The 72,089-nt window shown below is 35.4% G+C and overlaps 1 protein-coding gene and 1 pseudogene across 1 annotated transcript; both read right to left on the bottom strand.

Moving 5' to 3' along the window:
- Positions 1-1,115: 1,115 nt before the first annotated feature.
- Positions 1,116-1,799, bottom strand: LOC129946609 (60S ribosomal protein L7a-like; annotated as a pseudogene).
- A 23,108-nt stretch (positions 1,800-24,907) lies between these two features.
- LOC129939525 (neurogenic locus protein delta) lies at positions 24,908-66,016 on the bottom strand. Its single transcript, XM_056047565.1, has 6 exons — positions 64,941-66,016; positions 50,948-51,256; positions 44,935-45,001; positions 36,812-37,060; positions 32,079-32,133; positions 24,908-27,454 (listed from the first exon to the last, which is right to left on the bottom strand). Exons 1-6 carry the CDS (start codon positions 64,995-64,997, stop codon positions 25,690-25,692), a joined length of 2,502 nt encoding a protein of 833 aa, XP_055903540.1. The 5' UTR covers positions 64,998-66,016; the 3' UTR covers positions 24,908-25,689.
- Between the last annotated feature and the right edge of the window lie 6,073 nt (positions 66,017-72,089).

The following is a 72,089-nucleotide window of genomic DNA, read 5'->3' as shown; positions in this document are numbered from 1 at the left end:
GTCTACTTAGGAACCGCTTTAAACACAGACAACGATGCCAGTGCTGAAATCAAACGAAGAATAACTCTTGCAAATCGCTGCTTCTTTGGACTAAGGCAATTGAGAAGTAAATTCCTCTCTCGAGCATGTAAAATCACCATCTACGTATATAAGACACTCATCATCCCGGTTCTCATTTATGGCGCTGAGGCCTGAACCCTGTCAGAGAAAGATGAGAGCGTCTTAGGATGCTTCGAGAGAAAATTTGTTTGGGTGATTTTTTTTCCCGTATGCATAGATGGAGAATGGAAGAAAAGATACAACGACGAACTGTACGGGCTGTACAGCGACACTGACCTAGTTAGCAGAATTAAAGTCCAGCGGCTTAGATGGCTAAGTCATGTAGAGCCCGGATGGTCTTCGAATCCAATCCCGTGGGACGGCGCATTAGAGGAAGACCGCGACTCAGGTGGTGCACCCAGCTGCGAGAGGAACTCAACGAACTTGTGGTGCGAAACTGGAGACAGCTAGTTAGGGTCCGAGCTGGCTGGAGACGCATGTTGGTTTGAGGCCCAGGTCCGCCCTGGACTGTAGAATTCGTATTTTTCCAGTGAGAACACATAAATAAATAGATTCTTTGAACGAAGAGGACTTTAAGACGCGTTTTTGTCTAAAGAACGAAACTATGAACCAAATATTGTTTTAAGCCAGATAGAGGGACATTTTGATATTACTATCTTATTACTTTTTTATACAAAAATTTCCAATGTTGCTTAAAAATAAGAATATGGAAAATGTGATGTCTGCTTGATATAAGCATTTTTTTATTTGAGCTCAGTGAGAAAATTCTACAGATTTAGAATTTCAGTAACTGGCAAATAACTGGTTAAATAAAATTATATGTTTTCAATCTAATCTCAAAGTGTTTAAATTTAAGGCACTTCCCTTAAGTCATGAAACAAAAAGATTTTATTATTGGACTTCAGTTTAAAAATTGATCTCACTTAAAGATGGTTTGTAGACTCGGATATAAACACAAACATTCAAACCTCAAGTATGTTTGAAATAAAGCGGGCTGACGAGCGCCGCCGATAAAAACCAAACTAAAGAGAAAGGTATAGTTCTGAGCAAATGCACTATTTATCAAGTTTTTTTTTGGTACAAATTATTATTATCATCTCAGGCTTAAAATTCTGTGCCAATTCTCTTGCGTTGGCGAGTTCCAGCTTGACGATATGGGCCAAAGTCTTGTATCCCAAAATACCATCTCCCAGTGTTTCCTGATTTCGTCTTGATGATCGTTGTAGTTTGTCTTGACGAGTTCCAAGACCTTGCCCACGTAAGCCTTGTCATTAGCTTCCACTTCAGTAAAAGCGAAAGATTAAAACTAGTCTCGCCTTTAAAAAGGCAGTATGGGACACCCATACAAGGTTGGCAAGAACATAACAGATGTTATTTCTTGACCTCTCGGAAGTGGGCTGAACTTCTTCAAGCTAAGTTTCTTCAAACGATGCTTCTTGGCCAAAGCTGACTCTGGCATGTATTTCTCCATCAGCTTTGAGATTTTGACAGCGATTGGTGAAGGTACCTTCATACGCTTCTGCAGGACGGCCTTTTGACGCTGGACGCGAATGTATCTAGGACATCTGACTAAGCGTGGCAAATCACGTTTGGGTTTAATGTTTTGTTCAATGCCAAAGTTCTTTGGCCTCTTCTCAAAAAACAGTTTTCTTGACAAGTGCTTTCTTGATGGCAAGAGGGGCTGGGGCCACCTTCTTATTCACTGGCTTCTTCTTAGGTCTTGGCTTCTTAACAACCATATTGGTTTAGTTTTTATTAATAGATCTTAAGCTAAAAAACAGAAAATGGGCGACTCAAAAAATAGCGGCTTGTATGTCTGCCTGTCAAAAAGGTAAATGTTAAAGATTTAAATCCTTCGAAGGTATCAACCTGTAAAGCCCACTGGTTAACATTGGTGTATTTGTTATTTCAATGAAAAGAATTAAATTTCAAAGAAAAGTGTTTGGTACCATATTCGCTTGAGTTTGTAGCCAAACCAAGATGGCTACCGGCTAAGAGTGTTTTTGGTTTTGACTTCCTGTATCAGATTAAAGCAACATTTTCTAAAAATTATTGATTCATTCATTCGACCTTATCTCATGGTAAAACAATAAATGTATGTTTCTCAGCACATTGCATCGAGTGTCCTAGAGCTAAGGTCGTTTGGTTATTTTAAAAGCGGAAGGACCCATCACAATGGAATGGCCACCACCGTCACTAAACTTGTTATGCATTCAAACGTTTGAGCATAATAACCAAAGAGCTAAAGACGGGATGATCTGGCGAGTAAAACATTTAAAAATAAAATATAATTGGATAATCTTATAGAAACAGAATTGATAGATCAATAAAATCCAAAAAATGCTGATTAACTTTTGATGTTATGGTTCTTTCCGACGACCGACGACGGGAACGCAATACAAGGAATCACACTGATTGGTCTTAAATGTTTTCGAATAAGCGATTAAGATCCCAAGCGGTCTCTATAAAAATATCAAATTTATTCGCCTTATTTCGCTGTTTTTAGCTAAGAATCCGATAGTTAAATTATGTCTCGCATTCTCCGAGTTATAATTACCCAAGCTTTAGCAGGTGAAGCGGGGAGTTTGGTCCCACCAGTTGATCTTCTCCTGTGCAATATTTTTATAGTTATTTACTCTTTTCGTGGAGATATGGTATTTTTGCCAATCACGATGAAAGGCTTATTTGTTGGCAACCTTTCAATGGAAAATATAGAAGGCATTCCTAATGCTGAAATTGTAATTGTAATTGTAATTGTAATTGTAATTGTAATTGTAATTGTAATTGTAATTGTAATTGTAATTGTAATTGTAATTGTAATTGTAATTGTAATTGTAATTGTAATTGTAATTGTAATTGTAATTGTAATTGTAATTGTAATTGTAATTGTAATTGTAATTGTAATTGTAATTGTAATTGTAATTGTAATTGTAATTGTAATTGTAATTGTAATTGTAATTGTAATTGTAATTGTAATTGTAATTGTAATTGTAATTGTAATTGTAATTGTAATTGTAATTGTAATTGTAATTGTAATTGTAATTGTAATTGTAATTGTAATTGTAATTGTAATTGTAATTGTAATTGTAATTGTAATTGTAATTGTAATTGTAATTGTAATTGTAATTGTAATTGTAATTGTAATTGTAATTGTAATTGTAATTGTAATTGTAATTGTAATTGTAATTGTAATTGTAATTGTAATTGTAATTGTAATTGTAATTGTAATTGTAATTGTAATTGTAATTGTAATTGTAATTGTAATTGTAATTGTAATTGTAATTGTAATTGTAATTGTAATTGTAATTGTAATTGTAATTGTAATTGTAATTGTAATTGTAATTGTAATTGTAATTGTAATTGTAATTGTAATTGTAATTGTAATTGTAATTGTAATTGTAATTGTAATTGTGATTGTAATTGTAATTGTAATTGTAATTGTAAGTGTAATTGTGATTGTAATTGTAATTGTAATTGTAATTGTAATTGTAATTGTAATTGTAATTGCAATTGTAATTGTAATTGTAATTGTAATTGTAATTGTAATTGTAATTGTAATTGTAATTGTAATTGTAATTGTAATTGTAATTGTAATTGTAATTGTAATTGTAATTGTAATTGTAATTGTAATTGTAATTGTAATTGTAATTGTAATTGTAATTGTAATTGTAATTGTAATTGTAATTGTAATTATAATTGCCTTACTGTTTCAAATACATTACTACTAACTTTTCAACATAGTCTACAGATCTGACTTTGAGTGTTGTATACAAATAAAATATGGTCACTTTAGATGCTTAAAATCCAAGCAAGACGATGAAACTCATTTGGCCTCTACCGACGAGGAACACCCTTTTGCCGCTGCCAACAAAGCAAACATAGAGTGGCTCGAGAAGATGTTTGGTCAAGATTAAGTGTAAACTATGGACAAAATGAGGCGAGACGAGACGACGACGACGCTTTCGTTGTACCTTGCTGAGCCCTAATTGATGGTGGAATATCTTCTGGCTGGGCAGTCTCATCATTGTCGATCTCGTTGTGTCCATAAAGCTGATGTCGCTTTGTAAGACACATTTAAACGTGGCTTCGTTGGGGATGGAAAAAAGGTTTTTTGCTATGCAAGGCGAGAGGGCACAGCGCCTGAGCAAATAAACACGCTTGCCGAATGGAAAAAGCACACTCCAGTCCAGTGACGTTTTTCTGTGTATTGAAACTCACTTTGCGGGTGACTATACTTTGTATACATATATATTTGTTTTTATGTTGATGGAGAATTTGAGCGAGGTAAATATTGACCCTTCTTCGATTTATGAAAACAATCTCCAAACAAAAAGCATCATTAGCGTGATAATCGCATCCCGCGTTAATGATGAGAAGAGAAAATTAAAATCAAATGAATTCTTCTTGTTCTCAGTTTCGCTTAAGAAAATGATACTGATGGAATTATGGTATAGGTAGGTACGAGTATTATGGAATGTCTACCCACAATTTTATCAAAAAGAAACGAGAGGAAGTGCAAAGTGATTAATGATTAATTAAAATTGTAAATATAGGTATTCATATAATTAAACGGATACTTAATATTACAAATATGATAGATAAAAGTATTTTTAAAATCAAGTTCCTTAATTGTTTACATAATGTCATTTATTGGGCGCCACTTTAAAAACAGCATCAAGATTAATTTATCTTTTTATTAAGTTTTAAATATTTTATTCTAAAAATTTCCCATCCGATTTGGCCACTGTTTGCTAGTTGAGGTTTACGTTTCACTTGTACTCTTTACTCCACTTGAGCCTTTAGTATTCCTTTGAACAAGGAATTAGTTTCTTGACAAAAAGTGTGACTTTTGTTCGCAAACAAATAGCAGAAACATCTGCTATACATCTCAAAGCTTCATCGCAGTAGGTTAACGACAACATTGGACACTACGTAATTCTCAAATAGATTTTAGATTAGATAGATTTTTATTGCTCGTCTTAGTCTTAGGAAATAGTTCTTCACCTCCAAATTGTGATTGAGTTGACTGTAAATTGCTCTGTGCAGAGACCCAGTTGCTTCATTAGAGCATTTTCCCCATACCAGATCATTCACTTTTGCAATACGGTGGTATAGTGATTATTTCCATTGATTGAAATCAAAGTTATCTTTGTTAAGGTCCATGTCACTTTCCCCAGGAAGTTTCATCCATCCTGACCTCTCTCGAATAGTTTGAAGTGCCACTATCTTCTGCGACCGGTAATTATCCATATTCATGATTTTGATCACACAAAAAATCTGCATTCGAAGTGTTCGTACAAAGAGTGGCTGCAATCCCGTTTCCAACATAACTATATAGATCGGAGTATTTGGTGGCAGCCTGAAAATCCTTTTAACGAAGAAGCGTAACAATTTTTCCACATCTTCATATTGCTTCGCTCTTCATACTTCAGCTGCATAGAACAAGATTAATTCTGCTATAGCCTTAAGAACAGCGTACTTACTCCAAGATGCGCTCATGGCGGCTTTTGCACTTGTAAGCTTTTCTTTCAAATGCGTTTCCATGTTTAAATTTTTTGTCAAAATCACTCCAAAGTATTTGAACTCTTTGACAAACTCTATATTATCACCATTGTAGTTCCATTTTTCATTAAGGCAGTTTCTACCTCCTCCGTTCTTGAAAATCATGATCTTGGACTTTTCAACGTTTACTATTAGGTTCCATATTTTACAAAACTAAAAAATCCGGTTTATAATATGCTCTAGTGATTCTGGAGATGATGCGAGAACAACAATATCATCCGCAAACAAAAGTGCTTTAATTTATTCTCCCGCGTGTTCGCTAACACCAGGTGAGAAATCGACAAGACTTCGACAAATAGAATAAATAAGCTTGGACTCTTCGTACAAGCTTGTCTAACGCCTGATTCCGTTCTGAACCATTCCTGAACCAGACCTTTCTGCATCATTCCAAACTGCTGCATTAGTATCCATAAACAGGTTTTGCAGGAAATGAATCCGCAATGCTTTTCAGGACAAAGATATGATCAATTGTTGAGTAACCGGATCTAAACCTTGCCGGATCTTCAATTCATTGATTGAGCCGTGTTTGCAAAATAGCTATAAATATTTTATAACACGAATTGAAAAAAGATATTTCTTGATAGTTCGACATCTTAGACCAGCTTCCTTTTTTGTGGATCGGAAAAATGATTGCCCTACATTCTTGAGGAACCATATCTGTTTCCAACTCACTTAAGGTGGAGCTACAGTCCGGGTGGACCTGGGGCTCAAACCAACATACGTCTCCAGCCAGCTCGGACCCTATCTAGCTGTCTCCAGTTTCGCACCACAAGTTTGTTGAGGTCCTCTCGCAGCTGGGTGCGCCACTTGAGTCGCGGTCTTCCTCTAATGCGCCGTCCCACGGGATTGGATTCGAAGACCATCCGGGCTCTACATGACTTAGCCATTTTCTTCGCTTCCGTCGCAATGCTCAAAAACGCTCCACTGACATCACGCTTTGATCTTGCAATAATGTCAATATCATCTGCGAATCCGAGTAATTGGATGGACCTCTGGAAGATTGTGCCTCTAGTGTTGACGATTGAGTTTTTCACAATTCTTTCCAGAACGATATTGAAGAAGCCGCATGACAGTGCATCACCTTGTCTAAAACCTTTTTTGACATTAAATGCATCGGTGAGATCTTTTCCGACCTTGATAGAGCATCATGCATTCTCCATCGTCATTCTGCACAACCGGATAAAATTGACAGAGATGCCAAAACTAGACATTGCTCTGTAGGGCTCTTTCCAATGGATGCTGTCATACGCGGCTTTAAAATCGATAAAGAGATGATGGGTATCGATTTGAAGCCCCTGGGCTTTTTGCAAGATCTGCCATAGTGTGAATATTTGGTCGATAGTGGACTTTACTGGTCTGAAGCCACACTGTTTGACTTCAGCTTAGATATAGCTATCTTCACTCCGTCGAGGTCGGTTATGCGGAATTGTTGATCTGTATCGCCTAGGTTGAGTGGTTCTATCTCCCTTACAGCGGAAACCGGTTCGTCATCGCCGTTATATAATTTGGAGAAGTGGTCTTTCCATATTCTCAACATAGACTGCGGTTCCACAACAATGTTCCCCTGATAGTCCTTACAGGCTTCGGTTCATGGCTTGGAAGGTTTTTTTTACCTTTTGGTAAAATTTACGAACCTCATTCCTGGTGTGACATCCCTCTATCTCCTTCAACGAGCGCTTCTCATACTCTTTTTTTACTCTTTTTTTTCATCTAAGAAGCCTTCTCTTTTGTTCGTAGAGCTAGCGAGCAGCTCTGATCCTTCTGTGCAGCGCCGTGTTTTATGTCTCTTGTTTCGCTGCGTGCGCTTGCCGGCATTCGTTTGACGACTATGCTTCATCAACCAACAAAATAACTTGACAGATATGTAAACTCTTACCACCCAGCTAATGTGAATATTTGCTTCATATCTAAACTTTCTTTTATATTGTAGAATAGGCTCTAAGGACATACAAAATTGACAATATGTAATGTTGAAATGGTTTAATGACTTAATCGAACCAATTGGAACTCAAGTCCGCAAATATATCATAAAAATCAAAGCTAAAATGCTTAATAAGCGGACGTAAACAACATGTGTAAGAACTGACAAATTGTCAGACAATCTAATACCAATACTATTGTAAGAGTATTTACAGACAGACTCAATTAAGATATTACACTTTTTATAGAAGCTATACGAGTATGAAATTGATACACGGTTTTAGCACTGTTGTCCAGACTAATTTTCCAAAAAAAAGAATAAAATACTGAGCACATTGTCAACTACCTGACAGTGTGGTTTTAGACAGATACAATACAGCCCGTATTGCGCCAAGCCATGTCTAGTCTTGGCATCCCTGCCAAAATTGTCTGTTTTTGCAAGAAAGGACCTACAACACCGACGTCTTAGTCAAAACGTCTCAGACAGACGTAACGTAAGGAATTCGTCTACCTATTCTGCGCTATGAACGCAGAAAAGGATTCCATCGCTAAAATCAAATGAAGAATAACACTTGTTATCCACTGTTACTTTGGGCTTACAATTCAATTTAGTAGTAAAACCCTGTCTTGAGCAACTAAACATTTTTCACAATGTAAGACCCTCATCATCCCAGACAAAAGCTGACGAAAGCCCTTGGGTCGTTTCGAGAGAAAAGTTCTTCGTGTGATCTGCGATCCCGTATGCATCGAAGGTGATGAGATGACGAGCTGTTAGGGCTGTACAGCGACGTAGACTTAGCCAAAAGGATAAAAGTACAACGGCTGAGATAGTTGGGTCACGTAGAGCAAACGTAAACCAATACTCCGTCCTGGAAAGACTTCGGATCCATGCCCACAGAAAAGCGTAGCAGAGGAGGATGGTTGATAAGGTGGCACGCACAAGGGGAAATTGACCCCACCCAACTTGGAGTGCGCAACTGGAGGTATCTAGCTAAGGACCAAGCTAGATGGAGAAGTTAATTGGGTGAGGCCCTAGTTCACACAGGACTGTAACACCATCTTAAGTAAGTAGTAAAACTGTTGATTTCTAATTTAAGGCCTTCAAAAACCTGAGCCCTATCCCTTTTAAATTTCTTTCATGTTGTATGTAAATTAAGTATATGTTCTAGAAAATTGCATCTTTTGTCAAATAAAAACTGTATTTCTTACATTACGATAATAATATTTAAAAATTTTAATATTCTATTCCACATTTCGGTTTCCAAATTTCTGTTGATCACTTAAAACTTACGAGACCACCATAATGTACGCACAAAATAAGGAAAATGAGATTGAAATTGTTTTTGAACACAAAGAATTGCCAGGTATTGATAAAGGTTTTCAAAATTTCAGCAACTATTTCATATGTGAATTTTCCTAATTATAAAAAACAGTTATTAGGCTTCAAAAAGTATATAGTTTTACTTTTGAAACGAGGACGAAGTTAAATAAAAATTTATCCTCTAACTCTTTCCTAACCTAAAGCTCCATCGTCTGTCAAAAAAAGACACAATAAGCATTTAATGTACAATAGAACATGTACATGAACACATTACGTCGTCGATCGTGCGTTTCCATCGGCTCCATTGTTTTATACAAAACTCTTAACCAAAACAAAAGAACCAAAACCAAACTTTAACCAAACGTGTTAATAATTTAAATAGAAAATCAAAGCTAAAACACGAAGAAATCTTGTTTACATTAATTTATTGGTTTAAAATAAAGCATACTCATAATGTTCTCCTTAATGTCTCACCTTTTTTTCTTTGTATCTTGTTATATTCAGCCTCCAGTTTTTCAGTCAGATACTTTTTGAAGTATCTTTGTTTGGCAAACTAGAGAAAGAACAGAAACCAATAACAAAAACAAAGAAAGAATGTAACACCTCGACTCACCACTTAAAAGTCAAAATAAACTCAAACTTTGTTTTTGGTTAGATGACACGCGGGATGAGGGCGAAGCGTGTTCTCACAAGCCTGTTGATAATGATGGTAAGGTACGGTCTGCTGAATTGAGTTGCTGCCGATGGACGATGGGTCATTCTATGATTCTATTGAATTGGACACCTCTTAGCTTGCTACAGATGGTTGAAGTGAATTGGGCACATACCACTTGGTCAATGGTCAACCGCATCTTTATATTCACCGTCTTTGTGTTCTCTATGTTGTTCCAGAGCAAACAAATTACCTCACACCGCTACGCCGCGCCGCCGCCGCACCGCACATAAGTTGTCGGGTTTTTAAGTTTCGGCTTATACCAAAAATTTATTTTGATATATAAATATTATTGTTTAGATAATAAGAAAAATGAATACATTTTTCGATTTGAAAATGTTGCTTTATGGAAAAAAAGTAAGACATTCGACAATTGTTGGATTTTTTAAAAGGAATGTTCTCTAGCGATAAATGAGCTATTCTTTCGCTGATATGCTATAAAAAGATATAGTGGACACTTATGCCTATATTCTGCATTTCACTTATTGTGAATACACTTTGCGAAAGTGAATTTGGATGTTCCACAATTCGTTTTAGGGAAAACATACAAATATAAGACAGGAGAAGGTATTCCTGAAATGGATGGAGGCTCATCCGATCATAGCGAGAGGCTTCTCAAGCCTAGACTAAGCTCACTCCGAATCATTGTGGGCTAATCTGTGCACTTCCCTTACAGTGAGGGACCGCCAAAATTGCATTTTATTAAATATTTTGTTTAGCAAAAAACTCGCACACAACAAAAGAGAAGCTAAAGCAACAGTTGGAGGAGGAAATAATGTTCTTCCAATTTCTGCCATTGAAGATGGAATTGCAAAACTTACGGGTATCTACAGTTTTATCAAAAGGACTTCCACTTTTAGTGGATCTTTCAGTGATCCAGCTCCAAAATGGAACAACACACACAAAATTGAATCGCCCGTAAGTTCTTGCAATGAAAATTAAGCGAAAAAATATGCTTACACGACAGTCGACTTTAGCTGTTATATTGAGGAAGATCTACCAGAACCTGAACCACAAAAAACAAGAAAAAATGTAGAGAGGCCAAATAAAATGTTTTAATATGTACATGAAAGACCAAAAAGCTACTTTTAAGACGATTACAACAAATATGACTGAATCCATTGAAATATCCAAGGAAAATAAAACTAGCCTAAAAAGAACTTATTGTGCAATTGAGAAACTTTGCGATGTTTTAAAAGAACAAAACGCTGAGCAAAAAGAGATATAATAAATAAAATAAATTAATAAGGTGGCGCAACAGTCCGTTAAGAACCACAGCCTAGTGACTTACAACTTTCAACGATTCCTATGTGCGAGTACTATTGTTAGGGATGGAAGGGACCTACAGTTTTAAGCCTAATCCGAACGGCAAATTTGTGAAGGCACTTTTCATAGGTGTGAGGTATCACAATTTTCACGTGAGTCCCATCGACACAACCTATGACTCCTGGGACTTCGTAGTTCTTAAGGAAAAATCTTTTTGAATCCTGCTCATCTGTTTTAGTCATCTGTACTTTTTTTTTTTTTTTTTTTTATAATAAGCGCACACTCAAGGGGATATATTACCCTTATTATGTAGACACAGTGTGAGCACTAGGAAAGGGAGAGAGGGGTTGAAAGGAGATGTCGGTGTACATTGGTTTTGAATTCCTGAATATTGCAATAGTTGGGAAAGACAGAGTGTGGTAAGGCATTCCACATTCGCATAGTACGGCTAAAGAACGAATCTCTATACTTGACAGTACGACCGAAGATGGGCTCGAGGGTATATTGATGAGCATTCCTAGAAGCGCGAGTGTTACGGTTGAACTGTTTAAGGGGAGGAATGCAGCTGGCTATTTCTCTAGAGCATAAACCATTAAAATAACGGTAAAACAGGGTGAGACAAGAAACATTTCGACGATGTTCAAGTGACGTAAATGATCTTATGATGGTAATATCACCAATCAATCTAAATGCTCTACGTTCAATACTATCCAAGAGGCTTAAGTAAGTTGCAGGAGCACCAGCCCAAATATGGGAGTTATACTCAAGCTTTGGACGTATATAAGACTTGTAAATAACAGCCAGATCAGAGGGGGAGAAAAACTTCTTGCATCGCTTTAGAAAACCCAAACATCTTGCGGCATTTTTGGCGACATCGCGTATGTGATCGTTCCACAAAAGGTGGTTGGTGATACACATACCAAGAATATCCAGATGTTCAGTTTCCTCGATGCAAGTGCCATTTATGGATAATGGCAGCGGGGGTATATTTCGCTTTAACGATACAAGACAGCATTGCGTTTTCGAAGCATTAAATTCCACGCGGTTTCTTATTCCCCATTGTACAATGCTGTTTAGGTCGGAATTTAATGAGCTTATCATATTTTGTTGTTGCAGTTCCACATCCGAAGAAGAGGGGTGTGAATCTGAAAACGAATATGAAAAGCTAAGAGTACTATCGTCAGCGAAACAATGTATTGGATTAGATGTTGCAGACAGGAGATCATTAATAAAAATGAGAAAGAGTGTTGGAGATAGAACAGAGCCCTGGGGCACACCAGCATTTATATTATGGGTTTCAGACTTGAATCCATCCAATACAACTTGTATTGAACGATTCGAAAGGTAATTACTAATCCAATGAAGGAGGGATTCATGCAAACCGAAAGCACGCATTTTCGATAAGAGAGCCTGATGCCAAACCCTATCAAATGCTTTTGAAATATCAAGTGCAATAATCTTACTTTCTCCAAAGCTATGTAAAGATTTGTTCCACTGTTCGGTGAGATGAACCATGAGATCACCAGTGGACCTATTGCTACGAAAGCCATACTGTCGGTCATTAAGAAGCTTCCGTTCTTCAAGATATTTCTTGAGCTGATAATTAATCAGCGTTTCCATGACCTTGGAAAGAAGGGACGTAAGTGCAATCGGTCGATAATTAGACGGTGAGGAAGATTCGCCTTTTTTGGGAATAGGCTGGACAAATGCGGTTTTCCATCCGCTCGGAACGAGACCTGAGGAGTAGGACAGATGAAAAAGCTTACGCAGTGGTTTTGCCAGCGATGAAGAACACCTCTTCAGAACAATAGCGGGAATACCATCCGGACCAGCAGATTTGTGTATGTTAAGATCTTTTAGGACCCTCGCTACGGTACGAGTGCGAAAAAAGATTTGCCCCATAGAATCATTAACTCGCTCAAGTACGGGCGGAGTCATAACACTCACTGGCAGAGTTGAATTGGCGGCGAACTGCCTAGCAAAGAGATTTGCTTTCTCTAAGGAGCTAACAAATGGAGTGTCATTCACAACGAGCGTAGGAACCGAGGAAGAGGAAGAATTCCTCATATTTTTTAGAAATGACCAAAAATTTTTACTGCCTTTGGGACATTGCAGTATTTTTTGCCGTAATTTTTGGTCATGTAAAAATTTGGTCCGTCGAATATGGGCGTTGCAGGCCTTCCTGGCTTGCTTGAACTTATTCCGGTTTTCCTCAGTTGGATTGGCTTTAAAACAACGGAAACTTACCTTCTTAACCCTAATAACCTCTTTACAGCTCGCATCGAACCATGCGTTTTCCTTAGGTCTGATGCTTTTAACCCTATTCGGGATAAAAGTTCTCATTCCTAGGAGAATCAAACTTGTGATCATATCAGCGCTGGCGTCAACGTCACTATCGAGGAAGCATAGTGACCAGTTAAAGATCCTAAAGTAATTATTGAGACCGTCCCAGTTGGCTTTCTCGTATTGCCAAACGGTTCTCTTAGGAGCTCTTTCTTTAACTGGAGAGTTTTTACACGAGAAATTTGCTGATATGACACAATGGTCAGATGTGCCTAGAGGAGATAGGACACTAATAGTGTACTTACCAGGGTCAGAGGTAAGAAACAAGTCAAGAGTGTTTTCTGCTCGACCTACCACGTCCGATATTCGAGTGGGCTCGTTGACCAGCTGAGTTAATTGGTTTAACTCAGCGAAGATCTCAGCACACACTCCTTCTGGTGTTGACTGGCCCGAATGTTGAAGCCATGAAGAATTGTGTACATTGAAATCGCCCGTAACAACGATTTCAGTGCGAGGATAGGACGAAACAATTCTTTGGATGGAATCAGACAAAGCATCAAATTCACGAGAAGTTGATACTCTGTCTAGATTTGGGCTTGGATAAAGGATCCACTTGTTGCACAATGGGATCTTTAATGATTTTACAAACCGTTGGCCTTGCCAAGGCTATGTCTAAATCATTGCCCATTAATCTTTCATAGCAAGTTTTTGAATTAAAGGATTCGATGACGGTATTGTAATAGGTTCTATTTCCATTAGAACATTTTAAAAAAAGCGTCCTTGCTTAATCTAAAATCACCATGAAAGCTTGTAAGAGGAAATCAAGAATTAACTTTATTTATCACAACAATTCTTTATAATTTGCACACACTTACATTGTGTCGGTATATCCAATATTTTTGATTTGTCTCGCAAAATTCGTCTTCTTATTTTTTCTCTTGAATATTCTTTCCTTTTTCACTTAAAATTCACTTCTGAAACAAAATAGAAATGGATGATCCTTCAGTTTTGACAGTTCCAAGCAATTTCGAAGTTTTCTAAATCGATCGAATAGAGGAACATGCAATTTCATTTCACGTGAAATTGAAAGGGATTTCAATTCACTTTCTATAGATATTCGGAACATATGCTTTAAGGATTTTATGAAGCATTTGATTTTAAAACGGATTGTATGTACTTTTTGAACTGTGTGTGGAAAATTGTTTGTTAAGGAAAGTAGGACATTTTTTTACGGATTGTCTAGTTATTACATTATATAGAAGGCACATTTTAATTAAAGGCTATAAGTAGAATTAACTTGTTGAAGAACCAAATTTAGAATTTTCAACAAGGATCGTATTTAACATTTGCATAATATATAAAATATCATAAGTCTAAATATATGTAAATACACAAATATTGGTTTGGCAGAACGATTTCCGCTACACAGTTTGAATTTTAAAAACGTTGACAGATTGTATTGTGTTTCAATTCTGTACCTGAGAAGATCGTTGTCTGATAAATAGATCCTTGAAGTGATACGTATATAAAACTGACAGCTGTCGGACTGTAAGTTTATGAGATGTAAAATTTAAGGTTAAGCAACTTTTGTTAGTTTCATTTTTAGGAAGCTAGACTTGCGACAGTAAAGATTATTTGTACTATGCATAAGAAAAATCAACCTTATAGAAATGGTTTGCTAAGTTTAAAGGTGGTTAAATTAACACAGAGGTTAATGCACGCTCCAAAGAAATTATCTCCAAATCGAAAGAAGCCCTTTATGATAAGCCTACTTAAGCAAGTGTTTCATATTGTTTAAATGGTAAGAAACGTTTACAATATTCAAAAACATAAAAGAGGTTCTCAAAAAATTTAAACAATTTCAAGTGACTCGTTACATTTTTGCAGGGTATTCATGCATGCATTAATTTCAGTTGGGAAGACTTTAAGACAAGGCAACTTTTTCATATATTATATGATTACTCGCTTATTATGAATAGTCTAAGAGCCTTAGCAAATTTTGGGAGTAGAGTTATAAGCGAAATTCCTTGATTTACTTACTTACTTACTTAGGTCCTCAGACCTGTAAAGTCCGTTGGGAACCCCTTAAGGGGCATAGGGCCTCTACTACGCTTGCGCGCCATCGTGTACGGTTTCCGGATAGATGTGTTTCAGCACCCTCCAACTCTTGTCTAGTGAAGCTGATTCCGCCTCGACTGTCCTGCGCCATTTGCGTGTCGGTCGTCCAGCTGTACTTTCTTCTTATGTGAGTGGATTCCACTGCATTGCTTGGCCTGCAATGCAGTCGTTACCTTTTAGAAGCGTATGTCCAATCAATTGCCACTTGCGTCTTCGTATTAAAGATTATATAAGTTTCTGACCTGTCTTTCCATAAAGGACCTCATTTGATATACGGTTTGGCCAGAAAATCCTTAGAATGTTACGAAGACTTCTATTCACGAAGGTTTGCAGCTTTTTTGTTATGGCTGAAGTAACCTTCCAAGTGCTGTACCCATATAGAAGCAAAGATTCGACATTTGTGCGATAGAGTTATTCTTCCAAATTTTTGACAGCATACCGAACGCCGCTTATGCTTTGCCGATGCGGAAGATTACGTCTTGTTTGGTCCCGGCTTTGATGGAAGCGATACTCCCAAGGTATTCAAAGCTCTCCACTTTTTCCATCGGTTGCAAGAAAATATTTATTTGAGAGGATGGTCGGGTTCCGAGGCTGATCATTTTTGTTTTGTCAGCCCCACAACTTCTGCTTCTCTCTCCACGCTTATTGTCATTTGATAGAGATCCATGATCCTATGAAAGAGTAAGCAAACATCGTCCGCGTTATCCGAGTGCTTTAAATCGGATGTCAACGTCCATTGGATCTCTCCGCTACCTGACAGAGCTGAGCGCAGTTCGTCGCTTATCACCAACAAAAACAATATTGGTGACAGCCCTGTCTGACTCCGCTTCGGATTTCAAAATCATCTGACAATATACCTTCGTGCAGAACGTGACACTTGGATTCATCATATGCTGCTTTAATAATTTTCAATTAGTTTTTCTGGGATGCCTCTCCTCCGCCAAGCTAACCATGTATACTCCCTGTTAACGCTATCAAAGGCCTTCTCGATGTCGATGAACAGCAGGTGTAGTGGTGATTGATAGTCAACGCACTGCTCAATAATGATCTGCACGGTGTTGATATCATCAATACAGGAGGATCCTGCGCGGAATCCTGCATGTTCGACATCGAGTGACGATTTTGTACTCCACTCTGAAATCTAGATTTGATAAGCCATTTACATGAAAAATTAAAATAAATAAATTGACCACAGAAATAAAAAACGTCAGTATTCCATTTTCGGATGCAACACGTCAGCAGAGTTAAAGCTTTTTAACATCTGCAAATATGCATTCTATCCTAAAATTTAAAAGAACCTATTAACTATTTGGCGATTTGCTAAATATTTAGCAATTTACTAAGAGAGTTCAAAATTTTAAACTAGTAAATTGCTACTTGCCTTTTATTAAGAAACGAGCATCCAAACACTTCTCAAAAGTGTCAAAATGAACAAAACAAATACGTTTACAGACCTACGAGTATTCATTGAAATTTCTGACTAGACCATTCCATCCTCTGCTCTTATAAGAATAATTGTACAGATGTCAAATGGATTTACCAAATTGCTAATCGGATAGATTTTCAGATCAGATGATTCGAGAACTACTTCGAAGCACAATGTATCTGAGAAATTCGAACAAAATTCGGGCTCCGATCCAAGGATACCTCCATTAAGCAAATCACTTATTGTTTAGTTTTATAATATACGGCTCTATCACAAATTTCATCCCAATCGGGAAATGGTATCTATTAAAAAAACAATCTAACACGAAATACGATCATGTTGGAAAATTTCCTACACTTCTGCATTTCAAACGGATTTAGTGATAGTTTTTTTTATAGGTGATAGGGCGAAATATTTTTCGTTTAAACTTTAAGGCTTTTTTTTAAGACGTAACACAAAACGAATATAATTTACTCTTATGGTGTGTGATTTTGGGCAAGTGACCGCCACCGCAGCTGGCTCGAATAAACTCTAGCCGAGAGCTTCCATTTTCAACCACTTCTTTCAGCAATTGGGGCCGTATGTCAGCAAATAACTTGCTAAATTTTTTCTTTAAAGTTGTCAAACGTCCCCGGGTTTATCTGCGTAGACAAGTTGGAACCAAAGTTCGTCTAAATCCACATCCCCATATTCAGACACAAAAAAGACAGCGTACCCCATAGACTTGTTATATTATAACCGGCTTCATTTTTGACGAAATAAGGATCAATGATACCATCTGTCCATATAGCACAAAAAAACAGTGACTTTTTGAAAATGTAACGAGCAACGCGTGGTGTCTTAACAATGGCTTGAACCAAACCTATATTTTTGAAAAGTCAAACCAAACTGTGCATAAATGGCTGCGTTCAATCTCGTGTTGGATAGATTATCATGGATAGAGGATACAAATACAACTTCAACTAACACTTTCGGCTCAACTAACATTTAATATCTTTTTGTTTACCAACAAATACAAAAAGCTGAAATCAATTTTCAAGTAAAAGTGTTCAATCAGCTGTTCTGTCAGATACCTATGTAACTCAGAAATTCTTGGATACCTTTGTATTCCTTTTTTGACATCTTAGCTGTTTTTGATCAGCTGTTATTTTAGACGTAAAACACTAACAAAGGGGTATCCGGATACCCTATCTAAATAACAGCTGCCAAATAAACCAACTCCGAACAACACTATTACCAAACGTCTAAAAAAACTCTCTTTTGTAAGTGGGCAATTTGTTCCCTTTACCCATAGCGTTTAAGTTGCAACGGAGGCGCATTTTTTAGTAAAAAATCTTTTATAACACACGCACACTCTTAAAAGATAATGTATCATACAATTTCCTATTAAAATTGGGCAAATACTGAAACACTTTACTGTTACAGTATCAGAGTGTGCATAAGACAAATAAATAACTAAGAAGACGAAGCCTTGAAAAAGAACACACAAAAAACCTGAGCGGGAGCATTCAAATAGGGCATTTCATTAATCTGGAGTTGCAATTTTTTTAAATTGCGCCTCAATTGGTGGGCTGTGTATCTTCTTTTTCAAAGGGCATTACGTGACCGTAGTTTACAAAGCCTAAAGGCAAAGGTAATCCTTATGACAAGAGAAGGAACATCAATCCACTAAAACACAAAGGAACGACGAAAACGATAACCATACAAATTGAAGGCCGAAGAAGAAAAGTTTAGAGTTTTTCATGAAGCTCCAAAAATATACTACTTGAATATTTCAAATTTCATTTGGTGACACAAAAGATTTTAAGTAAAGGAGAGTTAGGTAAGGTTAAAAATATGAATTTGAAACCTGAATATCATAAATTTGGGTCATGAAAAAAGGTTATGTTATATTTTATATATTTACAATTATTAGTTTAAATTAAAAAGTTCCGAAATCATTGCTTTTCATTTAAAGGTCGACTTAACAATTTACAAAAATAAATAACGTTAACGAACGGGTTAATGGTTCAATTCAGTCGATAACTTGTCCTGTTATTAGGTACAAGAAAGACTACTACTCTGTTTCTAAGATTTCTCTCTGTGAAATTAAAAGGTAAAAGATTCAAAAAATCAGGTAAATTTCTTCTCCCAATAGCAATATCTTTTACAAAAAGAATAGAATAGAATTTTTTAACTGCCTTCTAAAGAAAATTTAGCATAATTGTGTTAAAATTCAATCGATTACTTTTCAAAATTATATGTTTGGAATCACGTCGCAAAATATAATGCACAATTTAATTAAAGTTGTTAGCGTTATTGGTTCTTGCTAACCACGCACTCAATTTTTTCGAAAGTCCTTTCTGCATTTTTCTGAGTTATTTTTGTATGACAAAATTTATTTGTCGATGCCTCTACTGGATCTTGAAATATGGACTACGAAAAAAGCACACATCTCTTTAAAAATCTTTAATTTGGATTCTAGGGACCTTGAAACCTCGAAAAATTTCAACATTTTCAATTCGACAAATTAGAACGATTACAATAGCTTCTCATGGAAAGTTAACAACCTGTAATAAAAAATTGAAGTTATATGATTAAAATCAAAAACGGAGCGAAAATAGTTATTTTTTTAATTTTTAAAACTTATGCAGCTTGGGATTATCTTCGTAAACAATGATACCAATATTCAAAGCGAACTTTTTGAAAACGTTGTAGTTCTGTAATACTTTTAAAATAAATTTTTACGGTCAAATAAAATAACCGATTGCCTTTTAAAGTAAAATAAAAGTTTGAATCTGAAAAAAATTGGTGAGCAAAATTTTTACTTTGAGGTCCTTTTAACAATCACCTTAATATGGGTTGTTTGTAACTCTTTTCAATTGCTCGACAACTGGAACTGATAGTTTTTGCTTTTTGCTTTAATTTCCAAAATGACCCTGGAATATTTTAAAATAACAAAGTAGGCTTACGTAAGATTTTCAACTGGGGAGTTAAGAAACAAATTCCTGAATAAAAATAAATTTCAAGTTTAATTTCATTAAAACAGTTAAAATATGTAAACATTTTATACATAAGACATAAAGCACATAAAAGCGGTTTACTAGGTTGTATACTTTTTTGTTGTATACACTAGAGCGTAGTGCGAGGAATTAGGAAAAGAAGATAGATATGTTTAGAAAGGACATACCGATGTACTAAGTTTTTGAATGTCTGCACATTGTAATGAGTGGGAAATATTGAGCCTGGCATAACATTTTATATTCGTGAAGTGCGACTAAAAAAGAATCTCTATACTTTCTCTACAATATCTCTGCAATTGCGCTCAAGGGTAAACAGATGACCATTCATTGCAGTACGGGTATTATATTTTAATTGTTTGAGGGGCGGATTGCTATTGACTATTTCACTATTTTGAGCTATCAAAGATTAAATTATATATATTTTTTTTTGATACCCTCTTCTTGTGAAGAGTCTTCGGAAGAAGCGATAGCTCGGAAGCCCTAAACTGCTGCAAGGCAGATATTACAGCCATCCAAGAAGTGCGATGGGATGGACCGGGCAAACGCAAACTAAAAGATATGCGATATCTACTACGGCGACTGCTACCGAGAACAAAGACAGCGTCTATTTGGGTGTGGATTTGTTGTTGGAACTAGACTCAAGCAAAAAGTCTTCAACAGTGTAAACGAGCAGATTACGACAATCCGCATCAAGGCTAAATTCGCCAACATAAGCCTAATATGCGCGCATGCCCCAAGCGAGGAGAAAGATGAAGACATCAAAGACATATTCTTCGAGCTCTTAGACAAGACATATGAGCAGTGTCCTGGCTATGACATTAAAATTGTATTAGGAGATTCTAATGCCAGTTCACGCATCTTAATATCCACAAGGGGACATTGAAATCTCCTGATCAATCAACCGTCAACCAGATTGACCACATTGTGTTCGACGCACGACACTTCTCTAGTATCCAGGATATCCGAACATTCCGAGAGGCCACCATTGACTCGGACCACTACCTTGTAGACAAGGTACGACTACGGATATCCCGATCCAAGCCAAAACAAGGAAGTACTGTGAGAAGATTCGAAGTTAGACGGCTACAATTGCAAGAGACTGCCATGTACTTTTCCGATCGAGTCTCTAATAACCTCTTAAGGAGTCCTATGCTGCCTGCATTAAGCATTGAAAACCAGTGGCATCATTGCCTTGCAGCCATCAAAGATGCCGCCTCTGAAGTGCTAGGTTTCACACGGCCACCACAGCGAAACCCCTGGTTTGACGACGAATGCCGGCAAGCGCACGCAGCGAAACAAGAGGCATACAAAACGGCGCTGCACAAAAGGACTAGAGCTGCTCGCGAGCTCTACGAGCAGAAGAGGAGAGAGGAACACCGGCTTCTTAGATGGAAAAAAAGAGAGCATGAGAAGCGAGCGATCGAGGAGATAGAGGGATGTCACAACAGAAATGAGGTTCGTAAATTTTACCAAAAGGTAAAAAAAAACCTCCCAAGGGTACCAGCAACGAACCGAACCCTGTAAAGACGATCAGGGGAACATCGTAGTAGAAACGCAGTCCATGCTGAGAATATGGAAAGATCACTTCTCCAAATTATATAACGGCGATGACGAACCGAATTCCGCTGTAAGGGAGATAGAACCACTCAACCTCGGCGACGCAGATCAACAATTCCGCCTACCCGACCTTGACGAAGTGAAGATAGCTATATCTAAACTTAAGTCAAACAAAGCTGCTGGAGCTGACGGCATCACCGCCCAACTATTCAAAGCAGCAGGCGATGACTTGGTAGGGAGCATGCACCAACTCATCTGCAAAATATGGTCGGAAGAAAGCATGCCCGATGAGTGGAATCTCAGCATAGTGTGCCCGATACATAAGAAAGGAGACCCTCTAAACTGCACCAACTACAGAGGCATCAGTCTCCTTAACATTGCGTATAAGATCCTCTCTGCCGTATTATGTGAACGTCTGAAGCCATTCGTCAACAACCTGATTGGTCCTTATCAGTGTGGCTTCAGACCAGGAAAGTCCACTATCGACCAAATATTCACACTACGGCAGATCTTGGAAAAAACCCAGGAGCTTCAAATCGATACCCACCATCTCTTTATCGATTTTAAAGCCGCGTATGACAGCATCTATAGGGAAGAGCTCTACCGAGCAATGTCTAGTTTTGGCATCCCTGTCAAACTTATCCGTTTGTGCAGAATGACAATGGAGAATGCACGCTGCTCTATCAAGGTCGGAAAAGATCTTACCGATGCATTTGATGTCAAAAAAGGTTTTAGACAAGGCGACGCACTGTTATGCGACTTCTTTAACATCGTTCTGGAAAGAATTGTGCAAAACTCAACCGTCAACACTAGAGGCACAATCTTCCAAAGATCCATCCAATTACTCGGATACGCAGATGATATTGACATAATTGGAAGATCAAAGCTTGATATCAGTGGAGCGTTTTTGAGCATTGCGACGGAAGCGAAGAAGATGGGTTTAGTAAAAAGGACACTGAACGACGACGTATTGGACAAAACGTCACCATGGACAGCTATAACTTTGAGGTAGTTAAGGACTTTGTCTACCTAGGCACCGCTATTAATGCAGACAACGACACCAGCGCTGAAATCAAACGAAGAATAACTCTTTGCAAATCGCTGCTTCTTTGGACTTAGAAGGCAATTTAGAAGTAAAGTCTTCTCTCGAGCATGTAAAATCACCATCCATAAGACACTCATCATCCCGGTTCTCATTTATGGCGCTGAGGCCTGGACCCTGTCAAAGAAAGATGAGAGCGTTTTAGGATGCTTCGAGAGAAAAATTCTTCGGGTGATTTTTGGTCCCGTACGCATAGATGGAGAATGGAGGAGAAGATATAACGACGAACTGTACGTGCTGTACAGCGACACTGACCTAGTTAGCAGAATTAAAGTCCAACGGCTTAGATGGCTAGGTCATGTAGAGCGGATGGACATCAAGGCTCCAGCCCGGAAGGTCTTCGAATCCAATCCCGAGGGACGGCGCAGTAGAGGAAGACCGCGACTCAGGTGGCGCACCCAGGTGGGAGAGGACCTCAACCAACTTGGCGTGCGAAACTGGAGACAGCTAGCTAGGGACTGAGCTGGCTGGAGACTTATGTTGGTTTGAGGCCCAGGTCCTCCCCGGACTGTAGCGCCAACCTAAGTAAGTAAAGTAAGTAATCTGTCATAAACCTTTGGTGGAAACATAGCAAAACTAAATTATCTTTTCTATTCTTGCAAAATAAGCCCAGTTAGTCCATTTTCATTAACAAAACTAAATAATATCATCAGTTACAGATTGATTTTTTTCGCCAATGGAAAACACATGATTCCAAATCCACAACTACTCAATGAACACAGCCATGGAGATTCAATTGCAATATCAATCGTACCAACATTTGAGAACGAAATCACATAAGATCTATCCGAGACTCGTATAAATGTCAAAACCCCATCTCTAGTAAGATTGTACGTTAACATCGAAACACCATTAGCATTTTAGAAAGTGCGGTCAAACTTAAACATTTTTAAATCTTCTTGTATGGTGGAAACACCAAAAGGATTTATTTAATCTAATCTGACATAAACCTTTGGTGGAAACATAGCAAAACTCAATTATCTTTTCTATTCTTGCAAAATAAGCCCAGTTAGTCCATTTTCATTAACAAAACTAAATAACATCATCAGTTACAGATTGATTTTTTTTTTCGCCAATGGAAAACACATGATTCCAAATCCAACATTTGAGAACGAAATCACATAAGGTCTATTCGAGACTCGTATAAATGTCAAAAACCCATCCGTAGTAAGATTCTACTTTAACTTTTATCGGTAGTATTCATACTATGGATATTTTTTTGTTACTTGTGTAAAATCCTAATATATTATTGATAGATTTTCCAACAAAACACGGGTCCTTTTGAAACCGCAAAATGGATAGCCCGTTGCAAACAAACCATGCTACCAAGTAGCCCAACAAAATGCAATAATAACACAGTGTTTTGTATGTTTTCAATTTTTTAATAAATTATTCATTTGTTTGTTTTTGTTTTCTTTTATAATTCATGTTTTTATAGTTCTTTTTTTTTTTTTTGATTTTCTTGTTTTGTTTTTTTATTTCATATAATTTTAACTAGTTTTAACTTATGAATTAATAAATTCTATTTTTATATATATAATATTTAAAAAGTAATTTATATATAATATTTATATATGAGAATTTTATTATTCAAAGAAAATAATAACATAGTACATATTTTTTGGAGTTTGTTTTTCTTTTTGTTAAAAATCGATCATAAACAAAGAAATATATTTTTAAAAATAATATACATACATACTTAGTTTTGTTTTGTGTATAATTTGGTTATTTTGTTTCCTAAATTTTTGTGACATATTTTTTGAGCATTCATTTTAATTTTTGAAACACAATTTTTTCTTAAATCGACAACAACGCAAAAATAAAAAATCGTGTCTGATTTTTGTGATTTGAATTTGTTTTTGTTTTTTTTTCTGTTTTTCTAACTAGTTTTAAAAAATAGTGTAAATTATATTTATGTAAAGATTTCTATGTATAATTGGAATTTTTATTATCGTATATGTACAAAATTGTCAATTGTTTTATATTTAATTCTCTTTATTTTCTTTGCATAAAAAAGAAAATAAAAAGAATTTCGTTTTGTTTAATTTTATAATAATATTAGTTCACCTAATGGAATGAAGGACATTTTATGGGGACAAGGGGAAGGATGTATGGTGGAGAATAATAACTGGCCAATGCAAGCTTAATATGCATTTTAATATATATTTTTGTATATTTTTTTGTAAAAACATAATGTCCAAAACTTATTTATTTGTCAAAATGAAGAGAAAGAAATTAAGTTTAACAAAGAAAAAAAAGTATAATAATTAATTAAAAAAGAAAACGAATTTATGTTTTTCTTTTGTTTGTTTGTTTTGCTTTTTGATTCTAAAAAACTAAATAAAAAATGTCGTTAGTGAATAAATATATAATATATATGCATGGGTTTTTCTATGTACAAATTTAAAGATTCGATAGGTACACATTCATGGGGATTTGTTTGATTCGCTTCTTTTTGTTATTTTGTTGTTGTTTTTGTTTTTCTTAATGACTATGAAAATATATATATATTTACTTTATATAATCAATTATCGCACACTTAAAAAACTAATTTTATTTATAGTCACGTTGGTTTATATTTTGTTTTTTGTTTTTTTAAATATTTAACTCATTTTTTTAATTTTTTTTACAGTATTTTGCCGCTAAGTCTAGAAATTGTCCATATTTTGTTTTTTTCTATAACACAATCTTTTGTTACATCATCAAATAAATTACTTAGTTACTAAAGCTAGGAATTGACTGGAGGTCGAAATATGGTTGAATTAAGCCAAAAATGTCTGTTGAAGATATTTCGAGATAAAATTTGAAGAATTAAGTTTCCGATTCAAACCAATATTTCGTCGCTGTGAATCGAATGCTTTGTAACCTGGAAAAGTTTACTTTTCAGGAGAAACAATGAAGTATTGAGGACCAGATTTTAAGGCTAAGTAGTTGTTTTTCATTAGAAAGCTTTTTAATTAAAAATAAACTTTTTTGGGTTAAAAATTATTCGATCTACAGCGACGGTTTAATATTTAATCACAGTCTGATCCGAGCTTAAGTGGAGAGATAATTTTTTAAGATAAGATGAATTATTTTGGATAGCAAATGGTTTAAGGAAAAACATTTTATATCTACAGTCAGTCAGCGATTAATTTAAACACATTTGTTTTAAATAAATTTAACTTATTTAAGGTTAAAATAAAGAAATTCAGTAAAAAGTGTAGTTTTTTGTTTTTTTTTTTGTTTAAGTAGTAGGGATCAGGAAGGTAATACTTAGGCTTACAAATGAAAACATAACTACACACATGAGATGAGGGAACTATAAACCTTCAGTTATTTTTACAATTCTAATATAAAAAATATTTTTTTATTGGATAACTACATATGGGGGGTCCCACAAACGACAGTTCGTTGATTTTGGGATGACGCCGCCGCCGCCGCCACTGACGCTGGCCACCTTTGACTGCAATACGCTGAATCACCCAGCACTGATATTCTTTTACTGCTTTCCTGCTGGAGCATGTATTCTTTGGTTGTAGGCGGACTACTGAGTATTTGTGATGCTCGATGCATCAGTGATGGATCTGTGTTAAGCTGTTTTTGTGACTTTGCTCTAGCCAGCGGTGTTATTGTGCCAATGAAGCACTCACTGTTGGCGTTATTATTGTCACTGTAACCGGAGATTACACCAGCGCCATAGAGACTAGTGTTCATAAGACAATCCTCACCGACGACGCCACCACCACCACCGCCACCTGTCACACTCGCCACATTGTTGACACTTTTGTCCCAGGTATTTTTGATGATGTTGGGATTGGAGCTGTCGAACGCCAAAGCACTGCTTGATGTACGTTTTGCTGAGAGTGTGGCAGCGCCACAGCCACCCATGCCAACGACTCCGCCAATGCCTCCCATACCACCCATACCGCCTCCGATTCCATGACCATTGTGCATTCCGTTAGCGGTGGCGTTTTGTTCGTTTTGTTTTCTGGCTTCAGCGTCGTCTTTTTCCTGGGCACGCTTACGTTTGCGTTTCATACAAATAACAACTGAGGCAGCAATGACGGCAACCACTGGCATGGCAACTGAGAGGATGGCTATTAGGACCACTTGACCGCTGGTTAGCCCGTCACTACGTGGTCCTTGAGGATTCGCTTCGTATTGTTGAGCATTGGGCGAGACTTGGTTAAACGAATCTTCTTCACACTGTTTGCCGCGGTAATTATTGGCACAGAGGCATTGATAACTATTGACTCGATTTACACAGGTTCCTCCATTACGGCAGGGTTGTACCAAACATTCATTAATATCAACACTACAATCTTTTCCTGTAAATCCCGCTCGGCATATGCACTGGTAGTCGTTGTTAAGATTTGTGCAGCTTCCTCCATTGGCACAAGGCTTTGTTAGACAGAGATCGACCTTTTCACCGCAAACCAAACCAAGATATCCAGGTACACATTGACAACGGAATTGATTAACCATATCTATACAGGTTCCTCCATTTAGACAGGGATTACCTTGACAATCATCGATGTTCTCCTCGCAGTGTTCCCCGGTGAAGCCGGACAAACATTGGCACTTGAAGGAATTTTCCGAAGTGCTGCTGACCATACAAATACCATTATTTTGACAGGGATTTGGATTGCAATTGTCCACGTGCGTTTCGCAATGAATTCCACTGTACCCATATGGGCACTCGCATTTAAACCCCGATTTGGTATCCCGGCAGTTTCCTGTCTTGCAGGGTTTGTCCATACACGTGTGCACTTTATCCTCGCAGTGTCGTCCTGTCCAACCTTTACGACAGTCACATTTGTAGCTGTTGTTTGCACTATCATCGGAACAGCTGCCACCATTCAAACAAGGCTCATACTCGCAGGAAGTAACAACGGTCTCGCATTCGGTGCCATTGAATCCAGGCGCACACTTGCAGGTGTAAAGGCCTTGTCCCGTATTAAAGCAAGTTCCTTGATTATGGCAGGGTCGATGGTTGGTGCAGTAGTTGAGATCTTGGTTACAAAACAGACCACCCCAGCCTTCATCACAACGGCACTCCCAGGGTGCGTTGCATGTTCCGTGCACACATCCAGGATAGGGTTCGCATTGATCGCATAGTGGTCCCTTCCAGCCAGAACTACATCTGGAAAAAAAGAAGAAAACAAATATTTAATAATAAGAAATTTAAAAAGCTCCCTAAAGAGCGTGTAGTTTGCAAAAACAAATTAAGACAAGGGTGAGACCTGAGAGGAGCCGAGAAGAGCACAGTGCAGAGCAGATTGCACGCCAAAAGACCCCCAGGGGAGCACTTAGAAGAAGGTGCAACATAACAAGACGACAACAATAACAACAATAAGAAGCAACAAAATCAAAAAAGTGAATGTGGGTCCACCGCGCCGAATGGCAAGAATGCAAATAAGCTAACTGGTACTGATACGATACTGGTATTGGTGTCGTAGTGGTAGTGGCACTGGCTGACTTGAACTGGCACCGGTTGTTGGAGGCTTTCGTTTCGTTGGCTGGTGCCGGCGGCTGTGGGACGCCGCGCCGCTATAGTCGCACGTAGAGTGCATAAGCCGAGCATGCTGTATGCTGTGTGTTTGTGTGTGTATTCCTAACTGTCCATCGCCAAGCAACCTGGAAAACTAAAATACGAACAGGTGATATGACGACGACGGCGACGAAGATGGATGAGAGTGCTGCTTTCTGCTGCTGCTGCTGCTATTTTTGCCTCGAAAATATAATCTGCTTGTCTTCTTTTATCTCTTATTCTTTTTAAACTGCCTTTCTTATATATATGTAGTTTTATTATTGTATTTTTCTTTGATTGTTAGTTTTTTTTTTCTTCTTTGAGTCCCCATCCCCAAACGTAGTGATCGCGCGTACGTGCGCCGTGTATGTGATTATATTTGCGAACAATTTTTCTCACGCTTGGCTTCTCTTAAGCCAGCGCTGCGCTGCGCTCAGCCCCAAAACAACCAAGAAATCTTAAACAGCACAGAACCGGCTTATTGTGTTTATAATGAAGCCACCGAGCCACGCCGCAACGCCGCCTCGCCGCCACTACAGCCGATCCGATCCGAACCAAGCTGAGCTGGGTTTGAGTTAAGTTGAGCTGAGCTGAGGAGGAATAGGTATCTTCTCTAGAAGGATGTGCGATGATTATGGTAAAGAAATTATGATGTATGCAGACTTGATGATGCACTGGATAAATATGAGAAATCAAAGGCGCAGTCAGTTTGATGAATAATTGGTTCTTTTCTTTTTCTAACATAGGTTATGTAGGTATAGAAGTGCGACTATTGGACATGTGTCAAGTCCTCGAGAAGTCAAACATTATACACAAAAGTTGGTTCTCCTCTTATGTGGTCAACAGGGGCAACATATAGATCCTATTAAGAATCAAGAATACAAATTCCATACAATTTATGTTACCTTACATTATTTTGACATGTTTCATGTGCCTTAAAATGACCAATCAATTAGCTCTACAATGGAATTTCAGCCTCGAATTCTTTAAGCTACCAACTAAATACTCTTTTAAAGCTTAAACGAATTAAAAAACTATAAAATATCACTTCCAAAATAATATTAAACTCCCTTCAATGGATGTACAAAAAGTTTGTGCGTCTGTCTTGCCATAAATAGTTATGTCGATCGAGCTTACGTGCTACTTTTTTAATAGCTCGTTTTTTTTTTTAAATTTCAAGTGTGCACACATAAGGAAGGTACATTGAGCTTCATTTTATGAACCTTAAGTTTCTATGACCATTATTTGTTGTTTTTGTTGTCTTATATTTTTAACAAACAATAAGAATACAAATATTGCTGATGATTATATTGGTGGTGGGACAATGAGTGAGGTGGAGTTCTTCTCTTAATGGATCTTCCTCGAAGTCTTTTATGGAATCGAAATCGACAGACGTTTTGAACTAGAACAATTGCGGGTGATTAACCAACTGTCCCTCCGAGCTTGAAGCTTCAAGATTCAATTGAAATTGAATAGATCAAGAAAAATACCGTTGATTCATTCTTCATTATAGCCTCTATTTTATATTTATCCATGGGACGTTAAGACGCAAAGACACAACTGTTGAAAGGTAACACTATCATAAACATTTTGCGCTCATTAACATTTCGGGTGGCCTCTATGAATATCAACAAAAAAAGTGATTGGAATAAGCCTCAAGGCAAATAAAAACAGAAGAAGAACACAACGAGTAGAACAAAATCTGTTCCTATCAAAAGAAAAGGTATAGTGTGTGTGGCTTACTCTGTGTGACCATAGCCATTGACAAGGTTGCACGATCGCACAAGAAATGTTCTTTTCCTAAGAAAAAATTCTTTCTGAAACTGAATTTCCAATCATCATCGAATCGAGGTTTGTCGCCAAAGCGCGATCGTCACTCTTATACTTATACTCACACCCAGGCCCAGAGCCAACACAATATACAACAATTGCCACCCTCCTCCCAATGTTTCTTCAATGTCCCAATGGATTATATTAGGTATATTGTGGTATGTCCCAGTCCATGTCTTCAGTATATCTTCACAACACGATGGAAGGTTTGTCCGAAAAACCAAAAAGCAAAATACAAAATTTAATTCACGATGTAATGTGTGGGAATGTTTTATCAATTCCAAGCATACACTTATGCTTCCAGAATACGAAAGTTTATGACATTGTTTTATGAGGTCTGCTTTCGATCGTTTTTAAGGTATTATTCGACGACTTTGCGACGTCGTCGTCGTCGCTTGTTGTCGTCAGCGACGTCTACAGCAAAGACGATGATCAGATGACAACTACGGCAATCACATGGTCATATGGTGTTTTTGTGCTATGGTGTATGGATAGTGTAAGGCTGCTTAGGTACTACCACGTTTATATTCTTTTTCCTTCTATTCATGTTGATGGAAACATTTTGAGGTTGTTTGTGCGTTTATGCGATTAAATTCCAGGACCAAATTATGATGAATTGCAAGTTTGTATTGCCATGTTTTTGATAATTAATGTTCGACTTCGGACAGAGGTGGTTTTGACTAAAAAATTAGATCTCGATGTATAGGGTTGGAATTGCGTCACTTGTTTGTTTTATTGGCACAAATGTGACCCTTGTCAACTTAAAAAAATTAATATCAAATCAGTTGTCACGATCGGTATGTTCGAAATATGAACAAAGCTATTTGGCAAGTTCAATAGCCCATCGTCGGTCGCACCGTTTCAATAGAAATTAGATATTTAGCGCGAGTCAATTTTAAGTTAAAATTGGCAGCAGTTAATTATGCGAACCCGATCAATGTAAAATTTGTAATCAATATTCTTGGTAAATGATTTTTGAGCAATTTAGAATGCAGCCATTTTTAGAGTTCTTAGGGTCCTTGCTATTACATTTTTTACTTGTCCTGGGAAAGTTTTTTTACATTACTCTAGAATTTTAAAGGCATCCATTCTTTTTGTCGAATACATTCATTCATTTGAAGGAATGAGGCGCTGCACTCTTCTCTTACTATACTGACTCATTTCTAAAGTAGGGTCAAGTTCCATCTTCAGGCATTATATTATATGGATGAAGGTCCGAATCCGAAGGTAGTGTATGGAGCACAAATATTGATGACGAAGCGCTCTGGTGTTTTGTAGGTATATCAACCTGCAAAAATTTAAAACCTCCCCAAAACAACAATCCATTAAAAAAGAGCAAAAATAAAAAATTAAAAAAAAAAACGAGAACCGAAAGATAAAACCTGAACACATCGTATTTTAGTGTTGGTTTGTGGGAAAATTGAGAATGCACTAAGCAAGCAACACCAAAAAGGCATTCTTCTTCTTCTTCGTCGTCTTCATCATCATGGAGCAATATGTAGCTAGGCTCTGGAGGTCTGAAGCTCGAGAACTGGCATTTTTGCCCTTTCCTGCTTGCTCGTGCAGTATATTTTTTTTTATTATTGTTGTTCCTTTGCGCGTTTGGTTCCGATTTTCTCGTTTTCCATTTTCGTTTATAAAGTTCTTTTTGGGCAGATTGTTTTGTTTTTGTTGTTGTTGTTGCTTTTTTCTGGCTAGATATTCCTCTATTTTTCAGAGCTCAGTTTCTGTGATTAAATAACTGCTGAAGGTGTGTCGTTGTTTTCGCCTTCCACTTCGACGTCTTCGTTGTCGTTGCCGGTTCATGTAGTCGTTGTTAGGAATCTCTGTTCGTCGTAATGTTGTTCCAAACCGGGGGTCGGGTGGTGTGCTATATATCAGAGGGGTAAATGACTGGTGGTGTTCTGTGCGAGGTGCCATTCAAGCCGGTGTATACTGTGCTTACTAGCAATTGAGGCTCATCAGGTAACTTCGTGCAATGCAAGCTAATTTATTATGCAGTCAGGTTCAGTTTCTAGGTTTTCTATATTCTCAGACCAACAGAGCAAGTCTACAAAGGGAAAATGGGTTCCTCAAAAGCTGTTCTTTTTTTCACAACCGTTGGAAAATTTTATTGTTTAATTTTCTTAGATGGTCTGAAATTTAATTTACATTTGTCATTTTTATTTCGCACATAACATTTGTTGATAACACGCATCGGATTAGCCGCCAAACGACTTTCTTTTTCACCATCATGCTTCTACCTATAGCTTACCATCAAGCTTAAGTGGGTGGGTTTGGGTTTGCAATGTATAATATTAAAATAAGGCGGTGGTCGGGTGAGAACTAGGTTGGTCAGTTCGTGGTAGTGAACGTTAAAATATTTTTATATAGGTCTTATGTTAGGAATAGATAGGTATATACTTACTGGCAAGTATTGGGCTGGTCACATGTTCCGTGTACACAACCTTTTTTGCAGCGTGCTGTAAAGAGAGGAAGCAAATAATCGTAATTAATAATTTTATCTAGACATGGCAATTGAAAAAAAAACACACACACACACAAAACGGGTTATAAATATCAATGAAAAAAGAAATGGGCACATAAAAGAATCTATGAATGTCAAATATGCAAACTGTTGATCTTTAAGGTTCTTGAAATTAGACCAGGGATGATATACAGTGACTGCCAAAGCAAAAGGACTACTTCTAATGTGTTAGGAATTCTTTATAGTGGCAGATATTTAAAGTCTAATATTGGTATTGTCCTATTTAAAGAATTTTGTACAGGTACTGACTTCAAAACAATTAGACATTTTCTTGATACTGAAACATTAAAATACCGTAGGTATAAAGGTTTTATCAAATTCTGTCAAAGAATGTCAAACCATTACCTATTTTAAATGTTCTTATCTTTCGAATCAAAATATCAACCTTAACGATTAAGCCATAAAAATAATCTTAAATCTTTTATGAATCCTTTTTTTTCCTTCTCATTATCGATTATCATCGCTCAATAAGATTATTTAAAAAAAAAAATCCCAAATCCCCACAGACAAAGAAATTCCAAACAAAACATTTCGATGAAATGTGAATTAATGATGTGATGGGCCAGTTTTGAAGACTCTTAACAAAACGAACAAACAAACAAACGAAAAAAACAAAAATTAAACTGGTCACACTAAAGATACAAAAAGACAATCTTATATATACAAAAAATCAAATCAAATCCAATCATAGCCAATGATATAATAATAATAATAAAAATATATAAACTACAAAACTGATTTTCTTTGTTGTGTGTCTTTCGTTCTTCTCCTTCAATCAAATAGTAATTATGGCTACTTTGATTCCTCTTTCACTATACTTTGATCAAACTCTCCTGTTGGTAATAATCTTGTTCTTTATTCAAATTAAGATCGATTCATTCATTCATAAACCAAATAATAATAAAAAAAAAAACAATGTGTCATCGTCACTCTATCATATTTTCGATTAAATCTGAGAAAATAAGGGATTTGTATGACCACTCTACATCACTACACATAAATACCTACATAGAGATCTGCCCCTGGAAATGGACCTGGTCTTCACCACGCACCGGGCTCTCGAGTTCACCGGACGGCAGACAGATTATACATACATAAAAAAAAACTTAACGTCAGCGGTAAATATTTTATTAAAGACCTTTAAGACGTTATGGGTTCTCTCGAGGCTATGAGAAAATCTTCCCACGCCACAGCCTGTTGAAGAAAGGCTCAATAAACCAAGCTAAACCATAAGAGAAGCAAAGTACAACACATATGTGTAGTGGTAATTGGTAGCATGATTGTGGGTAAAAGAGAACAAATGAACAAGCAAAGGAACGAACGAACGAACAAACATATGGCTTATCCACATCAGGGATAGCTCCAGCTCCAGCTTCAACTCCAGCTCCATAAACCCTACCTGCTGTATTTTGTGAATATTCAACAGATAGACGATGCCGCTTTACCTTGTCTTACTATAATACTTCTCTATACTAAAACATATCTTCCACAATCGAATACCTTCCTTTTTGGATGGTCCTTTTCTATATATATAAAGGTACCTTTGTACCTGCGAGCTGTGAGTAGATCTGGTCTTTTTCGTCGCGTCTCGGATTCCTTCCTTCGTTCGTTTCCTCTTGTGCGTGTTCGTTCGTGTGTTTGGATAAATCCCTATTCGAGATTGAGAACCCTTCTTTTAACTTCTTCTTTTGGGATTCCATAAGGCTGATGCTGGTATTAAAGCTGATGGTGATGGTGATGATGGTGGTTCCTTAAGATACCTGTTTTATTTTTTTTTGTAGTCTTCTTTTTTCCATATATTTATATTGTTTAACGATGGCGGATGTTGATTACACCTTGTTTGAGGAGATGTTCCTGTTGGGGCCTTCCATTTTAGATAGACGAATTTTTCGTTGCTGGATAAGCACACTCATTTGGAACGGACATTCTTAAAGACTTTTTTTTTTATTCCGAGTGGTGCGTGATCTTCATCTTTCCCGTTTTGTCGAAGGATCTCTCGACAGGGACATATTATCCAAAAAAAAAGACAGACTCTTCATAAGACCAGCTGCCAAATTTATGTGAACCAATTACGTGAAGTTCGTTCAGAGGCAGAAGAAATAAAAATAAGACCAGATGAATTGGCAAGATGTGTTTAGCTTTTAGGTGAAAGTGTATCTATAGAGATCCTTTCGATATTCACTTTCAAGATCAAAAAACTATGGGAGCGTCTCGTCTGTGCCTTCAACTCACGATCTTGTTTACCTCCCACTATCTCATAGTTCTTACATTATTTTAACTCGACTTTACTGATGGTTAAAGTGAAGCAGCTACAAGATTAAAGAACGTAACCTTTATCGGCGCAATGTATATCATTCATGGACTGCAAAAGCAATGCACAGCCTCTTTAACTACCTACCATCAGAAGATCATCGCCGAACAGAATTAAGTATGAACTTATAGGAAGGTAGGTATATATTTGAAGATAGTATAAAAGTAGTTATTGTTGTTGTTGTTTTAATTCTGTTGTATCTTTCATCGTTTTCCATCGCTCTTGCTAATACTTTTTTGTATTCATGAGCTACGAATGCATGGGAACATTTTTCCCAACTCGGTTGGATAAGATGATGATGATGATGATGGTTAAAGATTTGCTTTTTGATTCTTGACCGTGGCATACATATTTTTGTGTGGCAGTTTTCTTCTGTGCTGTTCGTTCTTCCTTCTAAGTTCTGGTCTTTCATGTCTGAGTCTTCTCAAAATGAACATCTGATGGGGTTTTGGACTTCTCTTGTTCCTTTTTTTATTTTTGCACACACAAAGATTAGTGGATGGATGGATACACCATCACCAATAATTTCGATGAATGATGCAGCAGGAGTAGCAGCTAGCAGCCAAAGAAGAAGAAGCAGAAGCAGCAGCAGCAGAAGTTCAAAGCATTTCATTCTCAACTTTAAAGAGTGTGGGGGAATTGTGGAGAATAAAGAGAGAAGAAGACGGTTTCGTCCTAAAAATACTTAAACCCCAATATACAGAATCCATTTGAGCACATTTTTGTAATGAAAAGGTATAATTTTCTTCTTCAGTGCTCCTCTGTAGTCTTCCTGCGTCTCGTTTGTCGAATAATTTCGTCCGGTTTGATCATCTTCATCTTTTTCTTCTTCTTTTTTTTTGGAGAGTTGATTTTTCGGTTTTGGAAAAGAAGATTCAAAGAAAAAAAAAAGTTAAAAAACCAACAACAACAAAATTTACCAAGTGAAAAGGAATTTCTCAGAAAATTCCCGCTGCGCCGCGCCTCCGCCGATCAAACTACCGCACAATGATAATGATACTAATAATAATGACGATGCGATGGTTGGTTTGGTAAGCTGGTGGTATGCTGTTGCTGTTTCTGGTGGTGATGGTTGACTATATGACCAGGAAAACAGTCTCTCAAGTATTTTCAAAACAGGTCTTGGAAAGGAAGTAGTAGATTTGATTCAGATTGTGTGTGATTGTTTTATGTTTTCAATTGATTTTAAATTTCATTTTATTTTGTTCGCCTTTCCAATGATGTACCTACTCGTATGTTGTATCTATATTCAATAGTTTTTTGATTGAAAGCGGATTGTATGTAACGCCAGCAGCAGCAAATAAAATAAGATACAAACAAAAAAAAAAAATAGGGAAAAGATACTTGTATCATTGAATCCTCTCTATACCATCATCAGGGAAGGAGACGAGTGGACACACAACAGGTGGTTTTGTATACTTTAGTCATATGTTTGTAGGTGTAGGTCGATGCGATTGCAAAAGCCCAGCTCAAGTTACAATACCTACAATCTGGTTAAGAAAACAATACAAACCACCATTGAAAGTGTGGCAGTACAAGTAAGAAAAACAAAGCTACTGATATTTACTACAAGAATAAAAAGTATCTCCACAGAAAATCTATACCTATAACTTCAGAGAAAAGTTTATCTCATTGATTTAAATAGGGCTCTGGAGTCTTTGCCACACTCTTTAAGGTTGAACTAATTGACAATTAGATAAAACTATTGGTGAACATTTTCCAAAGAGGTCCAAAACTTATGTTAATGTAAAGAAACATTCAAAAACTGTCACTAACAATTACCTAAAGGTTATTCTTCTAACATCTTTTTGATCATTTACGATATTCAAGTCCTTCTTAATCGATTGATCATAATCATTTATTTTATCAGTGTGAAAATCGTATTAGCTACAGCTTTGACAAATGTAAATAAATATAAGCTTCTTAAGAATCACAGAATGCACATAAAAGTTACAATTTTGTTTCTTCAAAAAAAAAACAAATTCAAATTGTGACATGTGCTACTTTTTTAGTTGATAATATTTAACGTCATTATTTCAATAAACTCTACTAATGTGATATGTAACATTTTCATAATCCCTCAAGATTTATTTAACATAACAAAACCGAACTTAACCTTTTCATGAGGTAACAAAAAACACAATACCTAAGAACAAAATAAAAAAAAATCTCTAAATCGGAACATTATTGACCACAAGCACGGTGGGCTACATAAGTTTTGGGGTAGGGCTTGAGCTTTTGCCTGAGTTCTTTTTTAACTTCTTCATAAATAATAACTTATATAACATTTATTTTAACTTACGTTTTTGACAATAATCATCACCCCATCCGGATAAACAAATTTTTTCACCATTTTCCGAACATGTATAATGACCGAATTGATCATCACGCGGACGACATAAATTCGCACAGCCAGCGCCATAATAATGTGGATCGCATGTTACGCGAAAATCATATTCAAACCATGTGTATGGTGCTTCGGATTTATTGGTTTTCCATTCTGGTGAAACTTCTAAAACCTGTTGCACTGATAGTCTTTGGATTAATAGACCTGCAAAGAATAAGAAAAGATAAGAAGTTAGAAAAATTAATTTAATCATTAGGAATAGATCTATATAAAAAAAAAATATACTTAAGAAAGAGGATGAGATACATAATTTATTCATTAGATAATGGTTAAGTTATTGTAAAAAGATGTAAAAATTATAAATTTTGTGACTCACAGTTTTACTGAGAGATAGAAAGAGACAGTTACAATGCACAACACATGGGACATGCAAAAGTTGTTAATTAGATGATTATTAATGTAAAAAGCCTTTTGTGTCAAGCCTTTTGTGTGGTGTTGTGAGAATATTTTTATTTCGTTAAGTTTATTATTAGTTGGTATAGCATTAATGGCATCGAGAAACACGCGACTTAGTTAGATTTATTTTAACTTCATCTAAGGTATAACCTAAAGATACACACACAAACCTTGAGAGTTATCCAAATGACCTAGTTAGATAGTGTGGTGTTAATTGGGACGAATAGGAAGTTTTTATGATGGTTTTAATGAGGCTGGCTTTAGTTGGAAACAGGTGTCGTCTTTCGTTAATTGAAGTTGAACTCTTACTTCGAATTTTAAACCAAGGTCTATATTGCCTGCATTGGCAAAATGTGTGTGTTTTAAGTAAAAGTCGGCGGGCTAAACGATTATTTCATCAACAGTTTTATTATGGAGTGAGAGTGAATTATATGTCATCCCACTTCTGATTTTTAGTAAAATGAAATTAAACAATAACAATTAAGAAAATGGCCACAAAAATACATTCGTTTGCCTTGAGGTATAACTCCAACAAAAGATAACAGAGGAGATAATGTCAGTGAAGATCTATTTAGCAGCAAGTTCGATGTGATGTAAATGTTTGAGGGTCTTCTTCATGTTGTTTGTTGTTTTGTTTCCTTTTTATGTCTTTCCTGTTTTTGGTTTTGTAAAATTTTTAATTTTAAACTTTTTCTTTTAAACAAATCGTTACTTTTTGTGTGTTCCTTTTGAAGACGGTAAGAACGACTCTGAAGACGAGACATCTTCAGAAAAGTCAACATTTGTAAGATGCGCGGCTTTAGCTTGCAGTGATATAGAAAGAGAGGGACAGATAGAAAAAACAAAAGTCAAAAAATCCAAAGGCTCGAGCGAGGATCTAATTCTATCCGCAGAGTGTACGAAAAAATCGTGCATTGCAAATATCTTTCAAGATATTTATCTTTTGAAAATATCGCGTTTCTTTCCATCCATGATATAGCCAGCCTTAGCCTAGCCCAATCCAATCCAAATCCAAATCCACAACGACATAGACGGAGAGCGTGCTCGAAAACAGCTTGCATAGTCACCGCACGCGGATCATCATCTTAGTGTATCTGAGGTGCATAAAAGGTATACAAGTATCTTAGTTGTCTGTTCGTCGTTGTCGTCGTCTTCGTCGTCTTTCGTCTATCTGAACTGAACATTTTGACATTGTCGGCAACAAAAGGCAACAGCATAGGGCATACAGTGCGCATAGGTAAAATTATTTTGAACGGAACTCATCGCGCACAGACGACAATACAAAAACCAAGTCGACGCGACGCGATGTAGAGATGAATTAAATTGCAGCAGAATGAAGTGAATTCCATTTGATATGTGGATGACATTTTTTTTTCCTTATTACTTGTTCCTATTTCTCGTAGCTACGGAAGATGCTACCCAGATGCATCTTCTTCTCTCGTTTTGTGGCGAAAATCTTCTGGCATGATCAACACAAGAAAAGGCTAAACACTATGAAATGGCATTTTCCTTAACATCCATAACTGAAGACCTAGAGCCAGACTATCTATTAACTACTTGTTGCTCTTACTGTTGCTGTTGCATTTGACGATGATGCATTCATTTTTCATACAAAGCTTCGAGATAGATAAGTATTATAAGTGCTAAAGTTGTTGGTAGTAGTTTGGTTAGTTGATTCTTCAGCTGTTGTGTATAATATGTTTCCACTGCTTAATCTAGGTGGCTAACTACTTGCGAGAAGTCTATTTTTTTTTCATTATTTTGCTAAGCGGTCTTAAAACTGGACTGGTGGGTTTTCGTGAATGAATATCGTCGTCATACACTCAGGGAACAACAAATTTAACGAATGCCATAGAGCCAGAGCCAGAGCCAATACATTGCGATGTCTGTAACGCTAACGCGCTATACTCGTAATGTATCTCCACATAGGATAGGTACTCGTATCTATACTCACGAAAAGAAAAACTGCTTGGATGATCATACAGTGGAACTATTATATTGAGAGGGTTGGGGGAATTGGGGGGAGTCGAGGTTGTTGGTTTCAAGCTTCAAGTTCTTCAGGTGGTAACGACGACGAATACGATGATGATGACGACGACGGCGACGTCGACAGTGCATTGGTTCTCCATACATTTCTGAGGTTCGTCATTGCTCTGTTGCAGTTTCTGCTGCTGCTGCTGGTTCTGTTGGTAATGATGATGGTGGTTCAGTATACCGAGATAGGTAGGTAGGTTAGGTACCCGAACTAAACTTTTATACCTAGTTACCATGGCAAATATTGCATATGGGTTATTGAAGTTGATGCAGATAGTGCACATACACCGACTATGCACTTTCGTGTGGATACGGCTACAGCTACGGCCTGCACGCACCACTAAAGCAGATAAAAAACAAAATAAAATGAGCAACAAAAAAGAAGTTTTTGAAATATTTTTAGAAATAAATTCTGCAGGTGCATATCTTTTGGATTCGTGTATATATCTGAGTACTCATACAATTTGATATCTGTGTTGGTTATTTTTTTTTTTTGTAAAACTCTCTCACTTCACTTGACGTTAGGCTGCTGCGAAAAAAAACTCGCATAAATCTCCCCCCAGAGCGAGCGGCAGCAGCAGCGTCGGCAACATTGTGTAGTTTAGTGTACTTTGGTACTGTACAGCAGTATACATTTGGAGTTTCGTTCCCCTGCTGATGGAATAAGTTTTACTCGTAGAATGCTAAAAAATAACTTGGCATATGTGATGATGGAGACGAAGTGGAAGACGAAGATAAAGAAAAAGAAGAGGAAGACAAAAAAGTAGATAGCTAAAGTAGGTATAGAAGCTGATGAAGGTGATGGAGTATAAGTCGAATCACCAGCGTAAAAATGAGGGAGGCGGGGAGGCGTGGTGCTATGGTTGGAGTCGGAGGATAGATCGGGCTATACCTATATAGCTTAAGTAAGAGCTTCTCATGTACAAAAATGGGTATGCCAATTACCCACACCGCCGTACCACACGCTAAAAAAACGGATGAACGACTACGGAAAATGAAAAACCATATAGGCGCTTAGGCATGCGTATAACCAACTTAACTCCTTGATGTGGGTCTTTTAATATTTTGTAATTACTTTTACTGCGGGAAGATACTTATAGATACGAAATTTATTTGTGTGCCATCATCATGAAAACTCACGAATGCTTAAACCCTAAAACATAAAATCATCAGCTTAAAAAGTTAAAAACTTGAAATTCACAAACATGCACCTTGTGGCGGTTTTTGACACTCGTACTCATAATGAGTTCAACTGAAATGTACACTAAACTAAAAAATATCCAAATAAAAATGACGATAAGATAAGTAAACTTTTTCTGCATGAACCAAAACTTCAGATGAAGAAAATGCAGCTTGGTCATGTTGTATGACAAGTTATTACCCCCCTATACCTATGCTGGTTTAGCGAAAAAATATAACTCGCTTTTGAGAAGTTGATGGTTAGTAAAATAGAAATAAACAGAATTCGATAGTAGTTATTTCGAATATAAAAAAGATACATTCCAATACAGTCGGCGCGGCGGCGGCGTACATACTTATCTACAAAGACAGCTGTGAATAAATTGATTAGTTGTTGTTGTTGTTGTTGGGGTTTATGTTGATTCAAGAGGAAAAAAGGAAAGTTTAATTTTATGAAATTTATACATACACAGACCTGCTATAATGTTTTACAAGTGGATTTAACGAGAAAGATGGTTTTATGACAGCTACAGAGGAGTGACAGGATACATTTTCCCAAGTCAAGGCAAAAAGATACAAATACAAAAAAAGACATACAATTTGATTTCATGTTTGCATTTTTAATCGAATTACTTTATAATGCACTTTCGAGAATGTAATTTGTGCCAACTAAATAAAATTATTCTAAAATTCTAAAAATTAAAGTATTCCAGAAATAAAACTTTATAAAATGACAAATGGCCAAGTATCAAATACGAACTTGTCGTCAAACTTGTAAAATGTCACTTTGAATCTGACTTTTCTCAAGACACAAACTTCACATTCGAATTTGGGTCTGTTTGTGTTCCCATAAAGCATGAAGTTGATCCTTATGTTCAATCGAACAGATCATAAGCCAGCTGTCAAAATTATTGCTTTAAAGTATTGTTCATCTAAAAAGTTCGGATCAAGTTATGATGTTAATTCTCTCTCTTACAAAAAGAATGGACAAAAACCAAACGACCTTACGGCTAAATTGCACAACATAATATTAATGATGTTAATTCTCTCGTTGGGAACTTTAAGAAGTTCTCTCCGACATTAATTGGTAAATAAAAACAAAAACGATCCAATGATAGTCAATTAAGCTGGGAAAATTCTTTTCCAACAACCTGCGGCTATATCCCCATCATACCATTTGAACTTGAAGCCAATACATAATGAAACAAAGAAACAGACATTACTCAAAAAAAACTACTAAAAATCCTTTCAAATCCTTGAAAAAAAAATCAGATAGAAAAAAATTATGACACTGACACATGGGGCAGCTTAAGATATTAACAATTTTTCTAGCTTCCTGGATATTTTAATGATTTGCTATTCCACTGATAAAGGTAGGTCCATACATAAGTTATGTCAAATAAAAAATAATCGCACATTGGCAATGACACTGAAAAAACAGCTTATAGGGTACCTCAGGAGTACCTATTCAACCATCTATCAAAACAGTCTTTTTTTTTTGTATTGTAAAGTTTACGATGTAGTTAAATCGTTTAAGAAAATGTTGTTTTATTTTTTGATGGTTTGTTCATTCGTTCGTTTTGCAACAATTCGCCATAGCATGACACTAAAAATAAAATTTTTAACAGAAAATAAATAAAACAAAAAAAAAAAATTACAATCCAAAAGGGAATCGGACAAGAGAAGCAGAAGTGCATGCATTTGGCATTGATTAATTGGAAGCTACCTTCGGGATGAGAAGTCGATATAGGTAGGTAGAGCTTGTGGTCATTGGTACCTAACTACCTACCATCAGAAGAGAGTACCAGCAGCATAGGCGCAAAAGGTCAAGTCACCGGCTCACAGATGCAATTTATGTTTTCTAAATGAAATTCCATTCTCTGCGCTCTGAGTTGCCCTCAAGTTTGCTGTGTGATGGTGGTGTATGCTATACCATGCCATGCCAAGGTGGCAGCATAGCATCACCACTTGATCCCTTACAAAATGCTATAAGAAAATAAATGTTTAAAAATAAACAAGAACCTCAAACAGGTATTTAAAAAATAACAAAAAAAATAACACAGGCATTTAATGGAGAAAAACAACATCAGGGACGGGACAAGAAAAGAACAAGACAAGGACGGTCTGACACGACGAAAACGGTCGGTGTATAGGGTAGATATAGGCAACACTGTGGCGAAAAAATGATCATCTTTTTAAAAATGACTTTCCATGTTCGATGGCAATGCAACATACATATTTCAGGATGCTTGCCGCACCGGGTGCCTTAAAAAACCTTTGCCAGCTTTCAGGGCTCAAAAGGATGATTGTCTTGAAATTAATCCTCACAAAGTATCTTACAGGAATCTCTGCTATGTATCTTTTTATCTCTCTCGATGAGGAGGACGAGACTTTTTACAGGCGAGAATACGTAGGTACATGACGCAAAAAGAAACAACATAAAATACAACTGAAATCAACAGCTTGCTGTTTTCTGAAAACGAAGAAATGTTTTCGACTGTTTGTTGCAGGGCTCTTTAAATACCATCATCGATTACAGCGGCGGCGAAGGTGGTGGCGACGAGCGACGACGGTGTGGGTCTATCTCCATCCAGTTTTTGTTCACATTGTAGGGCTTAAGCCGCCAGTACATATTCAACCACCATCTTGGCATACACAGGTAATCTCTACACTGAGCAACACAATATACTGTCAAGTCAAGACAGACAGATAGATAGGAAGTCTCTTACTCCTCCCAAGGATTTTTATTTCTTGATTCATTTCTTTCTTTTTCACTCTATCGCGCTCCTTGTTCTCATCTTCGACGGCTTTTCTTCTAAATTACTTGATTGTGTTTAAGTATTGCACTGCATGTCCTGTTTTTGTTGGAATGCAGTCAAACAGAAAAAAAATAAAGAAGAAAAGTGGTAAAGGATGGATTTTTCTTTCCTTGGGATTTTATTATTTTTCTTTTTTTTTTTGAAAAAAGGAAAAAGAGAATTCGATGTCATAAATCTTATACTTATCCATTGGTAATGGTTTTTCTAGGGTCATTCCGATATAGTTAAAAAAAGAAGGACTGAAAGGTATTATTAACCTAGCAGGTATTTATCCCTACAGGTATCTAGAATTTCTCATGTTCGGGTGGGAAAGATTTTCAAAAGACATACATACATATGTATGTATTTCTATTCTTATGTTCGTTCTTATAAAAATCATAGAAGCAATTAAGAGCAATAGACATGAGGGAATAGGGACTTACAGGACAAATTATTTCTAAACTATTTTAACATCTGCTGTTTTGAGATTTTTTTTTATTTATTTAGAACCATGGATCAACTATCAGAAGAAACAGCAATAACCATCATCTTACCACAAGACTCTAATGTTAACAAGAAAAGTTTCATATTAATTTTTGTTGTTTTACTTTTTGTTTTATGGTAATGGAAACTCGACTCACTTTTAACCTCAGGTTATAGCTAAACTTTTTTCTTATTTTTTTATTTCGCAACTAAAAGGCAAACTTCCGTTCTTTTATTTAAATTCAAAAAGCCATAAACCCCTTACACAAACTCCCTATGGCTTACACACAAAATAAAAAAAAGTCCTTGTTTTTTATTTGTTGTTATTATGGTGTCACCATACTTGAGCTTCAGTTTACGTATCTGACGAGAACAATAGTTTATGTTTTGTTATTGTTTTTATTTTTCTTTTTCTTTAACAAAAAAAAACATAACATAAGCAGAAGCTAAACTGATATGTATAGGGAGAAAAACAAGTTACAAAGCCAAGACAGAATGTGTCTGTGATAGGGATAGCGTGTCACTTTCAAAACCCCAATAATGCCATGCCGGAAATCATCAAATATAGTATAGTGTATGTGTGTGGTATCCTTGTAAGGATAATCAACAACAACAAAAAATAACTTAAGAAAGATCATCAAAATTTAAGCGTGTTATTCATGCGCAAAATATAGCACACGCATAAAAATATAAAACAAAAGCCATACGATCAAGTATCAGTCTTTTTTCAAAACAAAAAAAAATCATATCTATACATTAAAAAGGATCATGTGACATTTTGATAGGAAGAGGAAGTAAATTAAAATGCCAACACACAGTAATGATCTTTCCTGGCATATGTTCTTTCGAAAACATATTTTATATACATACACAGTGTTGGCCAAAACATCAAAACTTTCTTTTATTTATAAACGTCAAAATCCTTAGTTTTTAGTCACAGTGAGTCAAATTATTATTATCCATTCGACACGTTACTTTTGTAAATTTATTAAAATTTAATTTTTATTTGGAAGAACAAATTCATTTCACAAGAAATCGAACAGACCTTTTTTTATTACTAAAGTCATAAAAGAACTGTCATATTTTTATTTGACATTTAAATTTGAAAAAACACAAAATTTTACTTACTATTCGATCTTGCGTTGGAGTCATTGTTTGTATCATGCCAAGCTTCCACTATAAGCGTGAAGGTACCCTATAAAATAAAGAAATACAAAATTATTTTAATAAACCAAAATATTATATAAAACTTAACTTAAAAACTAATCACTTGTTTCTTATAACTATGCTAATTTATGACCGGAAGATGATGCAGATATTTGTGCAGAGGTGGCTTATGCGTTACCATAGTTTCTCTATATTTAACAAACTTTGAAGCTTTTACTCAAAATCTTCAATAAAATTAAACAAAAACAAAAATAACACAGTCAATTTAATAACATGTTATAATAAAAAAAATAAAAAGAGTCAGAAGCTTGTGGGTGCTTGTTTGTCGTTGGAAAACGATGATGATGACGATGAAGTTTCATTTTCATTTCGGGTTTATTGCCTAAACCAACACACTCTACACTCCACACAAAAAACCTGACATTACACAATCCGAGAATTCAAGATGAAGAAGAAGCAATAAGTTGTTGTTGATGATGATGATTTTCCACCACCCAGTGAGGGATGGGCAGGAAATAATCCAGACACACATTAATATTTCAAAAAAAATTGTATTCGTAGGTTGAGAAGCTAGTTTTTTTGTTTAAAGTCGAAATGAGGATTGGTTTGGTCTGGTGACTGTTGCACTTTTAAATGAGACACGCTTAAGGGATTGTATCGTGGTGCAAAAATATCAAACCGATCCACATTAAACGTCACTCTCGCTTGCATTTCACTGTCTGTGTTTATGTTTTAAAATAAACTCATCAGCACCATCATCAGCATAAGCAAGCATCTTTTGCATACTAAAATAACGATTTAGACTTCAAGATTTCTTCCATATGGAGAGAGAATAATTCCAATAAAATTTTATTAAACAAACACACGAAACGTACATTTTGAAAATAGGACTCTATTTTGAGAAAAGCTATTGAGCTGTCTCTTACGTTTTTCTGTTCTTTGTTTAATTATTCTTCTGACCTACAATTTTTGAACTGTCATTCTGAGCAAATGGAAAGCTGTGGGGGGGGGCTGAAGTTGGTACGTAAAACAATCTAACAGAGCTATACCTATAATCGATAAGACAAAATAAACAGATTCTTTACAAGATGATGAATCATTAAAGATGTTTAGAATAGTCTAAAGCAAGTTTAGACCGTCTAATGCCAAACAGACCATGACCGTGAATGAAACTTGTTTAGTACTTGTTTTTTTTTAAATCTTTGTTTATACAATAGTTTCAGTATTATAAATAAATAAATTAGGTGGCGCAACAGTCCAGTGAGAACTAGGACCTATTAACTTACAACTCTTAACCATTCCTGTGCGAATAAAGTTGTCAGGGATTGAGGGGCCCTACAGGTTTATGCCGAATCCGAACGGCTAATTTGAGAAAGCACTTTTTCATGACAAGAATTACTCTTGGAGTACCCGTTACCAAGACCTTTGGCGTGACAGCCCAAAGTATCTGGAGTATTATTACCAATTTTAATAAAAAATGCTATTAACATTTCTCATAGATATTCACTGAACTTGTTCACAAATTAAGCTGATTGATAAAAATCTGTCATTTGTCAGCTTGGCTATAAAAAAAAAATTGTATAGAAGACCTGTTTCAAAAATTACCATAGGTACACGAGTGCTGAGCATACCTTACCTACTTCCCTTCCTAAAATTAATTTATATGAAGGTACTATACACATCCAGTATTTTGTAACGAACTTATCGATTTTTTTGTTGTTGTATGGATGTTAGTTTTTGAAACTTCCCCTTTCAAAAAATTGCCTTTAACAACAACCACCATTATGTGAGTAGGTATATAGTCATCTGATCAAGCAGGCTTTTAATTTAACCCCTATATCCTATAACTACCTACCTACATAACCATGGATGAGGATGAACGATCAAGAATAACAACAACAACAACAAAAATAAGGTATAGTATTATATTGAAGGAAAGAACGAGTAACTCACTTTAGCTCGTACAGGGACCACCACAACTTCCACTTTAACTAGTTTCAATAACACCGGGTGATTTTGTAACCCCTGCTTGATGTAGCACGATTACAAACAGTTTTTTTTTAACGTTCCTTTACTCGTTCCTCGTCTTAACGTGCATAAATGGTGAATTTAATTTTAGAAGAACATAATATAAAAAAAGGAAACATGGTATTTTTTTGAAAAGTTGAAAAAAAAGGTGAAATAAATAAACGATCGTTCTTTTCAAAAACAACAACAACAACGCAAAAACAAAGATGGACTTGGAAATACATTATGTTTTGGTAGACTGATTTTTCGACAGAGATGACTCGCCATATACAATACATAGACTAGTTAAGCAAAAAATGACGTTTTTTAACCATCTTCTAGGTTGTTTTCTTTAAGGAAAGCAGAGTAAGGTAGGTAATAATTTATTTTTAGTACATAAAAACCTACAAAAGGGCTACTTTATTCACTGGAGCGTAAGGTGTATATAATCCACGTGCGGACACCACAACAAAAATAGAGGCAAACATTTTAAAACGTTAAAACACACACAAAACAATGATGGCTGACAAATGTCAGAATAGCAGAGATGACAACTTAACAAGTATGTGAACATACCTCATAGAAAAATTGATAGATTTACACAAAAATATGTTAAATCTTTTTCTTAGTTTTGATTAATAAGAGATCAGCTTTCTCTTTTGACATCTAAAGGTAGTTGAAAAAGTAAGTAGAGAAAAGTTTTAAAAATTACTAAAATTATTAATTATATATCCACCTATTATTTAAACATCTGTCAAATATGACAGGTTACCTTAATGATCAGAGCACCTATTTCCGTTAACATAATATTGACAGGCATACATTTATGGCTGGAATTCGCATTCAATTATTTATTTTTGAAAGCTAACACATGATGAAATGACATATAGCTAGTTTACAATATTTAAATGTGAATTAAACAAAACCTTTTAAACTGATGGCTGTCACTTTTGACGTTTGGAAGTTCTACCATTTTGTATTTTCCAAGTTGGTATGAAAAAGTTTCATTTCACTGTCAAGATCAACTCGCTGACAGAATACGTATTTTTAAATACCGCAATTTTAAAGGTGATGCAACAGTTTTATGATTCTATCACGCAAATAAGAGCTTCTCTTCACTTCAAAAACTAGTTCAATGTCCTACCACGCAGACGACGACGCGACGCACGACGAACGCGACGCATGAAGAACGATATTCGCTGCAATTTAAGTATTTACTTATTTTAAGTAAGGTGAGCATGAAATGTAAGTACTGAATTGACACTCACTAACACATTTGCATGCATGTATTTCATTTTGACAGATGTTCTGCTTTTCACAAAGCGAGGAATACGCCACACAAGGGGTGTGCTGTGCACACTTTATTTCAAAAACTCCCTTTAAAAAAAAAAGAAATACATTTATGTACAGATATATTTTCGAAGTATAGCGGTATTTGTATAGGCCAAGTATACACACATATTTACATGTTTGTATGTCGTTTTCTTATTGGATTTTGGGGTATTGAATGAAGGGGAGGCCACCACAAGGACATTCCAAACGTTATTATAAGCATTTCAGGATAAAAATACACACAAGTATTTAGTTATGTACCTTTTTTCAACAAGATCTCCTCCAGCAAGGGAAACATTTATACAGAATAATTTAAATTCAAGAATACAAATTTTAAAAAAGAATTAATGATGATCGTTTTTCCGTGCTACAACAACAACAACAACGACGACCACGACAACGTCAACGACAACGATATGTTTTGCGTATTGTATTTTTAGAACATTTTTTAAAACGTCAAACTCAAAAAGCAAGTGTTCTTTTTCGGCGCTTCGCACTCTTTTTTTTTTTTTTTATTTCTCATATATGTATATATAAAATTATGTCGTCGTGTTTTGCAGACATGAAGTTATAAATAGCTAAGGGAGAGAAAAGTTTTTATTTATTTTGTAGTAAGATTTGTTACTTTTTCAGTTCAGTTTTTATGAAACAGCTAAAAACGTCTCGTTTGAAAAAAATAATGGTATTTATGTATTTATTTCTATAAACAACCTTTAAGAAGTTTTGTCCACTTAATAAATTGATTGAAAACTAATCTAAGCAAAGAAAATTATTAACAATGTGTGAAATTCCGGATTCATTTTAAAATAAACCATTTTTTAACTTAAAATATGATTTTCCTAATTTAAAGTGTATTTCAACTTCTTACTATCTGTTAACAATTTGCTAACTTTTATCAATTTTCTAAACCATTTGACATCTAAACAATTATTCTTATAAGATCAGTAAATGGAACAGTCCAGTTTACACTTGGGGATTCCAATTAAAAGGTCCGTTTGAGCGTGTTTGCTTTGTTTGTTTTAAAATTAGCTGTCACTTTTTAGACAACTTTTATCAATTTTCTAAACCATTTGACATCTAAACAATTATTCTTATAAGATCAGTAAATGGAACAGTCCAGTTTACACTTGGGGATTCCAATTAAAAAGGTCCGTTTGAGCGTGTTTGCTTTGTTTGTTTTAACATTAACTGTCACTTTTTAGACATGTTTGGATGTTCGTTTTTAAATAAAAGGCAATCAGCAATTTCTAGTTAGTAAAACGAAAAGAAAGGTTTAAAATTTTGGACTCCCTTAGTAAATTGCTAAATATTTAGTAAATTGTCAAACTATTAACAATAAGTTGTTTAAACTTATGCGCCATTGTTATTTTATCACAAGAGTATGCAATTAATAATGTTAAATAATTAACTACTTGATATTTTTACCAAACTATACCAAATATATCTCCATAGATACAAAACAGACGTGTGTCAAAAAAAAAAAAACAACAATAGAACCTATAAACATTAAATTTCAATTTTTTTTAATTGAATATATTTTGTTTGTTACGTGTCATGTCAATATTTCAGTTCTTTGATAGTTTAATTTTATGTTATAATTTAAATAAAACTTGAAAGTACGCACAAGCCATTCTCTTCTTCGAATTTTATACAAAAATGTGTATATTTTCTTTACAAAAAGAAAATACCAAACTGTCAATAACAAATACAAACAAAAATGCCTTTGATTCATTGTATTTTGAATTTTTCCTTGTACATATACAATTTCCATTTGAAAAGGAATGTCAAGTTAATGTTATTGTTTGGCATTTGATATAAATGTGTTTCTTTGAATTTTTTTATTTTTTTATTTTCCTAGAACTATTTGTGTGTGTTGAAACTATTTATGCAAAAACAATAATAAAGTGTCAAACATTGTTTTGAGTTTGTTAGTGCTTCATAAAGTATAAATTGAAAGTTCTCTCTGTGAAAAGAATATTAGAAAGGGTTTTAATATATATTATCTCTAAGGCTTTTGTTTTCCATTGAAATAGATAAACTTTTTAAGTTCTGTCAAATTTGAATTTATTTATGTACATTCTAGACGGTGGTCATATGGCCGCTCTTAATAATTGTATCCCTTTCCCACTTAATAATTGAAAAGAGACATGAAAGTGATGAAGACATTCTTTTTAATGAGCGGGAGAGATATAAAATGATGAAACGTCAAAATTTCAATTTGAATTGCTCCTTGAAAGAACTAGGAGACAAATTTATAAACAAGCCTTTTTTTACATTTCTATTTGACATTTTGTTTTTTTGAGATGTTAATTTTTATATTGAAGGAGAGAAAATTCCTTAAAGTTCAAATTTATATATATAAACATCAAAAATAACAAATACAAAAATTCAAATCCCATTTGAATAATGAATGATATCGTTAAAAACAATCACACTCAATGAATAATGATTTTTATTATAACTGTCATAGAGTGATTATGCAAAAAATAAAATAAAAAAAATTATCATGAGACCGTGTGAAATACAAGTTCCAATCGACGATCGTTTTAAAAATTTAAATTCCTTAAGCAATAATAATAATAAAAATATCTATATTTGCAATCAAGATATTAATAAATTAAAATAATAAACTTACCGGCCATGCAAAATTAAAAGCAAATTGTATAGGATTTGTAAAATCCATCTTCTTTTGGCTTTGTATATTTGTAAGGTTTACAGAGTTTTCGCCAAGTATCGGAGTTATAACATCACCAAATGTACATTGGGATGTTGTGTCGATTTTAGCTTGGTAATGCTTTAGACAGACGCGAAATCGTGTTTTACATGTGCCAATGCATTTGCCGCTCGCATCCGATTGCCCACTACAGCACTGACCTTCATGATCTCGTCCATTGTCATTATTGAAGTATTTTAGCCGTAATTCAAATAAACCGGAACTGTTCACCTGGTGTAGAATATAAAAGAGAAGAGTTATTTTACTTTGTTTTTTTTTTTTTCTATTTTAAGACTTATAAATGGTGTAACGTTTTTACGTTACAATACAATACAAAAATAATATAAAAAAAAACATCATCACACGATTAGAAATGTAATTACTTTTAGATTTTAAATTAGCATAAGCTAGACTATTATTAGCAGTTTGGTCTAAGTCTGTTGTTAATTAATTCAAAAAGGTCTCAACAGGAAGAAAACAAAGCAGTATGAAGGGAAATTTATTAGCGCGGTGTGCTCGGATATCTTTTGAATTAACATAATATGATGCTGGTCTTGGAAGAGTAGATGACTGGATGACTAAAGATACGGCGATTTTGTAGTCTTTTTATTTTACAAGCAACAAATAACAACAAACAACAAAAACACAAACACAAAAGGAAGTTAACAAGAACAAAAACAAAAGAAACATCAAGATGAATTAGTCTGATCGGGTCTAGAAGTGTGTCGTCGTTATTAGGAACGCTTTAACTTATAGAGTAATAGGTAGGTCTGCGGATGACAAAAAAAGGCTTATAATAATTTCCCATGCTAGAAAGTTAGTTTTGGGCATTTGTCAATAGCAGGAATCCCCAAGTAATTCTGTCATCATGTGTTCTGAAAAATTGCGGAATGTTTATCTCAATTATGTAAAACCAACACAACGGTTCATCATAATTTTGATCTATTACAAATTTACAGGTTTTGAAAGTAAGGCAAGTTTTTAGCATCTGATTGGCCAGTTGTCAAAAATTGCATTGAAGAAAAATCATCCTTCCTGCCAAGTCAAAGTAGCTTGCGTCAAAATGACACCTGATCTACATTTGTGTGTGAAACTGAAAGCTGAACTTCATAGTTTTGTGATTTATTTATTTAGTTCACAGTTTTATTTATAAGGTTCTAGCATCTGGTTGGCCAGTTGTCAAAAAATTGCCTTGAAGAAAAATCATCCTTCCTGTCAAGTCAAAATCGCTTACGTCAAAATGACAGCTGATCTACATTTTTGTATGGAACTGAAAGCTGAACTTCATAATTCTGTGATTTATTTATTTAGTTTACAGTTTTATTTATAACGTTTTAGCATCTGATCGGCCAGTTGTCAAAAAATTACGATGAAGAAAAAACATCCTTTCTGTCAAGTCAAAATCGCTTACGTCAAAATGACAACTGATTTACATTTTTGTAGAAAGCTGAACTTCATAATTCTGTTATTCATTGATTTAGTTCACAGTTTTATTTATAAGGTTTTAGCATCTGATCGGCCAGTTGTCAAAAAAATGCCTTGCAGACAAATCATCCTTCCTGTCAAGTCAAAATCGCTTACGTCAAAATGACAACTGATTTACATTTTTGTAGAAAGCTGAACTTCATAATTCTGTTATTCATTGATTTAGTTCGCAGTTTTATTTTTAAGGTTTTAGCATCAGATCGGCCAGTTGTCAAAAATTGCATTGAAGAAAAATCATCCTTCCTGCCAAGTCAAAGTAGCTTACGTCAAAATGACAACTGATTTACATTTTTGTAGAAAGCTGAACTTCATAATTCTGTTATTCATTGATTTAGTTCGCAGTTTTATTTTTAAGGTTTTAGCATCAGATCGGCCAGTTGTCAAAAATTGCATTGAAGAAAAATCATCCTTCCTGCCAAGTCAAAGTAGCTTACGTCAAAATGACAGCTGATCGATATTTTTGTATGAAACTGAAAGCTGAACTTCATAATTCTATGAATTATTTGTTTGGTTTCCAGTTTTATTTATAAGACTTTAGCATCTGATTGGCCAGTTGTCAAAAAAATGCATTGAAGAAAAATCATCCTTCCTGTCAAGTCAAAATCGCTTACGTCAAAATGACACCTGATCTACATTTGTGTATGAAACTGAAAGCTGAACTTCATAGTTTTGTGATTTATTTATTTAGTTCACAGTTTTATTTATAAGTGTTTAGCATCTGAATGACCAGTTGTCCAAAAACTGCCTTGAAGAAAAATCAACCTTCCTGTAGAGTCAAAATCGCTTACGTCAAAATTTATAAGGTTTTAGCATCTGATTGTCTAGTTGTCAAAAAATTGCCTTAAAAAAATCATGTTTCCTGTCAAGTCAAAATCGCTTACGTCAAAATGACAGCTCATCCATATTTTTGTATGAAACTGAAAGCTGAACTTTATTATTCTGTGATTTATTTATTTAGTTCAGTTTTATTTGAGGCTTTGTGTAAAAGAGTTACAAAATACAACTTTTAATGGACTTGTAACCTATGTAAGGATTTTATTTTGGTAGATAATAAATTTCTGCAAGTAAAATATAGTCAAGTAAAGTTGCAAGTTTTAAATTAATGATACCTTCAAAAGTATCTAAATTTGCCTTGGATTTATTCAGCGAAGTTAAAAAAATTCAGTTGACAGCAAATGAAGTCCCTTATGTTGTTTATGAACCTGCCCATAATAAGGCACGTTTAGCAAGTAGAAAATGGTAAACGGTCACGAATTTTGACATTTCATGATTAGTTGCTTGAGGTAAGTGACGAGTAGTAACAAAAAATTCTTTGACATTAGGCAAAAAGGTCTTAATATTAAAACAAATATGAATTGGTCTGTCTTCTTGTTTAAAAGCTTACTTAATACTATATTTAGCATTTTTAAAAGACCAAAGTTGTTAGTATTAAATGAAAGAAGCAAAACAGACTGATACAGCAAATGGTTAAGGACCTTTTTACCTAATGCCAAAGAATTATAATATGTATTAAAGTTTTGATGGAATTTAATCAAATCTGATTTGGAATGATATTCTAGAGTTTTACAATTTTACAGCAGTTAGCCAATCAAGGCTATGTACTATTTGTTTTTAACTTAATAACAGCAAAGTTCATTAAACGTTCTGTTTCGAATTCTATGTATTTGCAATTTATCCATCTTTGATTTATATTCCTCGAAAATAACTCTTTTCTTTTTGGTCTTTGTTTGTTGGTGTTTCTTTTAAACAGATGTGCAGACTAAATATGCTGCGTTGGCGGCATTGACATGCGGCACTTGCGGCCCCGGGGAATTATAATAAATGTTTAAAGCGTGTCACAACCCCAAATGAAAACAAAAATCTTCAAAAACCCCCCAAGTCCCGACATGCTACTGCATTAAAATGGAACTGGAAAAACTAAAAATAAACCAGCATCTTTTTGCCCGACTTTTATAAGCAAAGTAAAAAAAAAGTGTTAGACTTTACTGATGGTAGGAGTAGCAGTGTTATGGGACTCCATTGGCTGACTGATGATGCTGCCTTCATACTCATCCTCGAAGTGGAAATTCCGAAGGTTTCTCTTTCTTATGCCCCGTGCTTCCAGCAGCAGATAATCGAATTAAAAAGCCATTCGTTTATGGAGAGTTGAATATGCATGGCGATAAATCTTTCACCATGGTATTTAGCGAGTAGAAAAGAACAAACAAAAAAAAACTAACTATTTGGACAGTTCACTTATATCTAAAGCGAGCCGGCAGCGGCGCGTATACTATACATATATTAAGTGCTTTAGGCTACACGAAACCATACGCTTTCTTCCACCGCAAGAAGGAGGTTTATATGTACATACATTTATAGGGGATGAGTAAAACATCCAGCAGCCTCAGACACGAACTGAAGGTTTATTTCCATTAAGCGCTTCCATCTAATCAGGTTACTTTAGTCAAACATTAATCATTCGATGGAAATGAAATGCATCTGGATATGGTAATGAAATTCTGTTCTGTTCTTGTTTCTTTTTTTTTTATTTTGAATTTTATTTATTTACATTTTTTTTAAATAAATTCAACAAACAAATTGGACAAGTTTTGCTACACAAAACAGCGGCAACATCTCACCATCAGGCTAAAATCATAAATTTTCAAAAGTTCTCCATCCTCGAGCCCCAACAGACCAAAAAAAAAAAAAAAAGATTCTACATTCACAATTCACAAGCTACAGAACTGCGGTAAACGATTGCAAATTTATGATACTACTTTTTTGTTGTGTCTGTTTTAAGGTATTGGGATGTATATTGTTGTATATTTTTTGTTTAACTATCTTTCAATCTTCAAAAATCGAAGAACAATAAATTAACAAAATTAAAAATTCATAATAAATTATTATTGGAATTATAATAAATAAGAATTAAAAGATGTCAATTCTTTGCATTATGATTAGAGCGATAGAGATAGAAGATAGAAGTTTTAGTTGACCAAAATGTTGTCATCTATGCATATGCAGTGATAAGGCATAAAGTCTTTTCATAAAGTTGATGGGAACTGACTTTATTGTATTAGGTATAAGAAAAACGGAACCAGAATCAGATGGATTTTCTTTTTGTACCGGTTAGGTTATTCGAGCAACTTTAACTGTTAAATCAACCGTAGTTGTGTTACTTTTTTTTATTATTTACAAAAGGCTTTAAGTTGTCAAAAGTGAACGTCTGCCGTGAGATTTATTAAGGCACTTGTGAATGGCGCTATTTGTTTTGATAGGTGTCAGAAAAAGTATAGTTTATAGATCAAACTTCAACTTCTAGATGATAATTTCATTTCATGATCGACGACGGACGATCAATCCTACAGAATTGTCAATTTCCAGAATTAGTATAGGTATTATCGTTAGTCATCGCATGCAACTTTTAACAAATATATTCTATTGTTTATTTGGCACAGGGCCCGAAAAAAGATCTCCAATATCCATCTTGTTGGAATCAGACTTCTTTGTGGTTCCTAGTACACTGATTTAAGTTCTGTTGGAGGAAGGTCTCAATCATGTGACCGTAGCGATCCGCATTGACTGTAACCTTTTACCCATTTTCTTCGAAAAAAACGCACCTAACACACCAAATTCAACAACAGCACACCAAACTGTCACATAAGGGCTGTTAAGTGGTCGTTGATGAATTTCTTGAGGGTTTTTTGTTGCCCAGTATCAAAAGTTTGTTTATTTACAGTACCCAATAAATGGAATTAAGCCTCGTCAGACGAAATTAAAACAGCACCAACGGAAATGTTTTGAATAATGTCTTCACAAACAGCTCTGCAGAACCACCATCACCGATATATTCCTCTACGACAAATGCGCGATGCTCACCGTGCCACGCCATTAAAAAAATAAATTGGGTGGCGCAACAGTCTAACTAGGGCCTATAGTGACTTACAACTACCAACCATTCCTGTGTGCGAGTAATGTTGTCAGGAATGGAGGGGACCTACAGTTTTATGCCGAATCCGAACGACTAATTTGAGAAAGCACTTTTTCATGACAAGAATTGCTCTTGGAGGATTTGTCAATTCCTCGCAAGAGGCAGAACCCGTCAAAAGACTTAAGATGGCATAGGCAGGGATGGAACCCAAGACCTCTGGCATGACAGCCAACGCACTAACCATAATAAACGGTTACTACGCCATTATGATTACTAAAAAGGGCACGTAGACTTCTATCTACCTAAACCCGGAATACCAATTTATCTAAAATTAGCTTTAAATATCTATAAATAAATAAATGTCTAAAAATACGGGAGGTTTTTTCGCCGGACCCTGTATTTGGTTGATCTTGAGAACTATGAATATGCTTTCTTATCACAAACCACTTATCTTTTCCATAACTTTATAAGTTTGAATAAATATCAGGTAGGTATATAAAAAACTTCATTCAACTGCCAGAAATAATGTTTAAAAATGCCAATTATTTAATTACAGTTCAAAATGTATTTACATACATTAATAATTTTGAACAAACGTGAGCTCGTATATGCTTTGAAAAACATCAAGATGACCCCATTTGCATAGGTAGACCAAAACGCATTCAAGTTATCAAATATCCTATCACTATTCCTATAAACAAAACCTCCGTCAAAACTAGACATTGACAAACTACCAGCCATTCATCGATATCGACACATTTCCATCAAAATATATTAACATTAACAAATAAAAAACTTTTAAACAATAGAATACCCATATCAAATAAATAATATAGAAGATCGATATCATCTTTTTCGACGTGTAGATATTTAAGTTAACATTATTTTTTGTCTAATACAAAAAAAAAAAAAAAACTTTCAATGCAAGTTTAATTTTTTTTAGCATATAATATTCTCAGAGGAACTTTCAAAGTCAGACGAGTTCAAGACCTTGCTAAATACCACCGGAAGCCGCCGCGGTCGCCTCTCAACAATACTACATACATACATACCTACATACATACAATAGCAACCAATCATTTTGACCTATTTGACTTGAATTTGAAAATAAAATGAAAGTGAACGAACTACATACAAACCTAAAGCTATGTTTTTAATGGTGTATGGATAGATGACTTATGTGTGATGAAAAATGATTGACCTAAATAATAACCTACATATATGAAAACAAATTTTCTGACACCTGTCAAACAAACCATCATCTTTTATTAGCATCTTCCAATTAGCCATTTTATTTTTGTAGATAGGTAGGTATACAACACCCACCCTAAAGCATTTCAATGTCTTAATTGCTTGATTAAAAATATGGAAAATAAATGACACTACGATTAACCAAATTATGCAATTAAGAAGCAGCTCCACTCCACTCTGCTCCACTCCCATATAAGTATATTTCCATATGGAAGTTAAGAAGATAGTTGTATCGCACAGTCATAGAGCAAATAGCTAGAAGCATTAGGCGCTGATGTTTGATGTCTATAACTAACCTAACCACTAGCTAACATTTTCACATAGAATCGAGTAAAAATTGTGGTGAAATCTGACAACGATGCTCTTGGAACAACAAAAGCAGATCACCAAAGAAGACTGAGGGATAACAAGTCACACACAGAGAACAGAGAACAACATAAACAACAACAACAAAACTAAACTCCCAAATGGTAAACTTTAGTCTAGAGGAGACAGGGCCAGGCAAAGAGACACTTTAAGCCATTGTAAAAGAACACAGGCCAAAAAGATTGCCGAATGGTAGTTAGGTAAGGTAGGGTAGGTAACTGCGAGTATAGTGTTAGGTCTCAAAAGGTAGGTTACTCCACAGACACCTTGTTTTATACTCGTCGGATCCCTGGTGATCTCTTTCACCTCTTCTTCCTCCTCAACCCTCTCATCCTCCTCCTTCTCCTCCTCCTCATCAACCATAGAACTTCCAACATCTCTTTTCTCTCATCGGCATCCGTGATTCATTTCAAGTTTATAGCCAGGAAAAAACCTTATTAATAAAAAAAAACAAAAATTAAATTAAATAAAACATAACAAACCTCCAAGACTACACAAACGACGACCAAGACGACGACGACGACGAACAACACACAAAATGAAAAGGCAAGGAAAAACATACACAATAAAAACAGAACAAAAAAAAGAAAAGAAAAAAGAAGAGAAACAGAGGAATAAAAAAAGCAAAACGAAGGAATAAAAAAATTCAAGAAAACCGAATTGTTTCCCACGGCATACGATTCGCCGGTCAAACATTGAATCTTGAAGTGGACAGCCCGAGAAGTGGAGGAATAAGAGGACTGCTGGCACTATAGCTCTATAGGTGTAGAACGATACTCCACAAACTGAAAACCGACTGACTTGACTGGTGTGCCTTGCCTGATGGTGCTGCTTGTAGTGGTATGCACATGGAGTGCATACTTGTGCTACTAGATGGCCCGCATCCACTACACAACACAACACTGCGTGTTGGATTGCGCTTTCATGCGCGATCGTAGCCGATCGATCGACAGGAGATCGGCCCGGCCAACAGCAGCGGGCTTTAGCGGTGTCAGAGCGGTGGAGGAGCGGCGCGGCGGCGGCGCGATCGGTGATCGGTGAATTGCTTGGATTAAAAGCGACGACTTTACAGTGAAGACCATGGTGTATACTGGGAGCTAGCTGGTGGATCACGAAGAACACGATGATAAAGACAAAAGGTGAAGACGCAGAGGTGAGGAGTAAAAACCTTTCCGCGCAGCATTCGACAAGAATTCGGCCAATTGCCTTGGTAGTAGTCTTTTGTTGTTAGTGTTTTTGTTAGCTGGGCTGCTTTATCATGGTGCTATGCCCATTGCCCGTGCTGTACGATCATCCATGAAATATAGCATAAGAAAGAAAACCTTTTTGTACTGGTCGATACTTTCTTTGTCAGTTTAGTTACGTTTTTTGTACACTTGGTGGCACTTCTATTTGACATTTCTTTATGCTATGTGCTAAAAACAAAAAAACGTACTAGATGAAGACAATCAAATTAAAATAGTTTTGACAGTTAAGTGGTAATTTAAATTTAGCTACTTAAAATGGCAAAAACTGACTAAGCTTGTTAGTTTGTGCGCCAGTGTTCTACTAGCCAAGGTTGTATAGTTATTGGTAGAAGGTATTTAGATTAAAAGACAACACAAAAATCACGAACTTAATGAACTTTTTGACATTTGACATCGTAATACAAATGAGCACAAACAGCAGTTTTTGACATTTCTCTAATCCATCTTATACTTATGTATATTATATAGGTAACTTTTGAATATACCTTTGTATCTATGAAATGCAACAATTGGAAAGGCAAAATAAAATATCTAACGCATTTATTGTATATATCTATACACATATTATATATATACTTATGTATGTAGGTATATATTAAAAGTAAAGAAGAAAATAAGAATCACTCAACCATTGAATTTCTAGTTCTATCAAAGACCTATTGTTAAAGTGTTACATACTAGGTTAGGTACATGTGAGTTGGTACAATAATAATAATTTTAAAAAATCCACTAGTTTAATGAATTCAGTTTTTAGTTGTTTTGATGAGAGTATTCCAGAGTAGGTATACTTTTTATATAGGCTATCGTTGTAGTACACGATGTGAGTAAATTTTGTATTAAATAAAATAATAAAAAACAGTTATGAGCGACGACGATGACGACGACGACGACAGCCACCGCGCTCTTAATTAAGCCACGCAAAGAAAAGGGAGGAAACAGAAACACGTAACTTCACCCATTAATTATGTTGTTTTTATTTTTATTATTATTTCTTTTTTTTTCTTGTATTGTTTGTTTTTGTCGCTTCCATCGTTGTTTTTGTTGGCTCATAATACTAAGTTTTATACTAGTTTAGTTTCTATAGATAGATTGTGGGGTCTGAGAGAAGAAAGTTCCTTCTTCCCATTGCAATAATTAATAAGATGACATATACCTACTATCTGTCAAACTAGATGATGTCTGTATAGTACCTCCTTTACACATCGATCGCCACCACTGATGAGATTCTCAACTTAGTTAAAGAAAACAAAAAGAAATGGAGTGAACGAGGTTTAGTTCAGATCAACCTATGTATGTATGTGACCACAAGTTTTTTTTTGACAGATTCACATAAATTTGACGGAAAAAAAAGCTCGGAAATACTGAAAAATTAGCTTCGAGCGTATTGAATTTTGAAGTTTTTGATGATTTTTGTTTTTAATACACATTTACATCACTTCTGAGATCTCAAAAGTCAATTTTGAGTAATGAGATATTATCTGACAAGTGATCTTTTTTTTGGTGAGTTCTCAAACGTCAATTTTGAGTAATGAGAGAACATTTTGACAGATTGAACTGACAAGAATACTATTAAAAATTGGTCAGTTTATAATTCACTCAGAGATTTCGGTATTCTCTCACAAATATAAACAAAATTTCTCATTTTGGCTGTCACAAATCTGAGAACTGAATTTTAATTATTCGATTTCTTAAATATTACAATTAAATAAACAGACTAAATCTATCCTTTCGGAATATCAACGTCATAATTCATATCTTAATCAAAAGGAGAAATAAATAAAATAAATTAGGTGGCGCTACAGTTGGTAGAGAACCAGGGCCTAGAGACTTACAACTCTCAACCATACACGAGAAATATGCACCAATAAAATGACATACCTATCAAAGAATCATAAAATGACATATCAGAACATTGGTAGCAGGTTCAGACGACATAAGGGACTTAAAAAAAGTAAGTCAAGTTTCTAGTATCTGACTGGCCAGCTGTCAAAAAATTACCTTCCAATTAAAGCAATTTTAATGGAAAGTTGACTGGAAGGTAAGTATCAAAAAAATCTGTCAAAAATTTACCTTCCAATTAAAGCAATTTTAATGGAAAGTTGACTGGAAGGTAAGTATCAAAAAAAAATCTGTCAAAAACTTACCTTCCAATTAAAGCAATTTTAATGGAAAGTTCACTGGAAAGTAAGTCAATAAAATTTCCCTTAGTCTACTTCTATCATAATGACAGTTCTTAATGTTTTTTTTTCGTTCCACTGAAAGCTGAACTTTATTACTCTATGATTTATTTATTTTCTTCACAGCTTCATTTAATGTTTTGTGTAAAAAGGTTCCCTGTTAATTTGAAAAACAAATAAATATTATTAGTTTTCAATACAAAATACAAATCGTGATGAACATGCAGCTTGCCCCATGAATGTTTTTTTTTTTAGACAAAAATGCCTTTTTCTAGTTTTTTTTGTGCTATGAACTTAAAGTAGAGATTTGTGAAGTAAAGTTCTGAATTTAAAATTCATGACACTTGAAAAACTAACTAGTTGTCAAAGTCGAAATGTACGTTCAAATAATGAAGTTGACTGCAATTGAAGTCTCTTATGCTGTCTGAACTTGCCCATTGATAGCAGGTTCAGACGACTTAAAAAAGTAAGGCAAGTTTCTGATATTTGATTGGCCAGCTGTCAAAAACTTACCTTCCAATTAAGGACATTTTAATTGAAAGTTCACTGGAAAGTAAGTCAAATATAGAATCTCCCTAACTATGTATTTAGTCAAATCTACTTCTATCAAAATGACAGTTGTTCATGTTTTTTTCATTTTACTGAAAGCTGAACTTTATTACTCTATAATTTATTTAGTTTCTGTAAAAGGGTTCCTTGTCAATTTGGAAAAGGAATAAATAATATTTCTTAAAAATATAAAATACAAATCTTGGTGGATAATATTTTTGTTTGTATTTTCTGATCAATGAACTTATAGTAAAGGTTTGTGAAGTAAAGTTCTGAATTTGAAATTTATGTGACACATAGTCGAAATGTGCGTTCAAATAATGAAGCTGACTGAACCTGTCCATTCTTACACAAAAAATTGAAACTAAGATTGATTTTGTGAAGTTCTTTGGGATGTTCTTTTATACTTTGAACTCATTTTAAGGGTATTTTATATAAAATTTGTAAGTCTAAGTTATTTGCACTTATTTTAGAGTAGGCATACAAAATCAAAGCTACTAAATCAGCATTTTAATATTACCTAAATATTATACATTTTGCTTGCTCTTAAAAACTCAAGAGTCTAGATTTACAATTTTGCTCTCTCCATTTATTTATCGTTTTCAAACTTGGATGCACTCACTTCTTTTCAGGTTAAAAACTATAATTTTTCAAATTAAAAGTTTAAAACTATAAAAACGATAATACTAAAGTTCAAACTTAACCATCACCACCTTTTGTAACGGTTTGATTGGAAGCCTCACTCTAAAATGTCACATAACGTAAGTCTTGAGAACAAGTGTGAAAACGGTTGACAAGTTGTGATATAGAAAAGTGGTAGAGGGTTTGGTAAATTGTTTAACAAATACCCTTTTTAATTCTAGTGTGACAAACAGATCCTAGACAACACAAAAGTTCCTTACTTATATGGACCTATAGTAAGTTTAAATGAAGCGTAAGACTGGCGCTTGGGAAGTCCATTTTTTAATCCCTTTATCATTTTTTGCTGTCGAAATCGAAGAGCGTGCCTCAAAAACTTCTTAAAGAAAATTTAAAACTCTTAAGTTAGAGTTAACGAGAAAAGTATCAAAAGAACTTATGACACGACTTCCTACGTATCATAGATTCGAATTGAATAAGCTACAAATTCCATTCCAAATAAAGGTCCTCACTTTCATATTGCAACAATATAAATATTTAAAAATAACCTAACATGATTAAACTTGCATGCGACTTTATTAATGAAGAACATTAACTTCAACTTTTCCATCCTAGTACCTTGTATGTACATAATTCTGAATTTGTCATTTTGAAAGATTTTATTTTAAAAAATCGTAAGCTAAAAAAAAAAGAACACAAAAAATCAAGCACACATGATCCAAAAAACAAGACCGACCATATGTGTATAGTGTACCCAGTGTTCCAAGCTTAAGATGAGGCTGTATGTCGCTTACGTATAAATGTTCCTCTTTTTTTTTTGATATAAGAATATTCATTGAAGAAGAACCCCAGGAGAGAGTTCTTCTTCTTTTTTTTTTTGTTTTAAACAAGTAAAGTAAATCGACACTTTTGCCCAACTACAAGTAGGGATGTATTTTTGTTATTGGTATATTTAAGGCATGATGTTGTCTGTGTACTTTTTAATCATGCAAAATACCTACCTACTTGAGAGTTGAGTCTTTTCAGTTTATTTTTTTTGTTTTAATTTTTTTGTGAAGGGGTCTCTGAAACAGCAGGAGAATGACATTTGCTAGTAGGACCGTTGGATTGATGACCTACGCTGAGCATATGGTTTTACAAAAAAAAAAAAATTATAAAGCAAGGCTTCAGAATATATACACTTTGCCCAGCTAGGTATCAACATAGGTTTTAAGTAAGTAATGGTAGGTAGGTACCCAAAAATCTAAGAAGAAGCGCCTTGGAGGCCAGTTGATCTGGTCAAGACGAGAAGCATAACATAACTTAGTGCCAACCTACCTTTGACTATTGGAAACTTGCAATGTTTCTGTCAAAACACTTTGGTAACATGGAGAAAAATAAATTCAGGGAAAAGATATACACAAATTATGAAATAGTTCTGTTCATTCAAACAGATTTTGCATACCTATCATACACAAAGGTTATCTGATGCCTTAAATTGAAAATTATAAATTTAGTTAAGGCTCTATCATGCCAGAGGTCTTGGGTTCAACGGCTGATTGTGCCCTTAACAGCTTTTTCACAGGTAATTCCACTTGTGAGGAATTGACAAATCCTTGTAATCATGAAAAAATTTTTCCCAAAATTCGGATTCGGCTTAAAACTGTAGGTCCCCTCTGTCCCTGAGCATTACTCGCACACAGAAATGGTTGAGAGTTGTAAAGACTGTTGCGCCATTTAATTTATTTTATTCATTATGTTTTAAATGTTTTTATGCTTCCTCTAATTTCTTCTAAGTGATTCTATTTATAGCACTTAGTCCAGAATAATGGTGGTTTAAAGTTCCAAAAAGCAGTTATATAGGATTCTTATCTATTTAAGACTTTTTATGTACCACTAAGTTACCTACATAAGGCACTTATTGCTTAGCAAAGTAGATTTGAAACAAAATGTAGGATTTTTCTAATAATAGGTAAATACCTTTCTTTATATTGAGAAATGAATGATTGAAGCCTAGCCTAAGGTTTTCTGAATCAAATTTATGATCAAAACTTAAGAATTGTCTAGGTACGTTCTTGGCAAAAACCTACACAAACATTGGACTGAAGTTCTTTGAGAGAATTTGCATTGAAGTGAGAATTCATAATTCTTTGACTTGAACAAGTTTTGGAGGTTGAATTCATCTACTTTCTTTTCTTTCTAGCTTCTCATTTATTCCTTCTTGTTATCCAAACAAAACTACAATCAAAGTTTTGCGGCAATTTCCTCTAAAAAAAAAATAAAATTAAAAAACTATCAACAAAATTACTCACCTCCGTTAAAACTAATAATAAAATCCATGCAGACAGGCTAATTTTAATCCAATTCATTTTGTAAAATAAAGATTCGTTGCGGTTTGCAGGAAGCAGCAAGCAAGAGGGTATTGATTTTGATTCTAATCAATAAAAAGTATTTCGAAATATACTTTTGGTTTCGTTGAATATTTAAAAAACCAACAAAAATAGGAAAAATTATTTTGCGCACTTATTTCCGTTTTTGTAGGTAGATCCGCGCGCGCGGGTTTGTAATCCAAAAAATATTATTTGTGATATTGCACAAAAAATTTTATAAAATTTCCTTTCCTTTTTTTAGATTTGAAGGTTTGACAGTTTTAATTTAACCATTTCGTCAGAATTTTTCTTTTTATCACAAAAAACCTTTGACCTTTTTTTTTGGAATTTTCTTATTTTCGCACAAATTGTTACACTTTTCTCATTTTTGTTGAGAGAAATAAACTTTTCTTTTGACTTTTTTTCAAATCCAAAGGATTTTGGTGGGATTTTATTTTGTTTTACGACAAATAACGTTATAAGCACATGTTCGTCGAGACAGTCACACAAATAAGAATAAGAATAAGATTTGATTTTATCCACAAGACAAGGACTGTTCGTTTATTTGATTGGAATTATAACGGTCTTTTCCCGATTTTTTTTGACAGAACTCACAATCAATGCGCGCGTTTTGGATGGTTGAAAAATGAAAACTCTTAGATTTTCATTTTATGGTGGATTTGTTTGTTAAGTAATTCCGCCGATTGTTTTACAAAAAAAAAATTAAGAAATCCAATTTTAGATTTTTGTCACAGTGTGTAAATCATTTAAACCGGCGTTTGTCTCTTTGTGTATTTTAAATTTCTTGATAATTTTTAAGTATGGAAAATACGAACGAAAATTAAAAATGGTGTTAATATATTTTTATTTTTGTATATAGCAATTTCGTTATAATAATAAATGTGTGTGTGTATGTGTATATATGCAGTGAAAATTATAGCACGGTGCAGTAGCGATAGCGATTTGTAATGTCCGACCCGACATTCACCACGCAAACTTCAAAACTGGCAACTAGTTCGACGTTTGGTTGTTGGCTCATCCATCAATTCGAACATTTTCAACCTTGCATTCGAAATGAACTTTCTGGCGCAAGGAGCGCAAAGATATTCATTTTTGTATAGTGCTGGCTCTTTTTCACTCACGCTCACGCTCAATCGTCAACAATAAACGAAAAGAAAAAGCAAACTGTGTTTTGTGTAAATGCAATGGAAATCCAACAACAACGAATTGCAGGGGGAAAGATGACGATGAGATGGGCATGGGAAAAACGAGACAAACAAAAATGATCGAACTCGACAGATGTTTTCTTGTTTTCTCCATCTCCATTATTCTCTCTTCGTTGTGTTTTATTTTTTGTTTCATCTATTTTTCGTTTTTCGAATTTAGTTCGAAACTTGAGTTGAGTTGAGATGAGACAAGAGAGGATGAATTTTTGTATAAGCAGCAAATAGGAATGAATTGCCGGCTGCAATTTCTTCGTTAGATTTCCCCTCCATTGTTCCTTTTTTGTTGTTGTATAAAATGATAGTTCATTTCGAGTTGTTGATATTTTTATATAATGAATTTTTATGTTTGGTGAATTTTTTGTTTACTTGAGAGAGAGAGAGATTTTTATTCGTATTCTTCTCTTCTTGTGTAGTTAGCGGATTAGACATAGGCGAAAAACGACATTTGGCGCTAGTTGTTGTTTGTTGATGATTTGAATTTGAATAAAATTACAAAGCGCAAAAAGGGTTAATTGAATTATCACCATTTTATTGGCGGGATAATTTGAATACCTTTGTAGCCTATGAGTTTTCTAGTGGTAAGTAGAAGGACATAATATAAATTGACGCTATGTTTTTTAGTTGAGTATGTGCTTATTTAATTTTTAAAAAATATTACAATAAACAATACATAATAGGAAAAGAGGATAACATGCGACATGCGACCCACACTGATAACTTCCCATCCCGTCTTTTGATTAGACTTGCTTGAAACTTTAACAAAATATTCATAACAATGTTTTGTGTGAGATAAATAATTTGAAATCAATACCTATCTTTCTAATCATTTTTTTGTATGCTTTTGTAGCTTTTCGTAATTTGTTTTTTAAGATCATTAAGAAGAAATTAGGGTAAAGGCACTAGTATCCGGACACTTAACACATTTGTTATCTTTGAATTTGATTCTTCGACTTACTATTAAAGCTTCGAAATATTGTTATACTCCATCTGAAAGCCTGTTTAATGTTTGATAGCATAAAATAAACAAACTTCGCAAATTTATCAACATAATTATTTAATAAAACTAGTAATGAATATTTTCAGAATCTATTATTGATGAAGGCGACAATAAATTTAAGGGGTCCACAATTACATCACAGTTTTCTGGTAAACGGTGATTTTTTAAGAGCTTGAGAACTTTAAAAAAAAAAAAAAACGCATAAAATTTGCAAAATCTCATCGATTGTTTATTTGAAACGTTAGATTGGTCCATGACATTTACTTTTTGAAGATAATTTCATTTAAATGTTGACCGCGGCTGCGTCTTAGGTGGTCCATTCCGAAAGTCCAATTTTGGGTAACTTTTTCGAGCATTTCGGCCGGAATAGCCCGAACTTCTTCGGAAATGTTGTCTTCCAAAGCTGGAAAAGTTGCTGGCTTATTTGTGTAGACTTTAGACTTGACGTAGCCCCACAAAAATAGTCTAAAGGCGCCAAATCGCATGATCTTGGTGGCCAACTTACCGGTCCATTCCTTGAGATGAATTGTTCTCCGAAGTTTTCCCTCAAAATGGCCATAGAATCGCGAGCTGTGTGACAACTAGCGCCATCTTGTTGAAACCACATGTCAACCAAGTTCAGTTCTTCCATTTTTGGCAACAAAAAGTTTGTTAGCATTGAACGATAGCGATCGCCATTCACCGTAACGTTGCGTCCAACAGCATCTTTGAAAAAATACGGTCCAATGATTCCACCAGCGTACAAACCACACCAAACAGTGCATTTTTCGGGATGCATGGGCAGTTCTTGAACGGCTTCTGGTTGCTCTTCACTCCAAATGCGGCAATTTTGCTTATTTACGTAGCCATTCAACCAGAAATGAGCCTCATCGCTGAACAAAATTTGTCGATAAAAAAGCGGATTTTCTGCCAACTTTTCTAGGGCCCATTCACTGAAAATTCGACGTTGTGGCAGACCGTTCGGCTTCAGTTCTTGCACGAGCTGTATTTTATACGGTTTTACACCAAGATCATTGCGTGAAATCTTCCATGTGGTCGAATAACACAAACCCAATTGCTGCGAACGGCGACGAATCGACATTTCACGGTCTTCAGCAACACTCTCAGAAACAGACGCAATATTCTCTTCTGTACGCACTGTACGCATTCGTGTGGTTGGTTTAATGTCCAATAAAGTAAACTGAGTGCGAAACTTGGTCACAATCGCATTAATTGTTTGCTCACTTGGTCGATTATGTAGACCATAAATCGGACGTAAAGCGCGAAACACATTTCGAACCGAACACTGATTTTGGTAATAAAATTCAATGATTTGCAAGCGTTGCTCGTTAGTAAGTCTATTCATGATGAAATGTCAAAGCATACTGAGCATCTTTCTCTTTGACACCATGTCTGAAATCCCGCGTGATCTGTCAAATACTAATGCATGAAAATCCTAACCTCAAAAAAATCACCCTTTATATCTTTTTCAAGGGATCCATCAATATTCAGATTATAAACCCCCGTGCCTAAATCTCCTAGGAGTCCCGGGACCCTACCAATAGCAGCATCAACCGTAATGTCTAGCGATGGTGCTAATATTTCTTTTGCTTTTGATGCTTCAGCTTCAATTACCTTTAAGATGGTATCAACATCAACTCCAGCATTTTGTAACTGCTCAGACAATTCTCTTATAACTTCACCAGTGATCTTAAACCTATTCAATTCCGTAGGTTGTTCGGCATTTGATAGATGCGGAGCTTCAGCAATCAGCGAATTTTCAACGTTGTTCCTGACGCATTTTGAGTAGTCCACAGCTGCAGGGTTCAATGGGTATAAACCACACTTCCTAAATCCGTTTTGTATCGTTACCACCATATCCTTATTTTTCATTAGTGGTTCATTTAAAAGTGGACAAAAATTTCGTTTAGTAAGTGTTTGGCCTAAATTTTTTGCTTGCCAATCACGAACTGTTTTTTTTCCAATCAGATTTAAGAGGTTTAAAGACACTAACATCAGCCGGCTGCATGATGAGGGTTGTGTTCGGTGGCAATTCGTACAAAATGATTTGCTTTTTGGACTTGTGTCCATCGACAAACAATATCACAGGACGTTCCACTTTGTCATCAAGCAAGCGTTTGTTAACGCAGTTTGCGATATACTCAAAAAAAGTCTTGTTCCTCATCCATCCGCTTTCACTTCTTTCTAAAACCCAAGATTTTGGCATACTCTCCACAATGTCTTTCGGAGGACGCACATATGGGAAAACCACCATTGGGTCAAAGAGTTTTCCTTCGGCAGAAAAAACAATGAGGACTGTCAGTGCTTCCTTTTCGTTTCCAGCAGCAATCTGATATATATTTTTGTAGCCTTTGGGGGCTATAACTTTGCCAGTCTTTGGGCAGAGACAAAAGCTGGTCTCATCGCCATTTAATATCCTACTCGGGTCATACTCGTACATAATATGTTCCTGGCCAATACTTTTCAAATAGGTGTCGAGCTCTTCAATCATGTTTTCCTGACTAATAACTGCTCTTCCCTTACTAATATTTTCAGCTTCTCTCAAAGCCAGAATTGGATTTCGTTTCATAAATGCCCGCAACCATGTCTTACCTGGTCTATCGTCTTTGAATGGCGTTTTTCTTTTTGAATCCTTTATTATCTTTTGCACTGTTTTTGTTTTTCATCCTGTCATGTAGTGTTGAACGACATATACCATATTTAGTTGCAGCTTTTCGGAGACTTATTTGGTTTGACCTTATATCCTCTAAGGCTTTTGATATGTTTTCTGAATTCATTCCTTAAAAGGTAGAAAGTTTAAAGGAATAAAAACACTTAAAATTACATTAAAAACAAAGGTGTCCGGAAACTGAATCTAATTTTTCAGTATCTACTTATAAGGAATATTGATTTCAACATTGGGACAAATTTTGAGAAAAATAGAATTGACAGTTTTTTTTATAAAAAAATAAATACAAAAATTAAAAAAATTTGGGTGGCGCAACAGTACGTTAGGAACCAGGGCCTAGTGACTTATAACTCTCAACCATTCCTGTGTGCGAGTACTGTTGTCAGGAATGGAAGGGACCTACAATTTAGGCCGAATACGCGGCTAATTTGAGAAAGCACTTTTTCATGACAAGAATTGCTCTTGGAGGATTTGTCAATTCCTCGCAAGAGGCAGAACCCGTCAAAAGAGTTAAGATGGCATAGGCAGGGATCGAACCCAAGACCCCTTGCATGACAGTCCAACGCACTTTTTTTTTCCTTCCAAATTCATTTTTATTACTTCAATCTTAAATCTATCTTAAAGCTAGACAAAAATTCATAAAACTAGCCTAAACAACCATAAAATACAATTAACTTAATGGTCCCATAGGGACACTCTAAGTTAAACTATAACACTTATACTAATCCCTTTCGGCCCTAAGATATTTTTAACTTCAATTCAATTTTATTTGTTTTTTGTTTTATTAGAAAATGAAAAAAAAAAACTAATATCAATATCTTTTTTTTATTTTTACTTAAAAACTTCTCAAAATAAGGTCCTTAATATAAAACTTCTACTTAAAACTGAACCCTAAAACTATAAAACAAGTATTAAGCCGGCCAAGGCTTAAAACCCCATCCCGACTACCCACTATCAAGTGCCGATTGAAGCCACCAAAACTGGTTCTCCTGCTTCACCCTATCAGTTCGGTCCCGTTCGGACACAGCCCTACTGAACCGAAGGAGCTCTGCTCCGCCTTGCGCCATGACGTCCCGATTGTACGGAAGTCGCCTATCCACGGTTCTTCGTCTGACGTGGTAGATTAGTGGAACTACCAATCCATCCTGTATCAGACCGCATCTATCTAAAAAGAGGAATGCCTCTGGTGGAATGAAACCGCTCAAGCGTGCACTCTCTAAATACTCGTCGTTCGGATAGAACGCCCCGAAAAGTAAATTGTTGGTCGAAGACATAGCTCTTGCAATGTGACCTCGAACGAGTTTTATCACAAAATTGTCAATTCTGTTGATAAGAGCCCCGTTGTATAGGACCTCGTTGGAAAAATAATGCACATAAGAAACACTGCCGCTCGAACACCCGAAACTTCTCCATCTTGGAAAGGGCAACGTTGAACCATACATGAACAACATTAACGATCATCGGCCGTATGAGGGACGTGTAGCAAATAACCTTCACTCTGGGGTCAAGCCGACTGCTAATAACAGTTGTTTCGTCATAACGAAGGCTCCTCTGGCCCTGGTCAGAGCAGCATTTATGTGTCTCAAAATCTAAATACTGATCTAACCAGATACCGAGGTCCTGCACAACACTTTTGCTAGCTAATGGCTGCCCGTGAAGATCAACATCTTGCGCCAATTCTTGCACGTATCCCTCGTGGCCATAGTTAACGGAGTCCGGAACAGAATTGTCTCCGACTTCTGGACATTTATTTTCAGTATCCAGTCGTCGCAATATCGCTGAATCTTGTCGAAATCACGCTGCAAGAGAATTCTAATAACCTCAACCTTTCGGGCCGATCTCTACACAATAAGATCGTCAGCGTACGCAATTGCCTTTGTAAGACTACCTTCCAGATCGCTGATGGTGTAAATGCTGAAAAGAATCGGCGAATTCACCGCTCCCTGTTGAAGATCATTTTTGATTGAGAATGTTGTGGTAGATGTTACATTGCCACTATTGACAACAAACTTTCTACCGTTAAGCATATCATAAAGTATATACAACAATGGCTTACTTATGCCAAGCCTGCTTAGTTTTAGCTAAGGACCCTCTAACCATACGGTGTCAAAAGCCTTTTCCAAATCAACCAGAAGAGCACCTGTGCTTTGTTGTTTTGATTTATTCCATTAGATATCAGAAACGAGTTTAGACGCAGCATG

This window comes from Eupeodes corollae, chromosome 1, assembly GCF_945859685.1.
Source record: "Eupeodes corollae chromosome 1, idEupCoro1.1, whole genome shotgun sequence".
Taxonomy (NCBI): Eukaryota; Metazoa; Arthropoda; class Insecta; order Diptera; family Syrphidae; genus Eupeodes; species Eupeodes corollae.
This window is presented reverse-complemented; position numbering and strand designations above follow the sequence as displayed.

Bases quoted from the DNA above. Each gene is read 5' to 3' on its own strand.
- LOC129939525 (XM_056047565.1), bottom strand. From the start codon at position 64,997: ATGAATTGGATTAAAATTAGCCTGTCTGCATGGATTTTATTATTAGTT. The intron at 51,257-64,940 runs GTGAGTAATTTT...ATTCTACACCAG, and splicing joins TATTATTAGTTTTAACGGAG to GTGAACAGTTCCGGTTTATT. The intron at 37,061-44,934 runs GTAAGTAAAATT...TATTCTTTGCAG, and splicing joins CTCCAACGCAAGATCGAATA to GTCTATTAATCCAAAGACTA.